We start from the raw sequence: 72089 nt of genomic DNA, 5'->3' as shown, positions 1-72089 counted from the left end.
ACTCTGGAAATCAGTTTGGCAGTTCCTCAGAAAACTGGGCATGACACTTCCAGAGGATCCTGTTATACCACTCCTGGGCATATACCCAGAGGATTCCCTGCATGGAACATGTGTTCCACTATGTTCATAGCCTTATCTGTAATAGCCAGAAGCTGGAAAAAACCCAGATGTCCCTCAATGGAGGAATGGATACAGAAAATGTGGTATAATTGCACAATGGAATACTACTCGGCAAATAAAAACAATGAATTCATGAAATTCTTAGGCAAATGGGTAGAACTGGAAAATATCATCCTAAGCGAGGTAACCCAATCACAAAAGAAGACAGATAGGGTGCAGTCACTGATAAGTGGATATTAGCCCAGAAGCTCTGAATACCCAAGACACAATTCGCATATCAAATGATTTCCAAGAAGAAAGAAGGAGATGCTCCTGGTTCTGGAAAGGCTTGATCCAGCATTGTAGGGGAGTACAAGGACAGAGAAAAAGGAGGGGGTTGATTGTGGAATGGGCGAAGGGAAGAGGGCTTATGGACTTATGGGGAAGGGGGAACCAGGAAAGGGAAAATCATTTGGAATGTAAACAAAGAATATAGAAAAGGGGAAAAAAAGACAAATAGTAGAAAGAGAGCTTAAATGTACAGAGCTTAAATGGGTCAGCACCAGATCTCTGAATATATTTTGGTTTTCAGCTTAGTGTTTTATGGGATTCCTGAGTGTGTAAACAAGTGAGCCTCTGATTTTTGTGCCTTATTTTGGGGTGTTTTTCTTCTGTTTGTCTGTTTTGTCCAATTCAAATGTGTTGAGCTTTGCTTTATTTTATTATACTTTATTTTTATCCCTTATAAGACTTTTCTTTCTTAATGAGAGACAGAAAGGGAGTGGATCTGGATGGAAGGGAGGTGGGAAGGAATTGGGAGGAGTAGAGAGAGAAGAGACTATGGTTAGGATATATTATATGAAAAAATATATATATTCAATAAAAATAAATAGGAAAAATCTTCCCTTGTGCCTGTCTCTTTCCATTAATCCATAAACTTCTAAAAGACTAATAACAGTCTTATTCATCTGTATTATCTCCAATACCTACTACAATTTCTAGCCTATATTTATAAGCCAGGTGAACAGGAAGGAAGGAAGGAAGGATGAATGGATGGATAGATGGATGGATGGATGAATGGATGGATGCTTTTGGTGAATAGACACAAAAACAGATGTGTAGATATGGATGGGCAGGTGGATGAGTATATGAATGGATGGGCAGCTAGGTAAGTAGATTAATGGATGGACAGATGGATCCTTCTCAGATCATGACCCGTCTAGCAGGTCCAATTATTCCAGGGTCTCAAAGGGGCACTACCTGAGGGTCAAAAATGGGGGGAAGAGAGAAGGGAGGCCAAGCACACTAAGAAAGACAAGTCAGTCTGGGTTGTGTCATGGCTTCATTTAATGTCGGGGAGGTAAGTGGGTTTTAAGGCTTACAGAGAAGGAATTAACCTTCACACCAGACAAAGGAGGGAAGGGCAGAGACACCCCTAGGGATCAAAGCAGGAAGCGAGGAGGTCATCTGGTCATCTGGAGGGGCCACCCGGAGTTAATGCCGGCAGGAACATTCCACGGTTAGGGCAGGAACATCTTGTGGTATTCTCGGGAATCTTCTCGCACCAATAGTTCAAGGGGAAGGCTCTAGTTAATTGTTCTTCCTTCTTGGCAGCCGTCACCTTAGCGCTGTGAGTAAGCATAAGTCTGAATAGCTCAGGACGGCTTCCCACAAGATCACAGTCATCAATGTCTCTAAAATGAATTTTGCAGATATTTCTGACAAGAAATCCTTTACAAAGTCTATACTTATTCACAAAATCAATGAATATTTTGGCTCTTCAGAAAAAATTCAATCTTAATTTCTGTATTTGAAAATTTAATAAAATTTACTTTTGATTTTGACCCTCAAATCAGTATTCATAGGCATTTTCAGAATGGTATTTCATCTGGCATACATGATTTCAAGGTCAAACAGGGGTGAGGTTCTGCCTTCCTGTTCAAGCTCACACTCTAACCTGTCCTGACCCGCAGGACAGTCAACAGAGTCCCCGGACCACCTAAGAGAAGGCGAGAGACAAGAGACACAAGAGATAAACAGCAAGACAATATTATGATCAACCTGTCAAATTTTATTTTTTACACAAGGCAATATAAAGGCAAGCAAGCAGGTGTAGGGAGAGTTGAAGGCAGAAAGTCATTGCATTCGGGGAACAATCTCAGGGAGCTAACATCATTTCTCAGGAACAGTTTCTCAAAAGGGAGGGGAGGCACAGTGGCAGCCACTAATGGCCAGCCACTCCCCAGTGCCCTGCTTTTTTAACCTCTCTTGGGTTCATAAAAAGAGAAAGAGATTTAGAGAAAGAATGAGGTATACGGCAGTGTGGGAAAGGAGGATGCCTAGGCAGACACACAGAGACATGGTATAGAATAAAGTTTATTCAGGATGGAGGATGAAAGTTAATGGGGTTGTGGAGGCAGAGAAAGGCAGAGAGAGAGTATAGATAAGTAGAGACAGGCCATGACCATGTGGAAGGAGGTGGGAAGGGAGCCCAAGACCTGAGTTTCTTTGCAGTCCAAGACTTACATTCTGCCCATGAGCAGTTTTTACTTTTGATTTCTCTGTCTGCTTCAGCTGTCTCTGACTTCTGAAGAACAACTTCTCCCCCAGAAAGCAAGGCTGGGGAAAGCTGGATAAATTCCTTAGGCATGAGTCAACCCTCGGTGGAAGACTCTAAGTGCCAAAATGAAGGAAGCAATCTGCCCATAGGCTGTGACTGCGGACTTTAAATTTTCTAAAATTTTTAAGTCAAGGGGCTTGTAAGAGTCCTGAAGTTAGAATGATCATCTGTTTCTCTAAATCTTGTAGCTCCTTTAAGAGGGCTACTTGCTCCCTGCTGCTTTCTACTCAGAGAGAAGAAGTTTCTTCAGTGGTTCTCCTGAGGGCAGCTTTCTCCTGCAAACTGGCTTCCTCCCAGGGTGATAGAGTGTCAGCACCTGAATTATGACTAGATTTCAGAGTTTGTAGAGAAGGATAGACTTTGAACTTTTGGAGAAATTAGGGAAAGGAGCAGACATAAACAAAGACTGTTTTAAGTGTCCCTCCTCCATATCAATCGCAACAGATGTGGGAAGGATAAGAGAGCACAGAGACAGTGTCAGGACAAGCTCTTTTTCAGAGAACGCTCTCCCTCAGAATCTAGATCCTGGAATCGGGAGGAAATCTGAATAACATCATTAATCAGAGACCTGTAGTTAAAGGCAGTAACTGGAATTTTTTTCCTGACCAAAAGTTGCATGGTAATCTCTAAAACAATCACCTACTCTAGCCCATGTTTTCTTATCTATGGCTCCTTCTTTTTGGAACCAGGGACAAATTTGTCTGACAAAATACTTAAGATCCTAAGTACTTCTCAAAGAAGTACCTAAGATCTCTTTTTCTTAACCCAGCCCCTCATGTCTTGAGAGCTTCTTTGAGCCATAAAATGAATAGGGAATACTAAGGGGAGTGCTAAGGGAATCCTTGTCCCATGTCTCACCTTCTGAAACATTGTTGCTGTGGAGATTTTTCCCTGGCCAGCACCAGCAGGCCAACCGTGCCTTGACCTAGTCCACTCCTGGAGATGCGCGTGAAGAGCTCGTCCTCCTTTGAGGCCTACGGCCTCCTTCTCCTTGATGACTCCATGGGGGCCCCACTGTTGAGTGCCAGAGTGTCCTGGCCTGCAGGACAGTCAACAGGGTCCCCGGACCACCTAGGAGAAGGCAGGAGACAAGAGACATGAGAGACAGACAGCAAGACAGTATTCTGATCAAACTGTCAAATTTAATTTTTACACAAGGCAATATAAAGGCAAGCAAGCAGATGTAGGGAGAGGTGAAGGGGGAAAGTCATTGTATTCGGGGAACAATCTCAGGGGGCTAACATCATTTCTCAGGAACAGTGTCTCAGAATTGTCTCACAGAATCTCAGGGAAGATTTGGCAATTGCTGTAGGAACTTGGCATAGAAAATTGATCATGAGGACGTGAAGTGGAAAGGAGTTGCTATGGTAACCTAACCACAGGTGAGCTTCATTTGTTCACTCGCACTCAGGTGAGCTCTGCATGTACTGACCATCAAGCTTACTTGGCTAATCTTTAAACTAGTACATTTCCTTCTAAAAGCAGCCTAAAGAAAGCAGGCTAGAAACAGCTGAGAGGAGGGCATTTTGAGATCTATGTGAGAATGGCTCCTGGCACTAACCAGATACCCTTTTCCAGGGTCTATTGCCTTCTATTTTTCAACTTTTTAAAAATTATCTCAGCATTTTAAATTATAGTCGTTGTATTATCTAGCTTTCTGTGAACCTGACACAAGCTAGAGTCATTAGAAAGGAAGGAGCCTCAACTGAGAAAATGCTTATCAGTAAAATAAGCAGGCTTGTAGGACATTTTCATAACTAGTGTTTGATGAAGGAGGACCCAGCTCACTGTGGATAGTGCTATTACTGGGATGGTAGTCCTGAATTCTACAAGAATGCAGGCAGAGCAAGCCATGAGGAACAAGCCAGTAAGTCTTCCATGGCTTCTGCATTAGCTCTTGGCTTCAGGACCCTACCCTGCTTAAGTTTCTGTTCTGACTTCCTTTGATGACAAACTGCACTGTGGAAGTTCAAGCTAAACCAAACTTTTCTTCTCCATATTTCTTTGGTCATGTTGTTCCATCACAGCAATAGTAACCCTATGGTAGTCCCAAACCTACTTCTGAAGTGCTATAGAATATAGCCTGTGTTGTGCCCTATAGAGAAGATTTTTGTTAGATAAACTACATTTACTCATTAGTTTCAGTAGTATTAGCCATGATTAATATTAGTGAATCAGATATATATATATATTGCTATAATTACTATATTTTAAATGGAAACACACATAAAGCAGTGTTATGTATTGGTTGGTTGACAGATATTTTGTAACCACAGACATACAAATTAACCTTGTGCTTTACCTGGGATCAAAGTTTGGTGTTGCTTCAATCCCAAGGATCCTTGAAGGATTCCAAGAACATTCTGCTTCCCTGTGGAAAACTGCAGGGCTCCCAGACCCAATTGGAACCCTACCCCACATATCCCTTCCTAATCAAGTCCACCTGGGGCACAGCCTACAGAGCTAAGTTGTGCAAGGCCCTCTGCCCTCACTGTCTGGCACTGGGCTTACCCTGAGAGCTGGAGCACCCTTGTGGGACCTCAAAAGTGCCCTGCTTCTTCATAGATATCTGCAGGACCCCAAGGACTACCAACTTAGAATAGTGTTCCACCTACACCTTGACAGTGGAATCCACCTGAGCACAGCCAGCAAAGTAAAGTACCCTGATCTACATTGTTTGGCCCATGGCTCCCCATGCCTTCTCTAGAAGTCCTGCTGGGAGACTTCAACAGCCCACACTCAAATAGATAAGCCATCAAGATAGAAACTGAAGAGAGAAATAATAAAACTAATAGAGATTATGATTCAAGTGGACCTAACAGATACCTATAGAAGCTTTCCCCAAACAAACAAACAAAAAAAATTTTTCTAAGCACTTCATGGAACCTTCTCCAAAACTGAACATAAAATTGGCACAAAGTAAACCTCAACAAATATAAGAGGATTGAGATAACCCCTTCCATCTTACCAGATCACCATGGATTAAAGATAAACTTCAGCTGGGCGGTGGTGGTACACACCTGTAATCCCAGCACTCTGGGAGGCAGAGGCAGGCAGATTTCTGAGTTCGAGGCCAGCCTGGTCTACAGAGTGAGTTCCAGGACAGCCAGGGCTATACAGAGAAATCCTGTCTCAAAAAAAAAAAAAAAAAAAAAAAAAAAGATAAACTTCAACAGCAAAAGAAAGTCTATGTACTCAGGGAAACTGAACAACTCTCTACTCAATGATCATTGGGTCAGGGAGAAAATAAAAGAAATTAAAGACTTTCCAGAATTCAATGAAAATCAGGGTACAACATATCCAAACTTATGAGACTCTATGAAAACAGTTCTAAGAGGAAAGTTCACTAAGTGAACTTCATAAAAAAAATTGGAAAATTTTCAAACTAATGAATTAAAATTGCAACTGAACAGTACAGTAAAACAAACAAACAAATGTACCTAAGAAGAATAGAGGCAAAAAAAAAAAAAATCAAACTCGGGGCTTAAATCAGTCAATTAGAAATAAAGAGAACAATACAAAGAATCAATCAAACCAAGAGCTAGTTCTTTGAGAAAGTCAATAAGATAGATAAATCCTGAGACAAACTAACGAAAAGGCAGACAGACAGTACCCAAATTAACAAAATCAGAAATGGAAAGGAGGTATAACAAAGGACACTGAGGAAATTCAAAGAATCATTAGGTCTTTCTTTAAAAAGCTTATACTTCGCAAACATGAAGACTCTAAATGAAATGCATGATTTTCTAGATAGATGCCAATTACCAATGTTCTATCAATATCAGGTAAACTATCTGAGTAGTCCTATAACCTTTAAGGAAATAGAAGCAGTGTTTAAACGTCTCCCAATCAGGAATTCAAAGAAGAGCTAATTCCAATACTCCTCAGACTATTCCACAAAATAGAAACGGAAGAAACTGCCAATCTCATTTTATGAAGCCACAGTCACACTGATACCTAAACCACACCAAGACTCAACAATTTTAGACCAATTTCCCTTTTAAACATTTGTGCAAATATATTCAATAAAATACTCTCAAACTGAATCCAAAAACATATCAAGGACATCATCAACCATGATCAAGTAGACTTCATCCCAGATATGCAGGGATGGTTCAATATATGAAAATCCATTAATGTAATCTACCATATAAAGAAACTGAAAGAACGAATACTCAATCATCTCATTAGATGCTGAAAAAAAGCCTTTGACAAAATCCAATACCCTTTCAGGCTAAAAACCTTGGAGAGATCAGGGATACAAGTTCCATACACAAAAACAATAAAAGCAATATCAAATAAATGGAGAGAACTTAAAGCAATTCCTCAAAAATCAGGGATAATACAAGACTGTCCATTCTCTTTTAATTTTTCCAATACTTAAAGTTCTAGCTAGAGCAATAAAATAAGTAAAGAGATTAAGGGGATACAAACAGGAAAGAAAAAAGCCGAAGTTTTGCTATTCACAGGTGATATGATAGTATGCGTAAGTGGGCTCAAAGAATAGTATGCATAAGTTCTATCAGAGAACTGCTACAGCTGATAAACACCTTCAGAAAGTGGCTGGATCAACTATCATACTGAGCTTGAGGACAGTGGGAGAGTAGTTGACAAAAGGCCTGGAGGAGTATAGGGAGACTGCAATCCTATAGGAAGAACAATGTTGGCTAGTCAGACCACCCAGTGCTCCCAGGAACTAGACCAACAACCAAGGAGTGTACAGGGAGAGGTCCATGGCTCCAGATACATATGTAGCATAGGATGGACTTGTATGACATCAGTGGAAGGGGAGGACCTTGATCCTGTGGAAGTTTGATGCCCGAGTGTAGAGGGATGGCTGGAGAGGTGGGATGGGAGTGGGTGGATGTGGGAGCACTCTCATAGAGACAAAGGGGAGTGGGGAGAGGGAAGGTAGGATGGGGGTGTTGTGAGGAGTAACCCCAAAGGGGAATATCATTAGAGATGTAAACAACAGGAATGATTTTTTTAAAGTGACTGAATACAAAATTAAAGAAATCATTAGCTCTCAGTTTTATGAACAAAAAACAGGCCAATAAGGAAGTTAGTGAGACAATACCCTTTACAATAGCCACAAATAATATATCTCAGTGTAACTCTAACAAAGCAAGTGAAAGACCTGTTTGACAAAACTTCAAGTCTTTGAAGAAAAAAACTGAGGAAGATATCAGTAGATGCATACCAAAAGGAGCATGCCATAGTTGTCTCCAGAGGGATCCTGCCAGAGCCTTACAAATACAAAGGCAGATGCTAGCAACCAACTATTGGACTGGGTATGGAGTCCCCAATGGAGGAGCTGGAGGATGGTCAAGAGGAGCTGAAGGGGTTTACAGCCTCATGGGAAGAACAATGATTTCGGCCACCCAGAAGCCCCAAGACTCCCAGGGACTGAACCATCAACCAAGCGGCACACATGGTTCCAGCCAAAAATTTGGCAGAGGAAGGCCTTGTTGGGCATCAGTGGGAGGAATGGTCCTTGGTCAGGTAAAGGTTCAACAGAGGCCCCAACAAAGGGAAACCGAGGGGGGGAGGTGGGAGTGTGTTGGATGGAGGGGCATATACATGGAGGCAAGGGAAAGGAGGACGGGGAGGGGTTGGGGGCTTTAGGAGAGGGGGGATATCAGAAAGGTTTTACCATTGACAATGTAAATGAAGACGATATTCAATTTAAAAAAAAGAAAAAAAAAGAAATATCTACCATGCTCATGGATTGGTGGGATTAATATGTAAAAATGACCATCTTACCAATTAATTGTAAAAACAATCTACAGATTCAATGCAATTCCCATCAAAATTCCAGCACAATTATTAACAGATCTTGAAACAACAATTATCATCTTCATGTGGAAAAACAAAAACCTAGGATAGCTAAAACAATCCTGTACCAAAAAAAAAAAAAAAAAAAAGAAGTTCTGAAGGTATCACTCTTCCTGTCTTCAAGCTCCACTACAAAGCAATAGTAACAAAAACTAGATAGTCTTTGTATAGAAACAGACAGGTTGATCTATGGAATCAATTGAAGATGCAGAAATAAACCCACACACCTAGAAACACTTGATTTTTAACAAGGAAGTCAAAACTACACAATGGAAAAGGGAGATCATCTTCAACAAATGCTGCTAGTCAGAAGAATGCAGACAAATGCTGCATGAAAGTCAAGTACAAATGTATCAATGACCTCAATGTAAAAACAGATGCACTAAATCTACTAAAATAGAAAGTGGGGATTAACCTTGTACTCGTTGGTACACGAGACAACTCCCTAAAGAAAATACCAATGGATCAGACACTAAGATCAATAATTAATGAATGGGAAGAAGTTAGACATCAATACACCAAATAAAACAATTAGAAAATAGGATATGGACTGTCTTAGTTAGGGTTTTACTGCTGTGAACAGATACCAGACCAAGGCAACTCTTATAAGTATAATATATAATTGGGGCTGGCTTATAGGTTCAGAAGTTCAGTCCACTATCATCTAGGTGGGAGCATAGCAGGATCTAAGTAGGCATGGTGCAGGCAGAGTAGAGAGTTCTACATCTTCATCTGAAGGCTGCTAGCAGGACATTGACTTCTAGGCAGCTAGGGTGGGGTTCATAAGCCCACACCCACAGTGACACACCTATACTCCAACAAGGACATACCTCCAAACAATGCTACTACCTGGGTCAAGCATAGACAAACCATGACCTAGAGTGAGAATTCTGAACAGATCATCTACTGATCCTCAAAATGCCTTCATGCCCTCATTTTTTCTCCTTATGAGCATGCAAGTTTCTGAACACTGTAGGTTTATTTTTCATCTTCCCAGAAGCTCTGTAGATAATAAACACATTTTACTGTCCTTTTCATCCTACTAATCTATCTGTTTCTAGTTATGTTCAGCAGATTTAAAGGTCAGCGTCTTACTTTGTTCTTCCTCCTTCTTGGGCATCATTTGATATGTGAAAATGTGTCTTGGGTGTTCCAAGCTTCTGGGCTAATATCCACTTCTCAGTGATTGTATACTATGTGTATTCTTTTGTGATTGAGTTGCCTCACTTAGTATGATATTTTCCAGTTCCATCCATTTGTCTAAGAATTTCACGAATTCATTGTTTTTAATGACTGAATCGTAATTGTATATATATAACACATTTTCTGTATCCATTCATCCTTTAAGGGATATCTGGGTTCTTTCCAGCTTCTGGCTATTATAAATAGGCCTGCTATGAACACAGTGGAGCATGTATCCTTATTACATTCTGGAGAATCCTCTGGGTATATGCCCAGGAGTGGTATAGCAGAGCCCTCCAGTAGTATTATGCCCAGTTTTCTGAGGAACCAGCAAACTGATTTCCAGAGTAGTTGTACCAGCTTGCAATCCCAACAGCAGAGAAATGTTTCTCTTTTTCCATATCCTTGCCAGCACCTGTTGTGTCATAAGTTTTTGATCTTAGACATTCTGACTGATGAGTCATAGATGCAAGCATCAACAGCAGAATACAAGAGATAGAAGAAAGAACCTCAGATGCTGAATATTCCATAGAAAACATTGACTCAACAGTCAAAGAAAATGCAAAATGCATAAAGCTGGTAACCCAAAACATCCAGGAACTCCCAGACACAATAAGAAGACCAAACCTTCTTAAGGATTTACATCTTAAAGGTCCAGTAATTATCTTCAACAAAATTATAGAAGAAAACTTCCCTAACCTAGAGAAAGAGATGGCCATGAACATACAAGAAGCCTTCAGAACTCCAAACAGACTGGACCAGATCAGAAAGTCCTCCTGGCACATGATAATCAAAACACCAAATTCACTAAACAAAGAAAGAATGTTAAAAGCAATAAGGGGAAAAGGGCAAGTAACGTATAAAGGCAGACCTATCAGAATTATACCACACATCTCACCAGAGACAATGAAAGCTAGAAGATCCTGGGCAGACCTTATACAAACCCTAAGAGAACACAAATGCCAGCCCAGGCTACTATACTCACCAAAACTCTCAATCATCATAGATGGAGAAACCAAGATATTCCATGATAAAACCAAATTTGCACAATATCTGTCCACAAATCCAGCCCTACAAAAGATAATTGATGGAAAATGCCAACACAAGGAGGGAAAAAAACTACACCCTAGAAAAAAGCAAGAAAGTAATCTTCTTCGAACAAACCCAAAAGAAGATACCCACTCAAACATAAAAATAACATCAAAAACAACAGAAAGCAACAATCACTATTCCTTAATATCTCTTAACAACGGACTCAACTCCCCAATACAAAGACAAAGACTAACAAAATATTTCCATTATAAATCTTCAATTTTATCAGAAAATGATTGTAATTCCCCTTTTAATTAATTTAGTAATGTTTTTTATTTCTACCAATCTATCTGCATTATTTTTCATGATAATCTTCAAATTTAATCTTTCTATATATTTCCTCTATTTTATCAGAAATGTTTTCAATGTAAATATTTAATTTTATCATAAATGTTTCTAACTCCACCTTTAATCAATTTAGAAAGAGTTTTTATATCTACCATTTTTATGTAAAATTTTCCATGAAATAGTCAATTTTAATGTGTTTGTCTATATATTTCTTGAATTTTACCAGAAATATTTTCCATGTAAATCTTCAATGTTATCTGAAAATGTTTATAATTCCATGGTCAATCAACTTAAAATTATCTTTATGCCTATCATTTTATCTGTATTATTTCAATGATAATCTTTAATTTTAACTTGTTTTTCTGTATATTTCTTCAATTTTATCAGAAATATTTTCCATGTAAATCTTCAAGTTTACCAGAAAATGTTTATAATTCCTCTTTCAATCAACTTAGGCATACATTTATGCCTACCATTGTTTTATCTATATAAAATTTTCCATGATAATCTACCATGTTTTTCTACATTGCTCTACAATTTTTCTATATTCTTTGTTTACATTCCAAATGATCTCCCCTTTCCCAGCTCCCCACTCCCCATATGTCCCATAAGCCTTCTTCTCTCCACCCATTCTCCAATCACCTTCCTCCTTTTTCTCTGACTTGGTACTCCCCCCACAATGCTAGATCAAGCCTTTCCAGGATCAGGACCCTCTACTTACTTCTTTATGGGAATCATTTGTTATGCTAATAGTACCTTGGATATTCAGAGCTTCTGGGCTAATTAATATCCACTTATCAGAGATTGCATTCCATGTGTATTCTTTTGTGATTGGGTTACCTCACTTAAGATGATATTTTCCAGTTCCAAACATTTGCCTACAAATTTCATGAATCCATTGTTTTTAATTTCTGAGTAGTATTCCATTGTGTAAATATACCACATTTTCTGTATCCATTCCTCCATTGATGGACATCTGGGTTCTTTCCAGCTTCTGGCTATTATAAATAAGGCTGCTATGAACATAATGTAGCATGTGTCCTTATTGCATGCCAGGGAATCCTTTGAATATTTGCCCAGGAGAAGTATAGAAGGGTCCTCCAGAAGTGTCATATCCAGTTTTCTGAGGAACCTCCAGACTGATTTCCATAGTGGTTGTACCATCTTACAATCCCACCAGCAGTGGAGGAGTGTTCCTCTTTCTCCACATCCTTGCCAACACCTGCTCTCTCCTGAGTTTTTAAACTTAGCCATTCTGACTGGTGTGAGGTGAAATCTCAGGGGTGTTTTAATTTGCATTTTCCTAATGACTAATGATGTTGAGCATTTCTTAAGGTGCTTCTCAGCCAACCGAATTTCGACAGGTGAAAATTCTTTGTTTAGATCTGTACCCCCATTTTTTTAATAGGGTTATTTGTTTCCCTGAGGCCTAACTTCTTGAGTTCTCTGTATATGTTGGATATTAGCCCTCTATCAGATCGAGGGTTGGTGAAGATCTTTTCCCAATTTGTTGGTTGCCATTTTGTCCTTTTGACAGTGTCCTTTGCCTTACAGAAACTTTGTAATTTTATGAGGTCCCATTTGTCAATTCTTGATCTTAGAGCATAAGCTATTGGTGTTCTGTTCAGGAAATTTTTCCCTGTGCCTATGTCCTCGAGGGTTTCCCCCGGTTTCTTTTCTATTAGTTTCAATGTGACTGGGGTTATGTGGAGGTACTTGATCCACTTCGAGTTGAGCTAAATACAAGGAATTAAGAATGGATCAATTCGCATTCTTCTGCATGCTGACCTACAGTTGAATCAGCACCATTTATTGAAAAGGCTATCTTTTTTCCACTGGATATTTTCCGCTCCTTTGTTGAAGATCAAGTGAACATAGGTGTGTGGATTCATTTCTGGGTCTTCAATTCTATTCCATTGGTCCACTTGTCTGTCACTGTGCCAATACCATGCAGTATTTAACACTATTGCTTTGTAGTATTGCTTGAGGTCTGGGATACTGATTCCCCAGAAGTTCTTTTACTGATGACAATAGTTTTAGCTATCCTGGGCTTTTTGTTATTCCAGATGAATTTGAGAATTGCTTTTTCAAACTCTGTGAAGAACTGAGTTGGGATTTTGATGGGGATTGCATTGAAACTGTAGATTGCTTTTGGCAAGATGGCCATTTTAACTGTATTAATCCCGCCAATCCACAAGCATGGAAGATTTTTCCATTTTCTGAGGTCTTCTTCGATTTCCTTCTTCAGAGACCTGAAGTTCTTGTGGTATAGATCTTTCACTTGTTTGGTTAGAGTCACACCAAGATACTTTATATTGTTTGTGGCTATTGTGAAGGGTGTCATTTCCCTAACTTCTTTCTCACCCAGCTTATCCTTTGAGTATAGGAAGGCAACTGAGTTGCTTGAGTTGATTTTATATCTGGCCACTTTGCTGAAGTTGTTTATCAGCTGTAGGAGTTCTCTAGTGGAGTTTTTTGGATCACTTAAGTATACTATCATATTATCTGTAAATAGTGATAATTTTACTTCTTCCTTTCCAATTTTTATCCCTTTGACCTCCTTATGTTGTCTAATTGCTCTAGCTAGAACTTCAAGTACTATATTGAAAAGATATGGAGAGAGGGCAGCCTTGTCTAGTCCCTGATTTTAGTGGGATTGCTTCAAGTTTCTCTCCATTTAGTTTGATGTTGGCTACCAGTTTGCTGTATATTGCTTTAACGATGTTTAGGTATGGACCTTGAATTCCTATTCTTTCCAAGACTTTTAGCATGAAAGAATGCTGAATTTTGTCAAATGCTTTTTCAGCATCTAATGAAATGATCATATGGTTTTTTTTCTTTGAGTTTATTTATGTAGTGGATTACATTGATGGATTTCCTTATATTGAACAATCCCTGCATCCCTGGGATAAAGCCTACTTGGTCATGGTGTATGATAGTTTTGATGTGTTCTTGGATTCGGTTGGCAAGAATTTTATTGAGTATTTTTGCATCGATATGCATGAAGGAAATTGCCTTGAAATTCTCTTTCTTAGTTGGATCTTTGTGTGGTTTTGGTATAAACATAATTGTGCCTTTGTAGAATGAGTTGAGTAGTGTTCCTTCTGTTTCTATTGTGTGGAATAGTTTGAAGAGTATTGGTGTTATGTCTTTGAAATTCTGATAGAAATCTGCACTGAAGCTATCTGGTCTCATGCTTTTTTTGATTGGGAGACTTTCTATGACCCCTTTTATTTCTTTAGGGGTTATGGGCCGGTTTAGATGATCTATTTGATCCTGATTTTATTTTGGTGTTTGATATCTGTCTAGGAAAATGTCCATTACCTCCAGATTCTCCAGTTGTGATGAGTATAGGCTTTTGTAGTAGGATCTGATGAGTTTCCGTTGTTATATCTCCCTTTTCATTTCTAAGTTTGTTAATTTGGATACTTTCTCTGTGCCCTTTGGTTAGTCTGGCTGAGGGTTTATCTATCTTGTGGATTTTCTCAAAGAACCAGCTCCTGGTTTTGGTGATTCTCTGTATGGTTCTCTTAGTTTCTACTTGTTTGATTTCAGCCCTGAGTTTGATGATTTCCTGCTTTCTCCTCCACCTGGATGAATTAGCTTCTTTTTTCCCAGGGCTTTCAGGTGTGTCATTAAGCTGCTAGTGTATGCTCTCTCCATTTTCATTTTGGAGGTACTCAGGGCTATCAGTTTTTCTCTTAACTGCTTTCATTGTGTCCCATAGATTTGGGTATGTTGTGTCTTCATTTTCATTAAATTCTAAAAAGTCTTTGATTCCTTTCTTTATTTCTTCCTTGACCAAGGTATCATTGAATACAGTATTGTTCAGTTTCCATGTGTATGTGGGTTTTCTGTTGTTTTGTTGCTATTGAAAACCACTTTTACTCCATAGTGATCTAATAAGAGGCATGGGATTATTTCGATCTTCTTATATTTGTTGAGGTCTGTCTTGTGACCAATTATATGATCGAGAAGATACCATGAGGTGCTGAGAAAAAGGTATATTCTTTTCCTTTAGGATGAAATGTTCTATATATATCTGTTAAATCTAATTGGTCCAAAGCTTCAGTTAGTTTCCCTGTGTTCTGTTTCTGTTTTCCTGATCAGTCCATTGAGGGAAGTGCAGTGTTGAAGTCACCCACAATTATTGTGTTAGGTGCAATGTGTGCTTTGAGCTTTAGTAAAGTTTCTTTTATGAATGAAGGTGCGCTTGCATTTGGAGCATAGATGTTCAGGATTGAGAGTTCTTCTTGGTGTATTTTTCCTTTGACCAGCAAGAAGTATCCCTCAGTGTCTCTTTTGATGACTTTAGGTTGAAAGTCAATTTAATCTGATAGTAGAATGGCTACTCCAGCTTGTGTCCTGAGACCATTTGCTTGTAAAATTGTCTTCCAGCCTTTTACTCTAAGGTAGTGTTTGTCTTTCACACTGAGGTGTGTTTCCTGTATGCAGCAAAATTTAAGATCCTGTTTATGTATCCAGTCTGTTAGTCTATGTCTTTTTATTGGTGAATTGAATCCATTGATGTTGATTATTAGTGATTATTACTTCCTGTCATTTTTGATGTTATTTTTTATATTTGATTAGCTATCTTATTTTGTGTTTGGTGAAAGAAGGATACCATCTTGCTTTTTCCAGGGTGAAGTTTTCCTCCTTATATTGGTGTTTTCCTCCTCTTATCCTTTGTAGGGCTGGGTGTATAGAAAGATATTGGGTAAACTTGGTTTTGTCATGGAATATCTTGGTTTCTCCACCTATAGAGACTGAGAGTTTTGCTGGGTATAGTAGTTTGGGCTGGCATTTGTGTTCTCTTAGAGTCTGTATGAGATCTGCCCAAGATCTTCTAGCTTTCATAGTCTCAGGTGAGAAGTCTGGTGTGATTCTGATAGGTCTCCCTTCATATGTTACTTGGCCTTTTTCTCTTACTGCCTTTAATATTCTTTCTTTGTTTAGTACATTTGGGGTTTTGATTATTATATGACAGGAGGTTTTTTTTTATTCGATATATTTTTATTTACATTTCAAATGATTTCCCCTTTTCTAGCCCCCCACTCCCCGAAAGTCCCGTAAGCCCCCTTCTCTCCCTCTGTCCTCCCACTCACCCCTTCCCACTTCCCCGTTCTGGTTTTGCCGAATACTGCTTCACTGAGTCTTTCCAGAACAAGGGGCCACTCCTCTTTTCTTCTTGTACCTCATTTGATGTGTGGATTATGTTTTGGGTATTCCAGTTTTCTAGGTTAATATCCACTTATTAGTGAGTGCATACCATGATTCACCTTTTGAGTCTGGGTTACCTCACTTAGTATGATGTTCTCTAGCTCCATCCATTTGCCTAAGAATTTCATGAATTCATTGTTTCTAATGGCTGAATAGTACTCCATTGTGTAGATATACCACATTTTTTTGCATCCACTCTTCTGTTGAGGGATACCTGGGTTCTTTCCAGCATCTGGCAATTATAAATAGGGCTGCTATGAACATAGTAGAGCATGTATCCTTATTACATGGTGGGGAATCCTCTGGGTATATGCCCAGGAGTGGTATAGCAGGATCTTCTGGAAGTGAGGTGCCCAGTTTTTGGAGGAACTGCCAGACTGATTTCCAGAGTGGTTGTACCAATTTGCAACCCCACCAGCAGTGGAGGAGTGTTCCTCTTTCTCCACACCCTCTCCAACACCTGCTGTCTCCTGAATTTTTAATCTTAGCCATTCTGACTGGTGTAAGGTGAAATCTCAGGGTTGTTTTGATTTTCATTTCCCTAATGACTAATGAAGTTGAGCATTTTTTAAGATGCTTCTCTGCCATCCGACGTTCTTCAGGTGAGAATTCTTTGTTTAACTCTGTACCCCATTTTTTAATAGGGTTGTTTGGTTTTCTGGAGTCTAACTTCTTGAGTTCTTTATATATATTGGATATTAGCCCTCTATCTGATGTAGGATTGGTGAAGATCTTTTCCCAATTTGTTGGTTGCCGATTTGTCCTCTTGATGGTGTCCTTTGCCTTACAGATACTTTGTAATTTTATGAGGTCCCATTTGTCAGTTCTAGATCTTAGAGCATATGCTATTAGTGTTCTGTTCAGAAACTTTCTTCCTCTACCAATGTCCTCAAGGGTCTTCCCCAGTTTCTTTTCTATTAGCTTCAGAGTGTCTGGCTTTATGTGGAGGTCCTTGATCCATTTGGATTTGAGCTTAGTACAAGGAGACAAGGATGGATCAATTCGCATTCTTCTGTATGCTGACCTGACAGGAGGTATTTTTGTTCTGGTACAATCTCTTTGGAGTTCTGTAGGCTTCTTATATATTCATGGGCATCTCTCTCTTTAGCTTAGGGAAGTTTTCTTCCATAATTTTATTGAAAATGTTTGCTGTCACATTAAGTTGTAAATCTTCACTCTCATCTATGCTTATAATCCTTAAATTTGGTCTTCTCATTGTGTCCTGGATTTCCTGGATGTTTTGGGTTACAAGTTTTTTGCATTTTGCATTTTATTTAACTGTTGAGTCCATGGTTTCTATGGTATCTTCATTCTTCTATCTCTTGTGTTCTGTTGTTGATATTTGCATCTATGGCCCCTGATTTCTTCCCGATGTTTTCTATCACCAAAGTTGTCTCCCTTTGTGATTTCTTAGTTGTTTTTAGATCCTGGATGGTTTTGCTCAGCTCCTTCACTTGCTTGTTTGTGTTTTCCTGTAATTCTTGAAGAGATTTTTGTGTTTCCTCTTTCATGACCTCAGCCTGTTAACCAAAGTTCTCCTGTATTTCTTTCAGTGATTTTTTGTGTTTCTTCCTTATTGGCTTCTATCTTTTGACCCGTATTCTCCTGAATTTCTTTCAATGATTTTTGTGTTCCCTTGCAAGGGCTTCTAACTTTTGATCTATTTTCACCTGAATTTCTCTAAGATATTTATTTATGTCCTTCATGTGTTCTTGTAACAGCATCATGACCAGTGATTTTAAATCCAAATCTTGTTTTTCTAGTGTGTTGGGGTATCCAGGACATGCTATTAATAGAGAATTGGGTTCAGATGCTGCCATATTGCCTTGATTTTTGTTAGTAACGTTCCTATGTTTGCCTTTTGCCATCTAGTTCTCACTGGTGTTAGTTGGTCTTATTATCAATGCCGGACTCACCAGTGCAAGCTGCCTCTTCCTAGCTGGCCTCCAGGTACACAGCTGGCCTCTTGCACTGCCTGGAGATTGGGTGCCATGGCCCAGACTGGTCCTGATCCAGAGGTGGAGACCAGAAGACTCCTACCAGTGGCCTCCAGACTGGATCTTCTGCTCTGCAGGACCGGACTAACCAGTGCATGTTGCCTCCTCCCAGCTGGCCTCTGGTGCACAGCTGGCCTCTTGCACGGCCTGGAGATGGGGCGCCGTGGCCCAGGCTCCATTTTTCTACAATTCTATCAGAAATAGTTTCCACATAAATCCTCAATTCTACCATAAAATGTTTCTATTCTATATTTCAATTCATTTAACAATATTTTACATGTCTACCACTTTTCTCTTTAATTTTCCATGAAAATTGTCAATTTTAACATATTTATCTGAAATATTTCCATGTAAATCTTTAATTTTATCATAAAGTTTTTTTCTTCCCTTTTCAATAAAAAATAAAATAAAATAAGTAAAAATAAAAAATTAATGTTGTTCTTTGTGGTTTTTGTGCAGAATTCTATCAGAACTACAAAGAAGACCTAACACCAATACTCTTCAAACTATTCCACAAAATAGAAACAGAAGGAACACTACCCAACTAATTCTATGAAGCCACAATTATGCTGATAACAAAGCCATACAAAGATAGAGAACTTCAGACCAATTTTCTTTATGAATATCGATGCAAAAATACTCAATGAAGTTCTTGCCAATCAAATCCAAGGACAAATCAAAACTATCATTCACCATGGTCAAGTAGGCTTCATAGCAGGGATGCTGGGATGGTTCAATATATGGAAATCCATCCATGTAATCCACGACATAAACAAACTCAATGAAAAAAACCACATGGTCTTTTAATTACATCCTGAAAAAGCATTTGACAAAATTCAGCATCCTTTCATGCTAAATGTCTTGAAAAGTTCGGGAATCCAAGGCCCATATCTAAACATAGTAAAAGCAGTATACAGCAAACCAGTAGCTAAGATAAAACTCAATGGAGAGAAACTTGAAGCATTCCCACTAAAATCAGGGAACAGACAAGCCTATGCTCTCTCTCTCTCCATATCTATTCAATATAGTACTTGAAGTTCTAGCTAGAGCAATTAAACAACAAAAGGAGGTCAAAGGCATACAAATAGGAAAGGAGGAAGTCAAATTATCACTATTTGCAGATGATATGATAGTATAATTAAGTGAACCAAAAAACTCCACTAGAGAACTCCTACAGCTGATAAACAACTTCAGCAAAGTGGCTGGATATAAAATTAACTCAAGCAAATCAGTAGGCTTTCTATACTCAAAGAATAAACAGCCCAAGAAAGAAATTGGGAAAACAACTCCCTTCAAAATAGTCACAAACAATATAAAATATCTTGGGGTGTCCTCGTTCTTAATAGCTGAGTAGTATTCCATTGTGTAAATGAACCACATTTTTTCTGAATCCGTTCTTCTGTCGTGGGACCTATGGGTTGTTTCCAGCTTCTGGTTATTATAAATAAGGCTGCTATGAACATAGTGGAGCATGTGTCCTTATTGCATGTTGGAGTATCTTCTGCGTATATGTCCAGGAGTGGTATAGCTGGGTCCTCAGGTAGTACTATGTCCAATTTTCTAAGGGACCACATTCCAGTAACCAAGTAAATCAAAACTCTTAATTCTTGCTAGCCATTGTTAGATCAATAAAATCACAATTTACAAGATGCCAATAAATAATTTCAGAGCTAATTGATAATGATAAAATTTTAATCCAAACAATTTACCTTTTAATAACATCACAATGGCCTACATTCCTCTCCTCTCCTCCTGAGACCTCACTCTGTCTCACTCCTAGCTCTGCCTCCCTTTTCCTGTCCAATTACAGGCCTTCCACTGCCCGAATGTGATTGGACAGGAAAAATTCTGCAACAAATTTTTAATTAACATATAGATACACTAAAATATTTATTATAACTGTATTTTATATATTTCAAAAAAGAGGTATACAATGTATTCTTATTTTAAAATTCTCAATAGGAAAATATCTCTTATCCTTGTAGAGCATGTCTGCAAAAGAACAAAGCTGACATTAGATTTAGTGATGGAAGGCTCAATGCTTTGACCTTAACCTCAAGAATTCAAAAATATGCTGGGCAGTGGTGGTGCATGCCCGTAATCCCAGCACTCTGGGAGGCAGAGGCAGGCAGATTTCTGAGTTCGAGGCCAGCCTGGTCTACAGAGTGAGTTCCAGGACAGCCAGGGCTATACAGAGAAACCCTGTCTCGACAAAACCAAATCCAAAAACAAAATAAAAAAAAAAAATAGAATTCAAAAACATGTCTTTTCTCATCACTATACTAGAGTTTCCAGCCAATGCACTAAGACAATACTGTCTGATGAAATCTATAAAAGGAAAACAAAAATAATAAAGAATTTTGAAAGAATACAGGTGCAATATGAATATATAAAAGTCAAATTTCTTCCAATACACTAGTGTCCAAAAAGCATAAGTTCACATTTAAAGCAAGGCAATTTATGGTGTCCCAAAACATCTAATAATTATTGTTTGTTTGTTTGCTTGCTTGATTTTGGATTTGGTTTTTTCGAGACAGGGTTTCTCTGTATAGCCCTGGCTGTCCTGGAACTCACTCTGTAGACCAGGTCGGCCTCGAACTCAGAAATCTGCCTGCCTCTGCCTCCCAGAGTGCTGGAATTAGAGATGTGCACCACCACTACCCAGCTTAATAATTATTGTTAATTAATGAGGTTTTGTTACAGAACCTCTGCCTTTAGGAAAATTTCTAAGAGAAGAAACAAACAACAACAAAAACAAATAATAAACATATAATATGGACAACTCTATTAACTTCTGTCTTCTGTTTTGTAAACACAGTCTTCTATTTGTGAGAAAGACCTAACAAGTAATAAAACAATTCCATAAATTGTACCAGCATCTCCAAGATTCTTAATGATACCACAAAAACCCTTTGTTTGATAGCTTCAGAAAGGGTTTAAGTGGTTTTAATCCATATTTGAGATTCTTTCATTTAATGAACCAGTTCTGTCACAGGGCCTGGGAATTTACAAGATTAAGTTCCCTAAATAAGGCCTTTCATGGCTGAACCACCACTAATCCAACAAGACAGACTCAGAATCACTTTTTGTCCTTTTCAAGAGTATGACTCAAGAGCTGATTAATTAAAATCCAAGTACAATCAAGATTTTAAATAAAATATTTCAAATTCTTTAGTAGAAAGAAGCCAAATTCTTAAGCACTCATTTATAAAAACTTTTTTCCTGATTAGGTTATAAAAAGCAGTATTTCAGATTCTACTAATTACATTCAATAAACAAGTTTTGAATGCTTGTGGTAATTCACTAAACATAACACTGCCTACAAGACTGGATCTGTTCTGAGCCTAGATCTTGTGTTTATATTCATTTTATCTCTACTAGGCAAAAAGATTGCCTAGGCTGGTCTCTTACTGGGGAGACAAATTTAGCAAAGTGGAATCACACAATTTTAGCTAAGACCCAGAACAGCCAACAAATTATCACAAATTCTAGTTATAAGGGCAAGTCCAGATATGTCAGCAGATCTACACAGCCAACTGCCCCTCTTAACTGTTAGATGGCACTGGCATTTGTTATTTAACTGATACTACAGTTTTGACAACTGAGAAGTGATATGTCTTTTACTAATTTTTCTAAAGCTCATATAGGACAATTTATAGTGCAAGTTCTATAGTTTTCCCCTGTGAAGCACCTCAGTTCCACCAGCTTGTTTCCTACATGAATTGCTATATCATAGACTGACACTTGCACTTCTCTTCAGATATGGATATTTGTGAGAGGATTGTTTGCAAATCAAAGACTGCCTTAGCCATTCTTCTACTTAGCACCCTCTAGCATCATCCCTGCTTTCAGAATATAGTATTCACTCCCCACTAAGAGTAACATCTGCCTATAGCCAAGACAAAACAGCAAGTTCAATTCTACTTGCATGAATGACCTCTTCAAGGAAGTATAGTATCTTTGTTCATGGAAAGTCTTTTCTAATTTCATTAAGAAAATATTAGTTTGGTAAATATACCAACATGTATGAAAGTAAAATAATTTATATAGTTAAACATGAACATCTTGTTTTACCAAGTGATAAAAAGTTAAGAGAGCTAACAGGAGGACAGGATGGATAGAAAAAACTAGTAATACATTTGGAGAAAGATCATTTCAGGCTTCTAGAGAAGTCTACAGCTGGGTGTTATGGACAAAGAGATAAAATGACATTATGGAAGAGTGATAAAGTAGATCTTTAACTTTATACCAATGACAAAATAGGTGTACATGTATTATCTGTAAAATATTAGATATAAACTCAAACTGCCTGAAAGTGGATGTCATCAGGAATTACTTGATATTTATATTAGCACTTTGGACTAAAATAACTAAATCAAAGGTGCCTTTGCAGATCTAGGGATATAGCTCAGTGGTAAGTGCTTGTCTGGAATCTACAAGGCTTTAGTTCAATCCCTGGCGTTGGGTGTGTACTTTGCATATTTCCATGCTTATACCTGAATCACTAAGAATTCAATGTAGTATCCTCAGAAATTCAGCCTTGGCTGAATGTTTTTTGTTATTGTTCTCCAGGGTTTCGTGTGTGTGTGTGAAGGGAGTTATTTGTTTGAGATACTAAGGGTTAAAGTTAGGGTTGCAGACATATTAATCTACCACTAAGTGACATCTCCAGTCCCATCTACTTTTTATTTTGAGTTGGGAGTGGGTATCTCAATAGGTGTGTTCACTTGGACTTAGTAACTTCTTGTTCAGCCTTTTAAGTACCTGAAATTATAGGTACTTCTCTTAGTGATCTTGTTTTTACATAATAAACCCAAATCAAAGTCATATCTACTCCACCAGCCCTGGTATTAGAAACTAATTTTCATCTTGACTTTATCTAAACATGCTAACTTAACACACATGAATTCTTATTTATAAACCTTCCAGGAATTACTTATAATGAGTTTTACTTTTAAAAATCTATTCCTCAAGATGCTAATTTCTAGAGTCTGTATAGATAGAAATATAAAGAGTACAAAATATTCAAAGCAGTACACACACACTACCACCACCACGACCACCACCACCAACAACAACAACAACTATTTCCCATTCTTAAATACATTGGTTCAATTCCAAGATATCAAAGCCAGCACAGAAATACCAAAGAAGGACATTTGAGGCATGGAGCAGCAGAAATACTAAAATATTTGCTCCATAGGAAGTATACAGTAGTATGATATGACCCATAAATCTACCCAAGGAAAGACTTGGGAGAAAATGATATCCAATAAAAGTGAGATAGACATTGTACCAATACCATGCAGTTTTTATCACTATTGCTCTATAGTAAACTTTAAAGTCTGGGATACTGAATCCCCCTGAAGTTCTTTTACTGTTGAGAATAGTTTTAGCTATCCTAAGTTTTTTGTTATTCCAGATGAATTTGAAAATTGCTCTTTCTAGCTCTATGAAGAACTGGGTTGGGATTTTTATGGGGATAGCATTGAATCTGTAGATTGCCTTTGGCAAGATGGCCACATTAACTATATTAATCCTGCCAATCCATGAGCATGGAAGATTTTTCCATTTTCTGAGATCTTCTTCGATTTCTTCAGAGATCTGAAGTTCTTGTCATATAGGTCTTTCACTTGTTTGGTTAGAGTCACCCCAAGATACTTTATGCTGTTTGTAGCTATTGTGAAGGGAGTCATTTCCCTAATTTCTTTCTCAGTCTGCTTATCCTTTGAATATATAAAGGCTACTGATTTGCTTGCATTGATTTTGTAGCCAGCCACTTTGCTGAAGTTGTTTATCAGCTGTAGGAGTTCTCTAGTAGAGTTTTTAGGGTCAATTAAGTATACTATCATATCATCTGTGAATAGTGATAGTTTGACTTCTTCCTTTCCAATTTGTATCCCTTTGACCTCCTTATGTTGTCTAATTGCTCTAGCTAGGACTTCAAGAACTATATTGAAAAGATATGGAGAGAGAGGGCAGCCTTGTCTAGTCCCTGATTTTAGTGGGATTACTTCAAGTTTCTCTCCACTTGGTATGATGTTGGCTACCAGTTTACTGTATATTGCTTTTACTATGTTTAGATATGGACCTTGAATTCCTGTTCTTTCCAAGACTTTTAGCATGAAAGGATGCTGAATTTTGTCTAATGCTTTTTCAGCATCTAATGAAATAATCATGTGTTTTTTTTCTTTGAGTTTGTTTATGTAGTGGATAGCATTTATGGATTTCCTTATATTGAACCATCCCTGCATCCCTGGGTTGAAACCTACTTGATCATGGTGGATGATCGTTTTGATGTGTTCTTGGATACGGTGGGCAAGAATTTTATTTAGTCTTTTTGCATCTATATTCATAAGGGAAATTGGCCTGAAATTCTCTTTCTTAGTTGGATCTTTGTGTAGTTTTGGTATCAGCGTAATAGTGGCTTCGAAGAAGGAGTTGGGTAGTGTTCCTTCTGTTTCTATTTGGTGGAAAAGTTTGAAGAGTATTGGTGTTAAGTCTTCTTTGAAGGTCTGATAGAGTTCTGCACTGAAACCATCTGGTCCTGTGCTTTTTTTGGTCAGAAGCCTATCTATGACCCCTTTTATTTCTTTAGGGGTTATGGGTCTGTTTAGATGGTCTATTTGATCCTGGCTTAAATTTGGTAATTGGTATCTGTCTAAGAAAATGTCCATTTCCTCCAGATTCTCCAGTTGTGTTGAGTACAGGTTTTTGTAGTAGGATCTGATGATTTTTTGAATTTCCTCAGTTTCTGTTGTAATATCTCCATTTTCATTTCTAATTTTGTTAATTTGGATACTTTCTCTGTGCCCTTTGGTTAGTCTGGCTAAGTTTATCTATCTTTTGATTTTTTCAAAGAACCAGCTTTTGGTTTTGTTGATTCTTTGTATTGTTCTCTTGGTTTCTACTTGATTGATTTCAGCCCTGAGTTTGATGATTTCCTGTATGCAGCAAAATGTAGGGTCCTGTTTATGTAACCAGTCTGTTACTCTATGTTTTTTATGTTTTTTATTGGGAAATTGAGTCCACTGATGCTAAGAGATATTAAGGAGTAGTGGTTATTGCTCCCTATCATTTTTGATGTTAATTTTATACTTGTGTGGTTAAGAACTTCAGATCTCTAAAGAAGGAAATTGAAGAAGATTTCAGAAAATGGAAAAATCTTCCACGCTCATGGATTGGCAGGATTAATATAGTTAAAATGGCCATCTTGCCAAAGGCAATTTACAGATTCATTGCAATCCCCATCAAAATCCCAACTCAGTTCTTCATAGAGTTAGAAAAAGCAATTCTCAAATTCATCTGGAATAACAAAAAACCCAGAATAGCTAAAACTATTCTCAAGAGTAAAAGAACTTCTGGGGGATTCAGTATCCCAGACCTCAAACTTTACTACAGAGCAATAGTGATTAAAAAAAAAAAACTGCATAGTATTGGTACAATGTCAGGCAAGCGGATCAATGGAATAGGACTGAAGACCCAGAAATGAACCCACACACCTATGGTCACTTGATCTCCAACAAAGGAGTTGAAAGCATCCAGTGGAAAAAAAGATAGTCTTTTCAACAAATGGTGCTGGTTCAATTGGAGGTCAGCATGCAGAAAAATGTGAATCAATCCAATCTTATCTCCTTGTACTAAGCTCAACTCCAAATGGATCAAGGACCTCCACATAAAACCTAACACACTGAAACTAATAGAAAAGAAACGGGAAGACCCTTGAGGACATGGGCACAGGGGAAAAGTTCCTGAATAGAACACCAATAGCTTATGCTCTAAGATCAAGAATTGACAAATGGGACCTCATAAAACTACAAAGTTTCTGTAAGGCAAAGGACACTGTCAAAAGGACAAAACGTCAACCAACAGATTGGGAAAGGATCTTCACCAACTCTAAATCTGACAGAGGACTAATATCTAATATATACAAAGAACTCAAGAAGGTAGAACCCAGAGAACCAAATAACCCCGTTAAAAAGTGGGGTATGGAGCTAAACAAAGAATTTTCACATGAAGAACTTAGGAGAGCTGAGAAACACCTTAAGAAATGTTCAACATCATTAATCATTAGGGAAATGCAAATCAAAACAACCCTGAGATTTCACCTCACACCAGTCAGAATGGCTAAGGTCAAAAACTCAGGAGACAGCAGGTATTGGCGAGGATGTGGAAAAAGAGGAACACTCCTCCACTGCTGATGGGATTGCAAGATGGTGCAACCACTTTGGAAATCAGTCTGGTGGTTACTCAGAAAACTGGGCATGACACTTCCTGAGGACCCAGTTATACTACTCCTGGGCATATATCCAGAGGATTCTTCAGCATGCAATAAGAACACATGTTCCACTATGTTCATAGCAGCCCTATTTGTAGTAGCCAGAAGCTGGAAAAAACCCAGGTGTCCTTCAACGGAGGAATGGATACAAAAAATGTGGTATATTTACACAATGGAGTACTATTCAGCCATTAGAAACAATGAATTCATGAAATTCTTAGACAAATGGATGGAGCTGGAGAACATCATACTAAGTGAGGTAACCCAGTCTCCAAAGATCAATCATGATAGGCACTCACTGTTAAGTGGATATTAGCCTAGAAACTTTGAATACCCAAGACATAATCCACATATTAAATGATGTCCAAAAAGAATGAAGGAGTGACCCCTGGTTCAGCAATGACTCAGTGCAAGAGTATAGGGGAATTCCAGAACAGGGAAGCAGGAAGGGGTAGATGGAGGAACAGGGGGAGGGAAGAGGGCTTATGGGACTTGCAGGGAGTGTGGACCCAGAAAAGGGGAAATCATTTGAAATGTAAATAAAAAATATATCAATAAAAAAAGTGAGATAGAAAGTCCTGCAACATACCCTATCAACTACCTATTCCCTTACACTGCCCGCCATCCTAGCAGTGTTCTATCTTAATATATCTCTTTACCATGCACAGCCAAATCAGTCTGTGTCCATGTAGGGCCCTTGAATGACCTCTAAGTAGCCTGTTCTTATATAATAAACCCAAATCAAAATCACCCATTCATTCATTCTCCCTCTTCCTTTCCCTTTCTCTTTTCGTCTTTATACTCTGTGGGCTGTCCCAATGAATTATACCAGAATCTAGTAGTCATCACTTTGGGCTTTCACTTTTCCCAGAACATTTACTAATTACAAATCTTGATCAGGAATCCTCTAAAATAGCTCTTTAATTTGACTCTGTATACCCATCCCCAATGTATCTTTTTATGAGAGCCATCTTCCTTTAAACTTCCTTTGCTTGATCTGTTCCTCCTTTTGATTTATGTATTACAAATGCCCATTACAATATATTGACCATAAGTGATCTTTTAAAATGCAAGGTATATCATGTAATTCTTCATCAAAACCCCTTCTCATGAAGAGTTATTGATTTCTTTACCTGAGACAAAGTTCTATAAAACTGGAACTTCCCTTATATCTAGACAAGTGTCTTAGGTTTCTATTGCTGGGATAAAACACAATGACCAAAAGCAATTTGGAGAGAAAGTTAAATCTTACAGCTCTCAGGTCACACTTCATCACTGAATTAAATCAGGGCAGGAACTCAAGTCAGGAATATGAATGCAGAAATGAACGGAGAGACCATGAGGGGGTGTTGTTTGCTAGCTTGTTCCCCATGGCTTGTTCAGCCTGCTTTTTTATAGCACCAAGGACCATCTACCTACTCATGGGTGGCCCAACCACAATGGGCTGTGCCCACCCACATCAATTTCTAATTAATAAAATGCCCTATAGACTTGCCTATAGACCAGTTTAATAGATAAATAATTTATCTATTGTGGTTCCCTCTTCTCAGATAACTCTTGCTTATATCAAGTTGAAGAAAACCTGTACAACATTTTTCACCTCTTTCTAGTTTACTGCATCACACTCACATCTAAATTTATAAACTCTCAAGCTTGACATACATTCTGTATTGCTTCCTCTTTGCCTGGCTCTTATATAGTCTTTCTAGATCAGATTGCTCTATTTTTCTTCTAGGACTTCCTAAACCAATATAGATATCCCTTCTAAGTATCATCATCATTTTGTAGAAATTGGACCCTTAGTTGCAAATGGTGAAACCAACTTTAACTAAATAAATAAGTACACAAATAGTTTAAATATTGGGTAGCTAACATAATCTCCAGAATAGCTAAAAGATGGAGCTTTAGGAATTAACTGTACAGTTATTACCTAAGTTCCTCTACAAAATATCTTAAGTAGTCTCAGGACTATCACGAATGAGCAGAACTTCCAATGAGACAAGGCACTGGGTGCTACCACCACCCTCTCCTTGTGCCTATACTTAGGCCTGTGCCCCTACTGCAAGTAAGCTGGGAAAGTTTCTAGTATTTTTCTGAGTACTTGGATTGATTGCTCTACCCAGCTTTGCTGTATAAGGAAAAGTATTCATAATCACTTATTAAATTTAAATTTATCCCTCAGTTTTCCTGAAAATTCTATCATTGCTCTTTCTTTCTTGACTATTTTCCTAGGATTTCTGTGGAGAGTACATGTCTGTCCTTAATAATAACAGTAGCTTAATATGAGTGTGCACATGTGAATAAAATGACATTATTTAGTCTGTGAGTGCAGAACAAAAGCAGTGGTCAGGACAGTGATAGGCAACAAGCAAGCAGTGGTAATAAGCAAGAACAGGTAGTGTTTCCTCTTTAACAAAAAAATGGAAGCTAAAGTTCTCAGCCTTGTTGAAAGGACCTGGATACTGAACTGTTCAAAAGGATAGCAGGGTTAAAATATGCAATGACAGCACCCCATATACATCTAATGTTAATAAGAGCTAATTTGTATCAAACAGTACCCTGTCACTATGACAGTTACAACATAATGATAATGACTGTGCTTTCTCTAACCAGTTCTAGGTCATGTATAATAAATATATTTTTTTAATAATTGAGTAAATGAATCACAGTGAGGATGACAGCAAAGAAATGGTGGACAAATATTTACACCAAGAAAGTGTCAAGACTAAGGTCATCTCAGGACTGCATGACAGGCCCCCATGGCTCCTTTTTATCCAACTCACTTCTCTCTCTCCTTGGGAAGGATCCAAGTCTGGAAAACAGCCAAAACACTGTTATGGAAACACTAAGTCCAAATAATGTGCAAGCATCTAAAGTGTTGAAAGCCACTTTTGTTACCTTCCATCAGCTGAGGGGTGGGGAGGATTCCCAGAAGCACAGGCTCCTCCAATAAGGATTAGATTGCATACAAAAAAAGCCCTGGCTAAGAATTTGCTTCCTCATCCTACATCTGGTACCAGAACTCTAATCTTCACTGCAAGAAAATGTCGATCCAGTAAGTATCTCTGAGAGAGCTTCTATCATGACTTTGTGATGGTAAATGGTCTATTTCAGGATTTTATAGAAAGATAGTATTAGCTTGCTTAAGACAACTCTTAGGCCTAGCTGGAGATACTTCTTCCTGCAGTGAACAGAATATACAAAGTTCACATTTAGATGATGGTGAGATCTATATGATTTGCAATAGGCCTGGAAGGCAGTTATGAACACAGATATGAATTTCATGTCTATCCTAGCCAATTCCTACCTGTGTGGCTTTGGCAAATTACATATGCTTTTAAGTCTAAATTACTTAACTTTTAAAGATTTTTCCAAATACAGGAGTGATATCATAATACTACTTACCACACTGTGTTGCTGAGAGATTTAAATGTTATAGTACAATATGAAATTCTTTTTATAAACTGTCTAATAATAAGTGCTTGATAAAATGTAGTTAGAATTAGAAGGTCTAGCTAGTTAGGACTGCACTTTAAGACGTTATAAAATGGAATAAAAGACAAGACACAAGTAGGCACACACAAACAAGTATAGAACTTGAGTCCCTCGATCTTCCTCTTGAATGTACTTTAACTCTTGAGGATTGGTAGAGACATGAGATGATGGGAAGAACTAATAGTATAATGTGGTGAATAAAAAGGGTGGGGCACCTGGCTCTGAATGCTGGTCATATTTTATGTGAATGAATGAGTCCATAAGAAGGTAAGGAGTGCCTCAGTTGGGTGTCTTTAGGCAGATAGTTCTTGAAAAGAATCTTGTGTCACAATTCATGAATAGACGTGAACACAGTTGGTTTAATTGATATGTTTTCAGAAGCATAAAAACTGCATAAAGTAGGATTTGGACAATATGGACATTTTTATTAAAAGTGGCAATATTCTCTTTGACATGAAAGGAAGGGCCTGAGCCCTTCCTCATAAAACCCTAAGTAGGCTGGGCTACAGGTGAACTGGAAGAAGTTCTTAAAAACGCCCAAATGGATGGAGCTAGAGAACATCATACTAAGCGAGGTAACCCAGACTCAAAAGGTGAATCATGGTATGCACTCACTAATAAGTGGTTATTAACCTAGAAAACTGGAATACCCAAAACATAATCCACACATCAAATGAGATACAAGAAGAAAGGAGGAGTGGTCCCTGGTTCTGGAAAGACTCAGTGAAACAGTATTCGGCAAAACCAGAACGGGGAACTGGGAAGGGGTGGGAGGGAGGACAGGGGAAGAGAAGGGGGCTTACGGGACTTTCAGGGAGTGGGGGGGCTAGAAAAGGGGAAATCATTTGAAATGTAAATAAATTATATCGAATAAAAAAAATTTAAAAAACAAAAACAAAAAAAAAAAAAAAAAAAAAAAAAAACGCCTTTCTCCAAAACAGAGGCACTTCCTCTGACCCTCCGGAATACTCCTGTATTCCGGAGGGTCAGTAAGTAATCAGGTAAGTCAGTAGTCAGGTAAGTAAGAATCAACCTGTGCTTTTTCTCACAACCCTGACATTTCAGAATTGAACACCCTGCTGGTGGCTACAAGAAACTATTTGAAACTGTGGAGGAACTGTCCTCACCACTAACAGCTCATGTCACAGGTTGGTCTCATTGATCTTATTTTGCTTCTAAACTGCTTCTAAACTGGCATCTTGCTGTATAGCCTAGGTTAGTGTAAACCATGACACCTTTCTTGCTTTGTCCTCTGAGTACTGGGTTCAAGCTACCAAAGTCTGACTCTTCTGAGAGCTTTCTTTTCTGTCAAGATAATTTTTCTCAGCCTTCAGATTCATTAAGGTCTCTAAATACTGATTCTGTTTCTACAATACAGGGAAGGAAATGTGGAGCTCATAATGTTTGTTTTGCCTTCTAAAATTTTTTACTAAATAAAATAAGCATGTATATCAGCCTAGTATGACTAGTGAATTTTGACCAGCCCAACCACAAATTGTCTTCTGACTTCCACATGCCTCCTTTGACACATGTCTATACATATATAGAGAGAGTGAATGGTCTTTATTCATCATAAGGATCTAAAACCAGGAGAAAATGAAGAATAGGATGGGGGAAAATCAGATTTAAGACACTCAAGGCTTTGAGAATTGCTTCTGATGTTACTTTTGAACTTTGGGTTTTGATATTATAACCCTTCTCCTGCCAGAAGATAGTGGCACAAACTTTTAACCCCAGCACTCAGGAGACATAGACAGCAAGTCACCATGAGTTTGTGTCTATAGAGTAAAGAGCAGGATAGCCCAGGCCACACAGATGTTCTGTTTTAAGAAACAAATAAAAACAAAACTATAAAGATAAAATCATCTCCCCTTATTTACCTCCTCTCTTATTTCCTCAGTGTAAAAACATGTTACTTAACTAAAATTTCTTAAGAATAAAGATTACAATTTTGTCATCTTCAATATGGCACTGTTCAGTGCCTTCCAACAGAAAATGTCTTTTAAGTGTCTGTTCCACAAAAACCTTAAAAGAGCCTATTGACAAGTATATGAGAGTTTTGCTTTGAAGAGTAGTGGTGTCATGCCTGTCATATCAGAAGCACCTGCAGATGACAGTGCTGTTACAGTCCTATAGTTTCACCATCTGTGAATCCTATTAGTGGCTTAAAAACTTTAATGCTTCAATTCCTTCACTTTCTAAAGACCAACATTTATTTTACGGGGATATTGTAAAGACTAAGGTACTTTAGGTATAATGACTCATCCTGTATCTGATACCAAGTAAGCAATAGACAGTAATCACTATTAATATCATCAACTCTGTCCAAAGAACTCATGTGACTCATACCTTGCTATGTATAACAGGATGCTATGTGAAATATCACTGGTTGTACATCTTTCCTCTGTTTTATGCTCTATAAAAAGACAAGGAGAGAAGTGAATACTCCTCGACTAGATGGTGGCATTACAGTCTAGGTTTAATATCAAACATTAGCTTTCAGTCAAAACAAATATTGTTTTCTAATTTTTATTTAATGTCTGTTTGGTGGTTGAACTTAATATTTAGCAAATAATCTATTTGTTTTAAAATAAATACCTGGTAAGGATTGAGCAAACATACTTTTCTAGGAATGAGAGGACTGATAATGAGTTTGTGGAAGATGGAAGTCCCCAATGACAATATTGATGTCCTTCATTTTTTGATGAGGAAACAAAAGCTCTCAGAGAAAGCAGGAGGATAATTCTACATCTGAATTCAGGTCCTGACATTCATCCCTGTACCTTATCTGCCACAAAGATTGAATTTCATAAAAGGTGCTCATTTATATCCTAAGATAAATGGGAGTTTTAGATTTTAAAAACACAGCCAACATTCTTGTTGCTTTAGTTAAAAGGTTCCTTCTTGATGGATATAGTAGTGCACATCTTTAATTTCAGCATTCAAAAGACAGAGGCAAAAATATGAGGCCAGCTTGGACTGTTTAACTGAGTATAGACCATCAAAGCACCCTATTTCAAAAAATTGCATTTTTTTAAATAAACACACCTGGTTTTAGTAATTTGACTCATGCCCCTAAAGTCTATCGTTGTACTTTTTAATCCACCAAATTGCATAAGATAAACTGATGTTCTATCTAGAGGTAAGCTTACAAATGACAAGCAGGAAACCAGGGAATCTAGTAGGTAGTACCACCTGATATCTCACTTTGCTGCAGGCAGGATTCCCCTCTGGCTCACTGGCAGTCTCCTCCGATGTGGGCCAGGGCTCTTTGAAGTTGGATCTGAGCCTTTCTATCACCTGTTTGATGGACAAGCCCTTTTGCACAAGTTTGACTTTAAGGAAGGCCATGTCTCATACCACAGAAGGTAAGTCAGCACTGTGTTCCATGACTGACCTCACCAGAGTAGAGCCTATCTCAGTTCTCCTGTTTGAACTTACACCTTCATGAATGCAGAGAAGACCTAAATTCATTTCTTTCTTCTTTCTTCTTTCTTCTTTCTTCTTTCTTCTTTCTTCTTTCTTCTTTCTTCTTTCTTCTTTCTTCTTTCTTCATGGTCTAACCAGGTCTGTATATTTGAACAGTCACCTGAGAATGCTAAAATGAGATAATGGGGGTCAAGAGCTCAGAGCCAAACATGACTCTCTTCAAATCCTGAATCCACCAGGCACCATTGTGTCTTGACTGATAGCATCTGGCAGAGAATTATTAGCCTCTAATTATTTTGTCATCTGTAAAATGAAAGAAATGGTGGAATCTACTCTATAGAATCTACCCATGACTAAATGAGAATAAAACATGTAACTCAGTAATAATGCAGTAAAACCAAAAGCCGCTATTACTGTTGTGATTATTAGAGTATTGGGTTATGTAGATTCCTTTCATTTTTTTAGCACCAGAAAGGTCTGAGATAGCAGCTGGTAAGATGGCATAAAAGGTGAGGGCACATGCCATTAAGCCTCATACTAATTCACGCGCACTTAAAAAATTGTAAGAACTTGAAGAAGGTTCCCCAGAAACACTAGATAGAGACGTGAGGAGGAGTGAGAGAAGAGACATAGAGAGAAAGAGACAGACAAAGAGAAAGTATTTAGTGAGTTATTTGCTAAAGGGTTGGAACAATGACTCAGAGGACAGAGGACCCATGGCATCTACTGCTCACAACTGTCTGCAACTCTAGACCAAGGGAATCTGATGCTTTTTCTCGCCTCTGTGGGCAACAGGCACACATGTAGTACATAGACATATGTGCAAGCAGAACACACATACATATAATAGTTTTATTAATAACAACAATGAAGAGTTATTGCTAAAGCCATCATTCTAAGAAGCTCCCATAACAACACAGTAAATACCCTGATTCTTATTTGAATATTCAGGCCCGTTAGTGTTATGATCACCATGAATTTCAAGCATTTTGAAGGGACATCAAAGGAAGAGTAAGAGGAAATAGGAAATAGGATTTGAACTGTGACAAGAGAGAGTCAGGGACTGCCAAGTATAAGTTTTTCTAGGAAAGCAATTTTGGATTTCAGACAAAGCTTTCATATAACTTCTAATGTAAACTTCCATATACAATCCTCTTTACAAAAGCACAAAATCAAAATTTACTTTGCCCTCCATATGGCAAGCCTCAAATAGCATTTTCCAGGTGGTCTAGGAAATAGCTCACAGATCACCCTGTAGAAGAGATAAAATTCAATAAAAACTAAATTTTAAAGTATACAATAAATTTTAAAATTAAAGAGAAATACAAAGTCAAAGAAATGAAAAGAATATGATCCATCACACTGTGTCCTATAATGTGATGAGCTATATGTATGAAGTATCCAGATGTTCTAGCTTGTTTTCTATTTCTGTGATAAACATCACAACCAAGGAAAACTTGAGTAGGAAAGGTGTTTATTTCATCTTTACAATTCATTACCAGGGGAAGCCAAGGCAGGAAGGAAACAAGATATGGAACACAGACCAAAAGGAATATTGTATACTATCTAATGGTTTGTTCCTCCTCCTCCTCCTCCTCCTCCCTCCTCCTTCTTCCTCTTCTTCTTCCTCTTCTTCTTCTTCGTCCTCTTCTTCTTCCTCTTCTTCTTCCTCTTCTTCTTCTTCCTCTTCCTCCTTCTCCTCTTCTTCCTCTTCTTCTTCCTCTTCTTCTTCCTCTTCTTCTTCCTCTTCCTCCTCCTCCTCCTCCTCCTCCTCCTCCTCCTCCTCCTCCTCCTCCTCCTCCTCCTCCTCCTTCTTCTTCTTCTTCTTCTTCTTCTTCTTCTTCTTCTTCTTCTTCTTCTTCTTCTTCTTCCCCCTACTCTTCCTCTTCCTCCTCCTCCTTCTTCTCTCTACCTCTCTCTCCTTTCTTTACAAAATGTTTTGGAAATATTATTTTATGTGTATGTTTGCCTGCATGTATATCTGTATACCATATTCATGCAGTACCTGAAGAAACCAGAAGATCATGTCATATCTCCTGGGAGTGGAGTTATAGATAGCTGGTTGTGAGTCTAAAACATGGGTGCTGGGAATTGAATCCAAGTCCTCTGGAAGAGCAGCCAATGATCTCAATGACTGAGCCACCATTCCAGCCTAGTGTTTTCTTGTATTACCTGCACAGTGGTACCATCCACAGTGGTCTAGACTCTCCTGAATCAATCATTAATTTGATAAAATGTCCCATGAACTTGCCTACAGGAAATCTGATGGATGCATCTTTTCAATGAAAGGTTTTTTTTTTTCCCAAAGAATTCTAGTTTATGTCAAGTTGACAAAAACTACCCACCATGATAAAGATCACTTACTTTTTCTAACTCTGACCAATGTCACAATAATATGTCAACTACTTAACTATCAGTGCCTTAGTTTCTCTATCGATCATTTGAGGAGATTCATGATTTCAATTTGATGAAAACACACTGACTCTCAGCTTCATGTGTCTTGAACGAATAGCCTGCTTGTATTCTTTTTCCCATTTCTCAATATTCTTCAGATTCATCCGCACTGATGCTTATGTTCGAGCAATGACTGAGAAGAGGATTGTCATAACAGAATTTGGCACCTGTGCTTTCCCAGACCCCTGCAAGAATATATTTTCCAGGTTAATGGAACCAAACTACATTTTATGTTAGCCCCCTTTTGTTCATGTAGTTTTAAAGTTACTGAACTGCAAAATTCATTTGCTTCTGCAGGTTTTTTTCTTACTTTCGAGGAGTAGAGGTTACTGACAATGCCCTTGTAAATGTCTACCCAGTGGGAGAAGATTACTATGCATGCACAGAGACAAACTTTATCACAAAGATTAACCCAGAGACCTTGGAGACGATTAAGCAGGTAGGATACTGTGCTTAGGGGACATCACTCAAGCACATAAAATTGGAAACTTAGAATTAAAACATTAGGATAAATTTGACAGAAAGAACAATGAGACAGAATAAATTTCAACTTCTTGCTGGTCCCCAGCAATGAGATATTTAACACAGGATGGAATTTATTTCTTAATTTATGACATTTGGAATACACAAATGGGAGGAAACCATTAAAACAACCTACATTTGTTCATTTGTAAAACAAATGTTTTGTGACACCTTCCCATGTATTAAAACTTCTGTAATGTATAAGAGATATATCAATGAGTAGTACATCACTGCCTCTGACCTTCAGGTATAATAGGCTAGCTTGGATCCAATGTGTAGCAGTCTTAAAAATAACAGCTATTAATATTAAATACCTGCCATTGGTTATCCTAAGCAACTTTGCTGCACCAATTTGTCCCTTTTTATAGATATTTATTAGAAATAAAGCTATATTTTAAATAAAATAGTATTGATCAAAATATTGGAAAATGATACACTTTGTATTTTTCAAGAATAATACTTATAATAGACACAGAATCTCAATCAGTATGTACTAACATATGTTTGCAAAGTATTGTGCTTGTCTTTAGTAAGCTTAACTTCTAGATGGGGAAATCAAAGAGGCACACTATAGTAGGATTCAGAAAGTGATAAATCTTTTAAGAAAATGTGAACCTAAGGGAAACAAATACAAAAGTGTGACTCAAGGCATTTGTTTAGGTTGAAAAAGATGATATCAAAGTTTAAACTCTTTCATTTCATCTGAGTACATGTAACTTCAGTGAATTTGGTCAAAGAATATTCTAGATTGAGGGGTTGTATGATTGAAGTAACAGAGATGGGAAAACATTTTTGCAGAAACTGAGAATAATCTTTTTTATGCTAAACCTGCAGCAATTCTCTATGAAAGTTTTAGACAGGAGATGACTCTTCAATGTAGGCTGTCCCATACACTGAAAAAACATGATGATCCTGACTTTATTATCTTAATTCCAGAAATGTCCTTGATCACTATGAAATTCAAAAATGGCTCTGATATCTCAGATAGGGGACAATAACACTTTCAGAACTAGTAATCTAGAAGTGTAGATGGTTTAAAGAGGAGTAGTGGGACATAATAGGGTGAAACCAAAAGCTAGAATACTAAGCTAGAAATTTGAAATAAACTGTTTTTCTATTTGAAAACTACTGAAAGTGTTTGCTCAAACAAATTATACAAGCAGTTATACTTTAAGGTATTTACTTGGGATTGGGAAGCAATAAAGGCTAAATAGGGAACCAATCATGGAATTCAGGACTATAAGAACATTAATGTGATGTTCATTTTCAAATAATTAGAATAAAGGAGTTTATATATTATACCATTAGTTTATTGACCTCAACCTCAATGTCCAGTATTAGTTTACTGACCTCAGCATATACCCAGTGTGCAACTGAAACTGAAAGGATCCTCAAGTTTTGTCTTTCATTCCACAGGTTGATCTTTGCAACTATGTTTCTGTCAATGGTGCCACTGCTCATCCACATATTGAAAGTGATGGAACAGTTTACAACATTGGCAATTGCTTTGGGAAAAATTTTACAGTTGCCTACAACATTATTAAGATCCCTCCACTCAAAGCAGGTAAGGTTGTAATCTTCCCTTTAGTAGGGGAAAAAGGTGTTCCTATCATTGAAAAAAGTATCATTGATACTATCTAGATCATAGTATCAAGATTACTCTCTAATTTAATAAGATTTACTCTAATTAGGTGACTAATGTCCAAAGGCAGGACAGTAAACAATGATGTCTTCAAAATAGAGAAAGCAAGGAGTCAAGTTCTATTCTACAATGTTTCAAAATCTAGTGCCTTTAAATATTAATTATATCAAATATAAATTTGATGAATCTAATTCTATAAAATATTTATTGAGACCTTATTCTTATTCCAAGCAAAATCTTCAGCTAAAAATCTTTATATGGAATGACTGAAAATTATAGGGAGTAAGGTTGATAACATTATTTAAGAAGTCATTCACATTATTTTCTCATCTGTAAACTTTAGAGTGTCTAGCATTTATTGGACAGAGCTGTTGATACTATTCATCCATACTATAGTTCTAAGGAACTTTGCAATGCCAAAGAGCACTTTGCCCACTCTAAAGCACTGCTTTGTTTGCTTGGACTTAAATGTGACCTCTACTTGCTGTAAAATGTGACTCTATATACTCTTCCCTGTGCACTTTTTCAAATGTGCTGCTATCAAGATTTTCCTAGGTCAGTGTAGCTTCACAAGAAAGAGAATTCACCAAAATGTGGGCAGATTTGGAAAACAATACTGGTATCATATGTAGAACTATTTGGTCTCCTGGGATGGAGGATAGCCCTCTTCTTGGAAGAGATTGAAACTGTTTCTAACTGTAAATAGCAGGCTGAAGGGGAATAAAATATTAAAGACAAGATATCAAGGCCAGGACCAATCAGAAAAGAAAACCCTAAGGGATCGCAAGAGCCTATAAAATGCCCTACCCCAAACCAAAGATGAGATTCCAACCTCTGAAGTCTGTTCTATACCCTCAATAGAAGTAGTTTGCCAACTAAAGTTAAGTTTGGGGAGTCTGTTCTTTAATTCTATCTTTGTCTAGTATGTCTTTTTTCCCTTTTCAGCCCATAATTTCCTTCCATTCCACCAGGTGCCCTAAGATCTGTACCTATTATTTTCTGTCTATAACCATCAGCTGTTGTATTCTTGTCCTCTCTTTCAGTTCTCTAGCTAACAATGGCTCCTTGCTCTCCAGCTGTCACTACATTTTCCTGAGTGAGTCTTCTTTCTAAGGCATACAATTGTTTGTCCTTACCCGAGAAGGAACTTGGTGGAACCCTTAGGTAACCACCCCTCACTCAAGACCCCCTTAACAACATAAAATTCTACTAGGATATCACAATGACTGAGAAAATGAAAACAAGCTCTGAAAAAAATCCACATATGAAAATGTATTTTTGCTTATATAAGTTGTTTTGAATGTTTTACATAAAAAAGTAGAAGGAAAAAGAAGAAGAAGAAGAAGAAGAAGAAGAAGAAGAAGAAGAAGAAGAAGAAGAAGAAGAAGAAGAAGAAGAAGAAGAAGAAGAAGAAGAAGAGAAAGAAAGAAAGAAAGAAAGAAAGAAAGAAAGAAAGAAAGAAAGAAAGAAAGAAAGAAAGAAAGAAAGATAGAAAGAAAGAAGACGAAGAAGAAATTTTTCTAAAGCCTTTAAAACCACTTTATTTCAGACAAAGAAGATCCAATAAACAAGGCAGAAGTTGTTGTGCAGTTCCCCTGCAGTGATCGGTTCAAGCCATCTTATGTACACAGGTAATTTGAAGGACAGCTTAAATTTAAAGATGTCCCTTTGCCTACCTGTGATACCAATCCCGATCTGGAAGGTCTTTGTAAAAAACTAAGTTTAAAGCCAATTAATTCCATGTAAGCATTGTAGATCTGAGTAACTAAATATACTTTTTGTAGATCCCTGCCCACCCATAACTGAGAACTAGCTCTTCTATTCACAAGCTCATTTGTGTTTCTGAATAGTTTTGGTCTGACTCCCAACTATATCGTTTTTGTGGAGACTCCAGTCAAAATTAACCTTTTCAAGTTTCTTTCTTCGTGGAGTCTTTGGGGAGCTAACTACATGGACTGCTTTGAGTCCAATGAAAGCATGGGGGTATGTATGATCCATTTGCTACATTGTGATTCTGAGGAAAGTATTTTATAATTTTTCCCTTAACATTTATCAAAACATTTCCTTACTTTACCAGGTTTGGCTTCATGTTGCTGACAAAAAAAGAAGAAAATATTTCAATAACAAATACAGGACCTCCCCTTTCAATCTCTTCCATCATATCAATACTTATGAGGACAGTGGCTTTCTTATTGTGGATCTCTGTTGCTGGAAAGGGTAAAAAAATATGTTGAATAAATGTCCAATTCCCCAATTTCTTCTGGAAACAAAGTGCCTTAATAAATATGCAAGTCATTGTTGTTTAATGTTAATCCTATATTTAAAAGAAAAAAAGGAAGTTGTATGAAATAAGGAAAAAGTGCAATGATAATGACCAGAGAGTTTAGAAAATCAGAGACAGACTAACCATTAGAGCTAGAGTTAATACTGAAAACCAACTTGATCTAAACCAGGCCTGAAAATGAAAAGTTTTTGAGGTCTATAAAGTGCCTTGACTCCTCTCTCATTCTAAATAATAGAAACAGAAATGCTATTCTCAGGCTAGTCATTAAAAATAGATTGACTCCTAAAGACACAGAGTGGAGACAATGGGACAGAACAAAGAGTATGTAAAGCTGCTGTTACTGCAGCATATCCATGAGGTAAGCCTTTTTATTTTCCCTCACCAAGTAGGAGGAGGAAATGACTCTGACCTTATTTCTGTCAATAGCAATCTGAGTTGTGATCTAAGGAACAATCAAACATATGTGCTTTCAAAGGCATGAGTCACCATCTAGGTGTGGGTGATTAAATACTAACCTTTGGGAGGAAGAGGCAAGAAGATCTTAAGTTCAAGGTCAGTCATGCTACATTAGACCCTCTTTCATTATTTGTAATTGTGTTCATGTTTGACTTCTTGTTTTCACAGGTTTGAATTTGTTTATAATTACTTATATTTAGCCAATTTGCGTGAGAATTGGGAAGAAGTAAAAAGAAATGCTATGAAGGCTCCTCAGCCTGAAGTCAGGAGATACGTACTTCCTTTGACAATTGACAAGGTAACTTTCTATTTATGTGTGTCTCAACTCACTTGGAAACTGTACTGTTTATACATTTAATCCTGAAATTTCAGATATGGGAGGAGTTTTTAAAAACCATAATTAAACCTCTTATTTTAAAAATGAGGAAACTGAAGCTCAAAAGAATGGTGTGATTTTGACTTCTACAGAGCCAAGATATGTAGGTTTTTTATTTCAAATTCTGTGGCCTTTTCACTCACAAAATCCCTTTGAAACCATACTTCTTTAATAACTACAGACCCAGTGATTAAAGCATCCTTTGACAGTTATACAAATATCCTAAATAATTTTAAATTCTGCAGAAATGAAGGATCAGAAAGCAGGTTTTCAACCCATTGGCAAAAAAAAAAAACAAACGTGTTTTTCTTTTTTTCTTTTTTTTTTTATTCGATATATTCTTTATTTACATTTCAAATGATTTCCCCTTTTCTGGCTCCCCAATCCCCGAAAGTCCCATAAGCCCTCTTTCCTCCCCCTGTTCCCCCATCTACCCCTTCCCACTTCCTCGTTCTGGTATTCCCCTATACTGCTGCACTGAGTCTTTCCAAAACCAGAGGCCACTCCTCTATCTTTCTTGGACATCATTTAATATGTGCATTATGTCTTGGGGATTCAAAGTTTCTATGCTAATATCCACTTATCAGTGAGTGCATACCATGATTGATTTTTTGAAACTGGGTTACCTCACTTAGTATGATGTTCTCCAGCTCCATCCATTTTTCTAAGAATTTCATGAATTCGTTGTTTCTAATGGCTGAATAGTAAGTACTCCATTGTGTAAATATGCCACATTTTTTGTATCCATTCCTCTGTTGAGGGACACCTGGGTTTCTTCCAGCTTCTGGCTACTACAAATAGGGCTGCTATGAACATAGTGGAGCATGTGTCCTTATTGCATGCTGGGGAATCCTCCGGGTATATGCCCAGGAGTGGTATAGCAAGGTCCTCCAGAAGTGTCATGCCCAGATTTCTGAGGAACCGCCAGACTGATTTCCAAAGTGGTTGCACCATCTTGCAATCCCACCAGCAGTGGAGGAGAGTGTTCCTCTTTCTTCACATCCTAGCCAAAAGCAATCTACAGATTCAATGCAATCCCCATCAAAATCCCAACTCAGTTCATAGAGCTAGAAAGAGCAATTCTCAAATTCATCTGGAATAACAAAAAACCCAAGATAGCTAAAAACTATTCTCAACAGTAAAAGAACTTCTGGGGGGAATCTGTATCCCAGACCTCAAACATTACTACAGAGCAATAGTGATAAAAACTGCATGGTATTGGTACAATATCAAGCAAGCGGATCAATGGAATAGGATTGAAGACCCAAAAATGAACCCACATACCTATGGTCACTTGATCTTCAACAAAGGAGCTGCAAGCATCCAGTGGAAAAAAAGATTGCCTTTTCAACAAATGGTGCTCATTCAACTGGAGGTCAACTTGCAGAAGAATGCGAATTGATCCATTCTTATCTCCTAGTGCTAAGCTCAACTCCAAGTGGATCAAGGACCTCCACATAAAACCTAACACACTGAAACTAATAGAAAAGAAACTGGGGAAGACCCTTGAGGACATGGGCACAGGGGGAAAGTTCCTGAACAGAACACCAATAGCTTAAGCTCTAAGATCAAGAATTGACAAATGGGACCTCATAAAACCACAAAGTTTCTGTAAGGCAAAGGACACTGTCAAAAGGACAAAACATCAACCAACAGGTTGGGAAAGGATCTTCACCAACTCTAAATCCGACAGAGGGCTAATATATAATATATACAAAGAACTCAAGAAGGTAGAACCCAGAGAACCAAATAACCCTATTAAAAAGTGGGGTACAGAGCTAAACAAAGAATTTTCACATGAAGAACTTCGGATGGCTGAGAAGCATCTTAAGAAATGTTCAACATCATTAATCATTAGAGAAATGCAAATCAAAACAACCCTAAGGAAACTTGTTTTTCTATAAATTTGAAAATGACATTAGACAACAAAAATAATACTATTAGACAGTTAGTGGAGGAGTTTATAATATTCTTTTGAAAATTTGGTAACTGAAATAAATGCAGTAGGAAAGAGAAATAGCATACAAAATTATTAATATATAAATAAGAACCTTAAAAAACATGAACCTCAAAGTTGAGGCTTAAATACTCTTTTGATAAAGTAAACATGAACACTATAGCAGAGAAGTGATTGTCAAAAGAAACTAATAACCTGGAGAGTAGACAGTATTTAACAAAGTCCGTAGGATGCTTCATTGAAAGCAGAGGAGAGGTGGGGGTTTCTAAGGACAGCTGGAAAGAAGTATTGGAGTGAGAGATATAAAGGGGCTTTCTTTACCAGACTCTGGATAACATATAATTGGTAAGAGATTGTTGAGGGAGTATAAGTGTATATGGTTTGTGTGTGTGTGTGTGTGTGTATGTGAAAGAGAGAGAGAGAGAGAGAGAGAGAGAGAGAGAGAGAGAGAGAGAGAGAGAGATGGGTACCTCTGGAAATGGCATGGAGAGCAGAATGGGTAATACAGAATCTAAAGGTAAACTCTCTTTTAGAATATAAATGCTCTTCTGCAATTTCAGTGCTCTTTCAATCCCATTTACTCCATGCTCTAGCTGTGCCTTTTATACTGCAATGTGGCCTGTTAGTGCAATTTTAAAAGCGATAATTTCTCCTTTATCCTGGCTAGCTTCCAAATAAATGAGCCAAAGACTATGAGATTTAGTTGATCAGTGGCACAATAGCTGAACAGTATTAATTTATTTTAATCCTCTAAATTAAACTGGCTCCTCACGGCCAAATACCAGAGGTACTTGCATTTCAGTATTGATATGGCTTTCCCTGCTCCAGGTATGTTCCCATGGTATCTCCTGATCCCTCCTCTCATGGCAAATTCTCCCTTCTTTTCTCCTTTCCCCTAGCTGGGCTTAGCAGTCCAGACCTACTCTTTATGCTGCTCATCCATTAGCAGACCAGCTTTTATTGACAAGTCAGAGAATAAATGAGGAGAAATATTTATACAGCATTGAAACCAGAAATTTTTAGAATAAACATAACAATGCCATATCTGGATTGCAACCAGATATGGGGGCAGAGAAATCAGCATTAGAATAATACGTGGATAATATTTACACAATATACATGATGTCTACAGCTACCTGTCCTGCTATCACTCCTACTATAAATTTCCTTCCATTGAGCATACCACTTAATATCCTTTATGACCTAGAAATACTCCCTTTCCTGTCTCACTCAAGTCATTTTGCAGGGTCAACAATTATGAACAACATCCGTGTAGATAATCATTCTTTATCAAATTTGTCAAAATCACACTGTAGTTCAATTAGATTATCTATCTTCTCCATATTTGTACCTCTTCATTTAAATTTAAGTGTTACAAACACAGTCATGTTAGTTGGTTCAACTTTAAATGTCTGACCACAAGTCTTACTGTTTCATTTCCTAACTTCATATATTGTCTTACTTTGCTAGTTAAATATTTTAGATCTTCCTCTCCCCACTATTAAACCTCCTACTTTTAGAGCTTCATATGTAATGACGATGATGCTTTCTCTTCATCTGAAATGAAATCAAAGTGATCAGAAAAGAATTGATTCCTGCTGTCTAGTCTACCACTCACCAGCATCTATTCTGAAATTTACCATCACACTTATCCTTGGTACTCCTGGAACATTTTCAGTACCATTCTCCAAGATTAGGACAGTTTTTTCCTTCCCTACTTGAGTGCATTGCAGATTTCCTCATCTAAGAGTTTGTATCAAATGCCACTTTTACAAAGAAACTTACTCTGACCCCATGTTAAATTTTCAACCCACAAATTCTTCACTCTTTGAATCCTTTTACTATTGTATTTTTATTTCTATATTTATGGTACACTATACACTTTATTAAGTGTATTTGTTAATCTCTAAATAGAACATAAGCTTCACTGCCCCCTAACAAACTTTCCCCTCCTATTACCTAGCATGGTGCCTAGCACACAAGTTAATTAAGAAACTGACTTGCCTGACTGATTGGGTGCATGAAAGAATAGACTTTTAGAACAGGACAATGTCATGTGCCACCTATTCTGAAGTATAAGACCATGATTGAGATTTTTAAGCTAATCAATACGGTTGTCACGTTAGAGACAGACATTTAACCCTGAACAATATGTTTCCAGCAGCTTACTTATAACCTAACAGTATGGCATCTGAGAGACTTCCAATGCCAATACAGTAGCCAGTCTTCTTGTCTGGTTGTTTTTGTTGTTGTTCCTTACATGGTGACCTCTGAAAAGAGGAAATGTTTGGGAAGTCTGCATTTACAGATACTTGAATTTCTTTCCCTTCTCACTGTGGTCTCTGTTATCGTCTTTCTTAGGTCGACATGGGCAGAAATTTAGTCACACTCCCCCATACAACTGCCACAGCCATTCTGTGCAGTGATGAGACCATATGGCTGGAACCTGAGGTTCTCTTTTCAGGGCCCCGTCAAGGTAAGGTGATCTAGAAAAAAACTGAGAAGGGAAATCGATGATCTACTTAAAGATATTGAATTTTCCTGTACCCGTGTTCTGTTTTTAAGCCTTTGAATTTCCTCAAATCAATTACCAGAAATGTGGGGGGAAACCTTACACTTATGCATACGGACTTGGCTTGAATCACTTTGTTCCAGACAAGGTAATAAAGTACTAACATCCAATAGATCTTTGATTCATATGCTAGTCAAGTAAAGCAGCTCATTAATAATTGCTTTTTCTTGGGCATAAGCAGCTCTGTAAGCTGAATGTCAAAACTAAAGAAATCTGGATGTGGCAAGAGCCGGATTCTTACCCATCTGAACCCATCTTTGTTTCTCAACCCGATGCTCTGGAAGAAGATGATGGTAATGGAAGCAATGAGTGTGTCTGGACTTTCCTCTATATTGAAATTCAGTGTGTTCTCTATTAGGAAAGGGGTTGGGCTGATTATTTACTAACTTTTAAAGGGTGGTTCTTAAACTGAATGGAATTGCACCAAAAAACTGAATTTCTGTGGTCAGGTCTTATAGATTGCTACTAGAAAAAACAAAATGCAACCAATCAAAACAAAAACAAAAACAAAATGTGACAATAAAACACCTTCTGTGTCATAGTGAAGCTTTGAATGGAAAGGATGAGAAAGAGCATAAAAACAATTCCTTTTTTAAAAATATTTTTATTTTCTATATTTTGTTTACATTCCAAATGATTTCCCCTTTCCCAGATCCCCCCCTCCCCATATGTCCCATAAACCTTCTTCTCTCCATCCATTCTCCAATCACCTTCCTCCTTTTTCTTTGTCCTTATATTCCCCTCCAATGCTAGATCAATCCTTTCCAGGATCAGGACCCTCTCCATACTTCTTCATGGGAGTCATTTGTTATGCGATTTGTGCCTTAGTTATTCAGAGCTTCTGGGCTAATTAATATCCACTTATCAGAGATTGCATTCCATGTGTATTCTTTTGTGATTGGGTTACCTCACTTAGATGATATTTTATAGATCAAACCATTTGCCTAAAAATTTTGTGAATTCATCATAACAAAAATTCTAATTGCCTTTCTTCACCAAAATATATTTCTGAAGAAGTAGATGGAGCTCTAAGAAACAAAATATTTTAGCTGGTCAATGAATGTGCACGTCTGGGACTCTAGTGCCCATTTGTTTGTTTTAGTAAGTTGAAGCTAAGAAAGAACCAGAGCCATAGCATATAATAAAGCAACTGTATTACATAGCATCAGTCTTGATTAAGCATTAATGCTAGAGATCCTGAAAAGTTAAATCAGTGGTTAAGAGCACTACCTGCTCTTGTTGAAGACAGGGTTCAATTTCCAGCACCCACATTATAACTCACAACCTTTGGCTTCAGGTAATTCAGAACCTTCTTCTGGCCTCTATGGACACCAGAAATATATATGGTACATAGACAGTTATGCAGACAAAATAACTATACACATAAAAAGAATAAAAGAATTTTAAAACATTAATGCAAAGACAGAATAAGGTATTATATTCTGTGGGGTTGAAATTTTAAAAAAATGGGAAACCATAGTAAAATGAAAAATAATTTGGGTGGCCATTTTCTGATAAGTGGTTTTATATTCACACCATTTACTGAAAAGTATAAAAGCTAGGATTTCATTTTGTTTGAAAGAAGTCAATTTACAAATAAGTCTTGAAATTTATATTTATAACACACTTTTCTGTTTTAAAAGTTCTAAAGTGTATAGTGTATATGTTTATTTAATCATAACTTATATTAAAAATAAGAACAAAGATCTGCTCCCTTAGTCAACATTGATGAGTCAATTCTTTGATCTGGTTATTGTATTAAGAAACTGTGGTGTCAAAGTCACTCCCTTCCTGGGGATAGTGCAAGTCCAGGAAGAAAGAGCTTAGAATATTCCTTCAAGTACACAGCCAGGTTATTAAAGAACCAGAATCACAATAAGTCACATTGTTTTCTATGTGACTTATTTATAATTTATCTCTATTCTTAATGTAATACCACATTACAACCTATATAATTTCAATGTCAGATATTCTTAAAACCTGACTTTAAAATCTCAACACTGCCTTAATTAACAGGTGTGGTTCTGAGTGTGGTGGTGAGCCCTGGGTCAGGACAAAAGCCTGCATATCTCCTGGTTCTGAATGCCAAAGACTTGAGTGAAATAGCAAGGGCTGAAGTGGAGACTAATATCCCTGTGACCTTCCATGGACTGTTCAAAAGATCATGAAACTATTCCAAGTCAGCAAAAATGGCTCTGTGAGTAAAATCACTTGTTGTCAGGCCTGAAAACCTGAGTTAAATCTCTGTGGTCCTCATCATGAAAGTACAGAACTTACTCCTGGAAGTTGTCTTTTGACCTCTACAGACACATGATGAGACACATATGTCCATAAATAATAAATAAATGTAATATTTGTTTAAAAATACAGAAAATCATCAATATATTCTAGCAAGACATGTTTCTTCTAATGGCAAAACCAAGAAGGCCAGTTAGCTCCAACTATATAATTAAATTCTGTTTATTTTAGGGGTTGGAGAGATGGCTCAGCAGTTAAGAACACTGACTGCCCTTCTACAGATCCCGAGTTCAATTCCTAATGACCACATGGTAGCACACATCCATCTGTAATATGATCCAATGCCTTCTGGTGTGTCTGAAGACAGCTACAGTGTACTCATATATATATATATATATATATATATATATATATATATATATATATATATATATATATATATATTTATGATAAATCTTAAAAATAAAACAAAAAAAGGAAAAAATTCTGTTTATTTCATCTTGTCTATCAGGGTTTTACATCAAAGATGTGCACAGTTTCGCAGTGTTTTCAGAAATTTCTGAGTTGGACAGTAGTTCATTTAAAAATTAAGTGATTAAAAAAAATTAAGTGGGAGAACAGCGGTACCTCCTTGGGCCACCAGAAGCGGGTACTCTGCCCTGCAGAGAAGGTGGAGTTGCCATCTTTGTCCCTAGTCAGATGAGACAGGCCACCCCAGGTACTGAGCTATCCCGAGTATAAGACCTCCAGGGAGGCAGACAACTGAGCTGCAGGCTGCTGCCTGCACCTAGGAACTGGGAGAGTAGTGGTTCCTCTGTGTGCCAGCCAGTTGTGGGGCCAGTGCCCTGAGGGATCCCCACTGCCATCCTTGCTCTCTGACAGAGCAGACAGGCAGTACCAGGTTCAGTCCACAGAGACAACCCAAGCATAACATTGCTTGGGGAAGGAAACACCAAGGCTCCAACAGCACCCAAGAAGAGGGCAGCACAACAGCAATCTCTGATTGGGGGGAGGGGAAACCCAGCCATCCAGTGTTATGGAAATAGCCTTACAGCCTCACAGGAGGCTCAAACACCAGCCAGAGACAAGACCAACTAACACCAGAGATAACAAGATGGCAAAGGGCAAACGCAGGAATGCTACTAACAGAAATCTAAGCAATATGGCAGTGTCTGAAACAAAATCTCCAACATCAGCAAGTCCTGGTTACGCCAACAAACCAGAACAACAAGATTTGGATTTAAAATCGCTGGTCATGATGCTGCTAGAAGAACACAAAAAGAACATAAATGAAGCTCTTAGAGAAATACAGGGGAACATGAATAAGCTAGAAACCCATATAATGGAAACACAACAATCACTTAAAGAAATTCAGGAGAATAAGTCTCAAGCGATAGAAGCCAATAAAGAAGAAACACACACACACACACACACAAAACAACTTAAAGAAATGCAGGAGAAAGTGAGTCAAATGGAGGAAGTCATGAAAGAGGAAACACAAAAATCTCTTAAATAAGTAAAGGAAAACACAAACAAACAAATGAAAGAACTGAGCAAAACCATCCTGGATCTAAAAGCAGAAGTAGAAACAACTAATAAATCACAAAGAGAGAGAACTTTGGAGTTAGAAAATCTTGGGAAGAAATCAGAGGTCATAGATGCAAATATCAACAACAGAATACAAGAGATGGAAGAAAGAATCTCAGATGCTGAACATACCATAGAAACCATTGATTCAACAGGAAAAGAAAATGCAAAATGCAAAAAGCTTGTATCCCAGAACATCCAGGAAATCCAGGACACAGTGAGAAGAACAAACCTAAAGATTATAGATATAGATGAGAGTGAAGATTTACAACTGAAAGGGCCAGCAAATATCTTCAACAAAATTATGGAAGAAACTTTCCCAACTTAAAGAGAGAGATGCCCATGAATATACAAGAAGAGTACAGAACTCCAAACAGCCTGGATCTGAGCAGAAATACGTCCTGTCACATAATAATCAAAACCCCAAATGTACTAAACAAAGAAAGAATATTAAAGGCAGTAAGAGAAAAAGGCCAAGTAACATATAAAGGAAGACCTATCAGAATCACACCAGACTTCTCACCAGAGACCATGAAAGCTAGAAGATCCTGGGCAGATCTCATGCAAACTCTAAGAGAACACAAATGCCAGCCAAAACTACTATACCCAGCAAAACTCTCAATCACAATAGATGGAGAAACCAAGATATTCCATAACAAAACCAAGTTCACCCAATATCTTACCACAAACCCAGCTCTACAAAGAATAATAGGAGGAAAACTCCAATACAAGGAGGGAAAGTACACCCTGGAAAAAGCAAGATAGTTGTCCTCTTTCATCAAACCTAAAAGAAGATAACCACTGAAATATAAAATTAACATCAAAAATGATAGGAAGTAATAATCACTGTTCCTTAATATCTCTCTACATCAATGGACTCAATACCCCAATAAAAAGACATAGACTAACAGATTGGATAAGGAAACAGGACCCTACATTTTGCTGCATACAGGAAACACACCTCAGTGTCAAAGACAAAAACTACCTTAGCGTAAAAGGCTGGAAGACAATCTTACAAGCTAATGGTCTCAGGAAACGAGCCTGAGTAGCCATTCTAATATCAGATAAAATTGACTTTCAACCTAAACTCATCAAAAGAGACACGGAAGGACACTTCTTGCTGGTCAAAGGAAAAATCCACTGAGACAAACTTTCAATTCTGAACATCTATGCTCCAAATGCAAGGGGACCCTCACTCGTAAAAGAAACTTTACTAAAGCTCAAAGCACACATTGCACCTAACATAATAATTGTGGGTGACTTCAACAGTCCACTCTCCTCAATGGACTGATCAGGAAAACAGAAACTAAACAGGGACACAGGAAAACTAATTGAAGCTTTGGACCAAATGGATTTGACTGATATTTATACATTTCACCCTAAAGCAGAAGAATATACCTTTTTCTTAGCACCTCATGGTACCTTCTCCAAAATCGACCATATAATTGGTCACAAGACAGATCTTAACAAATATAAGAAGATCTAACTAATCCCATGCCTCCTATCAGATCACTGTGGAGTAAAAGTGGTCTTCAATACCAACAAAAACAACAGAAAGCCCACATACACATAGAGGCTGAACAATACTCAATGACACCTTGGCCAAAGAAGAAGTAAAGAAATCAGAGTTTTTAGAATTTAATGAAAATGAAGACACAACATACCCAAATCTATGGGACACAATGAAAGCAGTGCTAAGAGGAAAACTATAGCCCTGAGTGCCTCCAAAAAGAAAATGGAGAGACCATACACTAGCAGTTTAATGACACACCTGAAAGCCCTGAAACAAAACAAAGCTCCAGGAGGAGTAGAAAACAGGAAATCAACAAACTCAGGGCTGAAATCAATCAAGTGGAAATAAAGGAATCCAAACAAAGAATCAACGAATCCAGGAGCTGGTTGTTTGAGGAAATCAAAAAGATAGACAAACCCTCAGCCAAACTGACCACAGGGAACAGAGAAAGAATCCAAATTAACAAAATTAGAAATGAAAAGGGGGATATAACAACAGAAACTGAGGAAATCCAAAAAATCAACAGATCCTACTACAAAAGCCTATACTCAACACAACTGGAGAATCTGGAGGAAATGGACAATTTCCTAGACAGATACCAAATATCAAAATTAAATCAGGGCCAAATAGATCATCTAAACAGTCCCATAAACCCTAAAGAAATAGAAGGAGTCATAGAAAGACTTCCAACCAAAAAAAGCACGGGTCCAGATGGTTTCTGTGCAAAATTCTATCAGACCTTCAAAGAAGACCTAACACCAATACTCTTCAAACTATTCCACAAAATAGAAACAGAAGGAACACTACCCAATTCTTTCTATGAAGCCACAATTACGCTGATACCAAAACCACACAAAGATCCAACAAAGAAAGAGAACTTCAGACCAATCTCCCTTATGAACATTGATGCAAAAATACTAAATAAAATTCTTGCCAACTGAATCCAAGAGCACATAAAAGCGATCATCCACCATAATCAAGTAGGCTTTATCCCAGGTTTGCAGGGTTGGTTCAATATATGGAAATCCATCAATGCAACCCACTACATAAACAAGCTCAAAGAAAAAAAACACATGGTCATTTCATTGGATACGGAAAAAGCATTTGACAAAATTCAGCATCCTTACATGCTTAAAATCTTGGAAAGAACAGGAATTCAAGGCCCATACCTAAACATAGTAAAAGCAACATACAGCAAACCGGTAGCCAGCATCAAACTAAATGGAGAGAAACTTGAAGCAATCCTACTAAAATCAGGGACTAGACAGGACTGTCCCCTTTCTCCTTATCTTTTCAATATTGTACTTGAGGTACTAGCTCAGGCAATTAGACAACATAAGGAGGTCAAAGGGATACAAATTGGAAAGGAAGAAGTCAAACTATCATTATTTGCAGATGATATGATAGTCTACCTAAGTGACCCAAAAAAACTCAACTAGAGAAATCCTACAACTCATAAACAACTTCAGCAAAGTGGCAGGTTATAAAATCAACTCAAGGAAATCAGGAGCCTTCCTATACTCCTATACTCTAAGCAGGCTGGGAAAGAAGTTAGGGAAATGACACATATAAAGTATCTTGGTATGACTCTAACCAAACAAGTGAAAGAACTGTATGACAAGAACTTCAGGTCTCTGAAGAAGGAAATCGAAGAAGACCTCAGAAAATGGAAAAGTCTTCCATGCCTGTGGATTGGCAGGATTAATGTAGTTAAAATGGCCATTTTGCCAAAAACAATATACAGATTCAACGCAATACCCATCAAAATCCCAACTCAATTCTTCATAGAGTTAGAAAGAGCAATTCTCAAATTCATCTGGAATAGCAAAAAACCCAGGATAGCTAAAACTATTCTCAACAACAAAAGAACTTCTGGGGGAATCAGTATCCCTAACCTCAAGCAATACTACAGAGCAATAGTGTTAAAAACTGCATGGTATTGGTAGAGTGACAGGCAGATCAATGGAACAGGATTGAAGATCCAGAAATGAACCCACACACATATGGCCACTTGATCCTCGACAAAGGGACTGAAAACATCCAATGGAAAAAAGATAACCTTTTCAACAAATGGTGCTGGTTCAACTGGAGGTCAGCATGCTGAAGAATGAGAATTGATCCATCCTTGTCTCCTTGTACTAAGCTCAACTCCAAATGGATCAAGGACCTCCACATAAAGCCAGACACTCTGAAGCTAATAGAAAAGAAATTGGGGAAGACCCTGGAGGACATCGGTACAGGGGGAAAGTTCCTGAACAGAACACCAATAGCTTATGCTCTAAGATCAAGAATTGACAAATTGGACCTCATAAAATTACAAAGTTTATGTAAGGCAAAGGACACCATCAAAAGGACAAATCGGCAACCAACAAATTGGGAAAAAATATTCACCAACCCTACATCAGATAGAGGGCTAATATCCAATATATACAAAGAACTATAAAGCTAGAGCCCAGAAAACCAAATAACCCTATTAAAAAAATGGGGTACAGAGCTAAACAAAGAATGTTCATCTGAAGAACTTCAAATGGCTGAGAAGTATCTTTAAAAATGCTCAACTTCATTAGTCATTAGGGAAATGAAAATCAAAACAACCTTGAGATTTCACCTTACACCAGTCAGAATGGCTAAGATTAAAAATTCAGGAGACAGCAGGTGTTGGCAAGGATGTGGAGAAAAAGGAACACTCCTCCACTGTTGGTGGGGTTGCAAATTGGTACAACCACTCTGGAAATCAGTCTGGCGGTTCCTCAGAAAACTGGGCGCGTCACTTCCAGAAGATCCGACTATACCACTCCTGGGCATATACCCAGAGGAAACCCCAGCAGGTAATAAAGATACGTGTTCCCCTATGTTCATAGCAGCCCTATTTATAATAGCCAGAAGCTGGAAAGAACCCAGGTATCCCTCAACAGAATAATGGATGCAAAAAATGTGGTATATATACACAATGGAGTACTATTCACCCATTAGAAACAATGAATTCATGAAATTCTTAGGCAAATGGATGGAGTTGGAGAACTTCATACTAAGTGAGGTAACCTAGTATCACAAGATCAATCATGGTATGCACTCACTAATAAGTGGATATTAGCCTAGAAAACTGGAATACCCAAAACATAATCCACACATCAAATGAGGTACAAGAAGAATGGAGGAGTGGCACCCTGGAAAGACTCAGTGTAGCAGTAAAAGGCAAAACCAGAATAGGGAAGTGGGAAGGGGTAGATGGGAGATCAGGGGGAGGGAAGGGGACTTATGTGACTTTCAGGGAGTGGGGGGGCCAGAAAATGGGAAATCATTTTGAAATGTAAATAAAAAATACATTGAATAAAAAAATTAAGTGATTATATGGTGATACTTTCTCTGTGAAATGAAAATAAATTAAAAAATTGTCGCAACCACCCTCGCCGGCAAGGAATGACGGACGCAACACAGGAAGATCTTCTTCAAGCAGTTTACTCAGGATCCCTGTACATGCTTCTTTTAACCCTGGAGCGAATAAGCCAAGCCCTTAAATACTGATAGCTAACCAATCAGGCTTAGCCACGTGGGCATTGCTGATAGGCTGTATCCATGTGGAAGGCGCAAGAATCAACAGGCTTCAGCCAAATAAGGAGTTGTTTATGATGGGTTGCCCGCCAGCGGGAAGGCAGAAAGCGGAAATCGGCACCATTATAAGGGTGCGGTAGCAAACAGCTCCCTACAGTTCCTCCTTTTTCTTTTTAAACACGCATTCAGGCGAGAGTAGAGGTTTGACCTCTGATATATCGTTTGCCCATCGGGTGGACTCATGGACCTTGTTTCAACACCCTTCTGAGCCATCAGCCCAGTGGATTTCATCAAACCTGTCCGGTACCTTTTGCTCAGAGACAGGTTCTGGGGTACCAACCCGTGTGCAGTTAAACATGCTCCCCTCAAGGGCTCTCCAATCATGGGCCCCTGAGTGCAGTGTTTAGCCTGTCATCCTGAGCAAGGAAAGCATCTTATTAGGCCTTCATGGCTACCAGCCAGGCCTGGGGGGACTGTCCAGCTTCAATGGCTGTGAATGCCTGTACCATCATTGTAGCCTATCTTTGTTGGATAAACCTCATTCTGCAGATGCACCACAGGCAAACAATTGAAAGTACTATCAAAAGGATGGCAAGGGCATACTTTTCGTTTACACTTCCCTCCTCTTTATCTAAAGGTGAATAAGGTATATCAAGAGACTTGTTAGAACTAAAAAGACAAGGAAACAGCTTAGCATCATGGTGTATGGGCATGGGTCTCGGGAACACCGACAAGATCGCCCATCTTGGCTCCATCTACACCAGCATCAACGTCTCGCCGAGAATCAGTAACAGCAGGAGAATCTTCATTTTTATTGCAGCGTCTGGTCAGCCGCTCAGGCACCCACAGTGGATCTTGTTGAGTCTGAGGAAACACACAAACAGAACCTCTCACACATGCCAACACTGGATCAGGGCCATGCCATAATCCAGTAAGCACATCCTTCCATTTAACATAACCCTTCAAGGTATTATTAGGGCATTGGTGCTGATCAGCTGCAGCCCAACCATCATTATCCAGATTCAAAAAATTTAAAGTAAATAATGCCAATGAGAGTTGTTCTTTGGGTGTTCTACCATACCCAATTCCCCCTTTTTGTTTTGTTAAACATTCCTTAAAGGTACGATGAGCACATTTAACAATGCCTTGGCCCTGAGGATTATAGGGTAGACCATGATTCAAGATTATATTCATTTGCTTGCAAAAGGATTGAAAAGACTGAGCTGTATAGACAGGGCCATTGTTTGTCTTAAGCTGTTGAGGTTGCCCCCAAGCCGCCCATGCTTCAAGGCAATGTGTAATAACTTTACATGTCTTCTCTCCACTCAAGGCTGTAGCATGAATGATGCCAGAACAAGTATCCACAGAAACATGAACATATTTTAAAGTTCCAAATTCAGAAATATGAGTAACATCCATCTGCCAAATTTTTAAAGGTAGCAAACCTCTTGGATTAATTCCTAAACTAGGGGGATGTTATAATTCCTATAAACAGCACATTGTTGACATTCGAGCACAATTTGTCTGGCATCTGCTCGGGATAATCCAAACCTTCGTTGCAAGGTCTTTGAAGGGACATGAAATTGCTTATGAAAAATTCGGGCATTTTCCAAAACAGAACTCAAAAAGGCATATTCCATTCTAGTGCAACAATCAACCAGATCATTTCCTTCACTTAATGGGCCAGGCAAGCCTGTATGAGCTCGAATATGTTGTATAAAAAATTTTGACTCGCTCAGCCAAATGATCTTTTGTAACTCTCTCAGTAACTGACAAACAGTACTGCTTTGTTTTATAGGTCCAGCCACCTCTAGAATTTTTACAGCATTTACCACATATGCCGAATCGGAAAGCAAATTGAAGGGAAAAGGGCATTTTTAAAGACTTCCAAGACAATTTGCAACTCAACCACCTGTGGAGAATTTGGCTGGAATTGATACAGGACTGGTTTCTGATGTTCTACCATATACACCCCACATCCAGTTTTTGATCCATCTGTAAATATATTGGGAGCATCTGGCAAAGGATTTTGTGCAGTTACTTTTGGAAACACAACAGGATGTTCTTTAAAAAAGAAAAGCAAAGGATGCTTGGGATAATGATTATCTATAATATCATGGAAACTACAGTGCAATATGGCCCAGTCATCAATTGCTCCACATAATATTTGCACTTGAAAAGCAATATATGGAATAATCAGGGAGGCTGGATATCTCCCAAAAAACTGCACGCACTGTTGTATTCCATTAAGGGCCAATTTTGCAACAGCAGTGGGGTAATGCTCTATGGATTTTGCTGGTGAGGCTTTAGGATGAATCCATAATAAGGGTCCTGCCTGCCATAACAGCCCTGTAGGCTGCAAAAAGGTAGGCAGAATACACAGGATGATATCCAAGTCCTCTGTGCAAGGATATAGTACTGCATCCTGTAGTCCTTGCTCTACCTTCCTCAAGGCCACTCGAACCTCCTTAATTAATTGTCTAGGAGAATCCAGGGCTGAATCACTGGCCAAAAGATTGAATAATGGCCTTAATTCATAATTAAGTATTTTCAAATAGCTTCGGATCCAGTTTATATCACCCAACAACTTCTGAAAGTCATTAAGTGTCTTGAGATTATCCTTTCTAATTTCAATCTTTTGTGGGACTACTGTAAGAGGATCCAATCTTGCTCCCAAATAAGAGACTACACTGGTTTTTTTGAACCTTATCAGGGGCAACAAACAATTGCTTTCTTCTCAATAATCTTATTAGCTCTTCATAAGCCTGATCCAAAACCTTCTCATCTTTATTATTCAGAAGGATATCATCCATGTAGTGGATGCACCTTACTCTGGAATACTGCTCTCTTAGAGGAGCGATGACAGCACTCACAAATACTTGACACATAGTGGGGCTATTAGCCATGCCCTGGGGTAACACTTTCCATTCATACCTCTTATCAGGTTCCTCATGATTACAGGAAGGGACGGTAAATGCAAACCGCTCCCTGACTTTAATGCAGAGAGGGATTGAAAAGAAACAGTCTTTTATATCTATTACTATGACTGGCCAATGGCTAGGTAAGGCAGACAACAAGGGAAGGCCTCACTTCACTGGGCCCATCACTTGCATTTCTTGATTAATAGCACAGAGGTCATGAAGCAGCCTCCATTTTCCTGTTTTCTTTTTTATAACGAAAATGGGTGTGTTCCAAGGAGATACTGAGGTTTGAATGTGCCCAAGGAAGAGCTGTTCACTTACTAAGGAATGAGCTGCTGCAAGCTTTTCAGAGGAAAGGGGCCATTGAGGAACCCACACCGGTTCCTCGGTCTTCCATGTGATGGGAATACCCTCCTCAATGGCCCCTAGGAAAAACCCAGACCTTGCCAATAGGGTCTTTGTTGAGCAACAACTGGGCTAGTTCTTCCTTGTAAAAATTTCCCAATGCCCCTTCCGGGGTAATGCCCCATCTGCTTCATGAGTTGTTGCAAGACTTCCAAATATTCATTGGTTAATTTATAGCCCATATTCTTCAGCAAATCCCTCCCCCATAGGGTAATTGGCAAATCTAGGACATAGGGCTGTATTACACCAGAGTGTCCTTCCTGATCTTGCCACTTGAGCTGTCTTGCACTAATATCCAGGGCCTTTGCATAACCCAAGCCCTGTAAAGTCTGAGAGGAGATCTGGATTGGCCAGCTTGCCAGCCAATCCTTTTTAGCTATTATGCTTTTGTCAGCTCCAGTGTCCAGCGGTCCCTGAATTCATCTATTTTCAATTTGCAGCTCTACAATGGGGCGCTGGTCTAAATCCAGTGCCAAAAAATGTAAGGTCATTGGCAGTGGATCCGAACCGTTTTCCCCCCTATTTATTTTCTGAGCTTGAAACTTTGCATGCAAACTATGCACAATGCTTGAAACTTTGCATGCACAATGAGCTGAGCTATTCTATCTCCTAGGGAAATAACTGTAATTCCTTTTGGGGACTCTACCATTATCTTGACTATTCCTTTAAAATCTGGATCAATATTCTCTGGGTGCACTATTAAGCCTCTCAAAGCAGTGAATGATCTACCAATGAGTAGGCCCACGGTATCAGGGTCAAGGCGTCCTTTAAAATCACTATCAATTATTTGGACTCCCATTTGAGGAGTTAATACGAGCCTGGAGGTGGCGCGGAGGTCCAATCCTGCAGAACCTGCAGTGGCTCTCCACGGTCCCTCGGATGGTGAAAGGACGGCCATCTCTCCAATGAGGGACTCGTGGTTTGTTCCTCTATGGCCCCATGTATTTGTGGGCCCTGGGGACGATGGCCCCGCTGGCCGTTTTTTGGCCGAGTGCCTCCATAGCCAGATGGAAGGGGCTGTCCATGTATGTCCTTAATGGACCTACACTCATTAGCCCAGTGATTTCCCTTTTTGCACTTGGAACACAACCCAGGTTGTCTAGGGCATGGAATTCTGACCTTGCCTGTGCTTCCTCTTTCTGGACATTATTTTTTAAGATGGCCCAGCTTTCCACACCTGAAGCAAGCTCCTGACTGTGACTTCCTTTTCTGTGTTAATTGCACTACAGCGGCAGCAAGACCTGCATTAGTCAGCGGCCCACCTAACTCTCTGCACACTTTCATCCATTCCTCTATCCCCTTGTTTTTGAACAGGGTTATAGCCACACGGCACTCCTTTGTGCATTGTTCAAAAGCAAGCTGCTTTATTAGGGGCTTTGCCAAATCCACATTGCCAAAAATTCTGGTGGCAGTCTCGAGGAGTCGAGCAACAAAATCAGAGAAAGGCTCCATAGGCCCTTGAATAACCTTAGTAAGATTTCCTGTTACCTCCCCTTTATTGGGGAAGGACTTGCAAGCTTTTATGGAAATATCATTGACTTGATTGTATACTTGCACCGGATAACCAGTCTGTTGGTTGGCGTACCTTCCTTGACCCAGGAACATATATATCCCTATCCCATAGTGGGTTGCCCGCTGCTATGTTAGCGGCTTCCTGCTCAGTTGCAAATTCTATAAGGAATGCTCTCCAATCAAGGTATTGTCCAGGGCTTAGGCAGGCATGAACCAACGAACTCCAATCCCCAGGAGTCATACAGTGCCTAGTGAGAGCCTCAACTTGAGCAACCGTGAAGGCAGCAGATGTTCCATAATTTCGAACTGATTCGGCCAGAGATTTGATAACTTTAAAGTCTAAAGGCTCATGACTCCTTTGCCCTTGTGGATCCTGAAACACTGGATAAGCTAAAGAGAGCTTGGTGCGCACCTGTGACTACACTCGTGGACAAAAGGAACTCCCCGTATACTGGGTAGTCTCTAGATAAGGTGGAGGAGTGGAAGGTGCTGGCGGGGTAGGGACAGTCACACCCTGATGGCACCGCCACCCCCGACTTATCTCTAAGTTTCTTCCTCTGTTTTAGGCTCACTCCCTCCAACTGTTCAATCAGAGCATGTATCTCCTCCTCCTCAAGATCAGAATCTTCTGAACTGAAATCTCCTAGCCCTTCTAAGGCAGGGTAGAGAGACTTTGCCCCTTTTTCTTTAACACTCTCTGCCTTTTCTGATCTTTCCTCTTGTACGATTTCTAAAGCAGTTTGTCCATCCTCTACGGCCTTACAGCATTTTTGATCTTCTAAACAGCCCCTAACAAGCTTCCAAATAGGTCTTACTCCTCCTTTGAGTGTGCCCTGATTCCAGGCAAAGTCCAGATCCTTCCCTAAACTATCCCAGCAGGCGACTGTTAGGCTGCCATAAACAGCGAACCAGGGTGCCATGGTATCACATTCATTAAGAAATCTCTCTAAGGTCAATTTCTTGATCTTTAAATTCTTTGATAAAAGCAGCTCCTGAAGAGCCAGAAAAATTGGATGAGACTGTGAGGTCCCCATTTTAAAAATTAAGGCTCTAAGTCCTTTTACTTGGGATCACCGATCACCGGGGGTGCACGTCGGCCAGCAAAACCAGAACACGACTCCCCAAAAAAGAACGCAGGCAAAAATGTAGGACACTGCTATCAGAGCAGGGTCTATAAATTGTAACTCTTTTATTTTCCACTGGGTCGCTAATCTGAGAACTTAAACCTCAGTCCGCAAGACTGAGGACTTTACTTTCAGTTTGCTTTCCGCAAACTTTTCGCTCCCTCTTTGTCTACAGAGAGGAGCAGGCTACCCGCTTTTCACGGTCCCTTATGTCCCAGCTTACCTTGGGAACTTACCAGTGCACTACACTGACTGCAAGAAGTTCTGATCTTCGAACCCATGAATGAGGAGAGTTCCTGGGTTTCAGTACCAGTTGTCACGACCACCCTCGCCGGCAAGGAATGACGCAACACAGGAAGATCTTCTTCAAGCACTTTACTCAGGATCCCTGTACACGCTTCTTCTGACCCCAGAGAGAATAAGCCAAGCCCTTAAATACTGATAGCTAACCAATCAGGCTTAGCTACGTGGGCATTGCTGATAGGCTGTATCCATGAGGAAGGCACAAGACTCAACAGGCTTCAGCCAAATAAGGAGTTTGGGGAGCCTGCCAGCGGGAAGGAGGAAAGCGGAAACTGGCGCCATTTTGAGGGCACGGTAGCAAACAGCTCCCTACAAAAAATTATTTCAAACACTTAGTAACCAAATAGGAAAGGAACGTAGAGTTTAAAAAGTTGCCTTTCCATGTAGGAGCATCTTTTGAGTATATGGCCAAGAGTGGTATAGCTGGGTACTCAGGTTGTATTATGTTCAATTTTCTGAGAAACAAGCAGACTGATTTCCACAGTGGTTATAACAGTTTGCACACCCACCAGCAATAGAGGAGAGTTCCTCTTTCTCCACATCCTCACTAGCAACTGCTGTCACCTGAGTTTTTGATCTTATCCTTTCTGACTGGTTTAAAGTGGAATCTCAGGGTTGTTTTGATTTGCATTTCCCTGATTACTAAGGGTGTTGAACATTTCTTTAGGTACTTCCCAGCCATTAGAGTTTCCTCAATTGAGAATTCTCTGTTTAGCTTTCTTCCCTATTTTTTAATAAGGATATTTGGTTCTGTGGAGTCTAACTTCTTGAGTTCTTTGTATATATTGGATATTAGCCCTCTATTGGATGTAGTATTGGTTAAAAATCTTTTCCTAATCTGTTGGTTGCTGTTTTGTCCTAATTGATAGTGTCCTTTGCCTTACAGAAGCTTTGCAATTTTATGAGGTCCTATTTGTTAATTTCTGATCTTAGAATATCAACTGTTAGTGTTCTGTTAAAATTTTCCCCTGTGTCCATGTATTCAAGGCTTTCCCCCCCCACTTTTTCTTCTATTAGATTCAGTGTATCTGGTTTTATGTGGATGTTCTTGATCCACTTGGACTTGAGCTATGTACAGGGACATAAGAATGGATAAATTTACATTCTTGTACATCTTGATTTTCAGTTGAACCAGCAAGATTTGTTGAAAATGCTGTCTTTTTTCCACTGGATGGTTTTTAGCTCCTTTGTCAAAGATCAAATGACTTTAAGTGTATGGGTTCATTTCTGGATCTGCAATTCTATTCCAGTGATCTACCTGCCTGTCACTGCATCAATACCATGTAGTTTTTATCACTATTTCTCTGTAGAACTCCTTGAGGTCAGGAATGGTAATTCTCCCTGTGATGGTTTGTATATGCTCATCCCAAGGAGTGGCACTATTAGAACATGTAGGAAGTGTCACTGTGGAGATGGGCTTGGAGATCTGCCTCCTAGATGCCTGAGCATGCCCAGTCTGTTCCTGGCTTCCTCTGGATAAAGATGTAGATCTTGGCTCCTCCTGCACCATGCCTGCCTAGATGCTGCCACGTTTCTGCCTGGATGACAAAGAACTGAACCTCTGAACCTGTAAGCCAGCCCCAGTTAAATGGTGTCTTTTATAAAATTTGCATTGGTCATGGGGTCTGTTCACAGCAATAAAACCCTAACTAAGACACCCAGAGAAGTTTTTTTATTGTTGAGAATAGTTTTGGCTATCCTGGGTCTTTTTGTTATTCCAAATGAAATTAAGAATTGCTTTTTCTAATTCTATGAAGAATTGAGTTGGAATTTTGATAGGGATTACATTGAATCTGTAGATTTCTTTTGCCAAGATGGCCATTTTTACTATATTAACCCTGCCAATCCAAGAGCATGAAAGAATTTTCCATCTTCTGAGATTTTCTTTGATTTCTTTCCTCAGAGAGTTGAAGTTCTTGTCATTCAGATTCTTCCCTTTCCTGGTTAGAGTCAAACCAGGGTATTTTATATTATTTATGACTTTTGTGAAGGATATCATTTCCCAAATTTCATTCTCAGCCTATTTATCCTTTGAGTAGGGGAAGGCCACTGATTAGTTTGAGCTCTTTTTATTTTTCTTTATTTTCTTTTTTTATTTATTGAAAAGGGAAGTAAAGGGAAATAAAAACACTTTATGATAAAATTAAAAATTTACATGGAAAATATTTCAGATACACACGTTAAAATTGACAATTTTCATTGAAAATTAAAGAGTAAAGTGGTAGACATGTAAAACATTGCTAAATTAATTGAAATATGGAATAGAAACGTTTTATGATAGAATTGAAGATTTACATGGAAACTATTTCTGAAAAAATTGTAGAAAATGTAGAACAACATGTTAGAATTGAAGATTATCATGGAAAATTTTATATAGATATAATAATGGTAGGTATAAAAGTATTCCTCAGTTGATTGAAAGTGGAATTATAAACATTTTCTGGTAAACTGGAAGATTTACATGGAAAATATTTCTGGTAGAATTTAAGAAATAAATAGACAAACACGTTAAAATTGACTGTTTCTGATAAAATTGAAAAAATATAAAGGGAAAACATGTTAAAGACTATCATGGAAATAATTAGAAAAAGTGATAGGCATAAAGATTGATTGAACTAAGTTGATTGAAGGTGGAATTATAAACATTTTCAGATAACATTGAAGATTTACATGGAAAATATTTCTGGTAGAATTTAAGAAATAAATAGACAAACACATTAAAATTGACTGTTTCATGGAAAATTTTACAAATAAAATGGTAGATATAAAAACTCTTTCTAAATTAATTGAAGGTGGAAATAGAAACATTTGTGATAAAATCAAAGATTTACATTGAAAACATTTGTGACAAATAGAGGAAGTATATAGAAAGACATTAAAATTGAAGATTATCATGAAAATAACGCAGATAAAATGATAGACATAAAAAACATTACTAAATTAGTTAAAAGGGGAATTTTAAACATTTTCTGATAAAATTGAAGATTTACATGAGAAATATTTCATTAGTCTATGTCTTTTTATTGGGGAGTTGAGTCCATTGTTGTTAAGAGATATTAGGGAATAGTGATTGTTGCTTCCTGTTATTTTTAATGTTATATTTATGTTTGTGTGGATATCTTATTTTGGATTTGTTGGAAGATTACTATCTTGCTATTTCTAGGATGTAGTTTCCTTCCTTGTGTTGTTATTTTCCATCAATTATCCTTTGTAGGGCTGGATTTGTAGACAGATATTGTGCAAATTTGGTTTTATCATGGAATATCTTGGTTTCTCCATCTATGATGATTAAGAGTTTTGCTGGGCATAGTAGCCTGGGCTGACATTTGTGTTCTCTTAGGGTCTGTATGAGGTCTGCCCAGGATTTTCTACCTTTCATCATCTCTGGTGAGAAGTCTGGTATGATTCCGATAGGTCTGCCTTTATACGTTACTTGCCTTTTTTCCCTTACTGCTTTTAATATTCTTTCTTTGTTTAGTGAATTTGGTGTTTTGATTATTATGTGCCGGGAGGACTTTCTGATCTGGTCCAGTCTGTTTGGAATTCTGAAGGCTTCTTGTATGTTCATGGGCATCTCTTTCTCTAGGTTAGGGAAGTTTTCTTCTACAATTTTGTTGAAAATAATTACTGGGCCTTTAAGATGTAAATCTTCGCTCTCATCTATACCTATACTCCTTAAGTTTGGTCTTCTAATTGTATCCTGGAGTTCCTGGATGTTTTGGGTTACCAGCTTTATGCATTTTGCATTTTCTTTGACTGTGGAGTCAATGTTTTCTATGGTATCTTCAACACCTGAGGTTCTTTCTTCTATATCTTGTATCTTGCATCTATGACTCCTGAATTCGTTCCAAGGTTTTCTATTTCCAGAGATGTTTCACTTTGTGATTTCTTTATTGTTTCTACTTTCACTTTTAGATCCTGGATGGTTTTGTTCAGTTCCTTCACTTGATTGTGTTTTCCTGGAATTCGTTAAGGGATTTTTGTGTTTCTTCTTTAAGGGCTTCTACCTGTTGACCTGTGATCTCCTGTATTTCTTTAAGGGATTTTTGTGTTTCCAATTTAAGGGCTTTTTCCTGTTGACTGATGTTCTCTTATATTTCTTTTTTTTTTATTGATATATTTTTTATTTACATTTCAAATGATTTCCTCTTTTCTGGGTCCCCACTCCCCCACCACAAGTCCCATAAGCCCTCTTCCCTCCCCCTGTTCCTCCATCTTCCCCTTCCCGCTTCCCTGTTCTGGAATTCACCTATACTCTTGCACTGAGTCTTTCCAGAACCAGGGGCCACTACTCTATTCTATTTGGACATCATTTAATATGTAGATTATGTCTTGGGTATTCAAAGTTTCTAGGCTAATATCCACTTATCAGTGAGTGCCTACCATGATTGATCTTTGGAGACTGGGTTACCTCACTTAGTATGATGTTCTCCAGCTCCATCCATTTGTCTAAGAATTTCATGAATTCATTGTTTCTAATGGCTGAAAAGTACTCCATTGTGTAAATATACCACATTTTTTGTATCCATTCCTCCGTTGAAGGACACCTGGGTTCTTTCCAGCTTCTGGCTACTACAAATAGGGCTGCTATGAACATAGTGGAGCATGTGTCCTTATTGCATGCTGAAGAATCTTCTGGGTATATGCCCAGGAGTGGTATAACAGGGTCCTGAGGAAGTGACATGCCCAGTTTTCTGAGGAACCGGCAGACTGATTTCCAAAGTGGTTGCACCATCTTGCAATCCCACCAGCAGTGGAGGAGTGTTCCTCTTTCTCCACATCCTTGCCAATACCTGCTGTCTCCTGAGTTTTTGACCTTAGCCATTCTAACTGGTGTGAGGTGAAATCTCAGGGTTGTTTTGATTTGCATTTCCCTAATTATTAAAGATGTTGAACATTTCTTAAGGTGTTTCTCAGCCCTCTGAAGTTCTTCATGTGAAAATTCTTTGTTTAGCTCCGTACCCCACTTTTTAATGGGGTTATTTGGTTCTCTGGGTTCTACCTTCTTGAGTTCTTTGTATATATTAGATATTAGCCCTCTGTCGGATTTAGGGTTGATGAAGATCTTTTCCCAATCTGTTGGTTGACGTTTTGTCCTTTTGACAGTGTCCTTTGCCTTACAGAAACTTTGTAGTTTTATGAGGTCCCATTTGTCAATTCTTGATCTTAGAGCATAAGCTATTGGTGTTCTATTCAGGAACTTTTCCCCTGTGCCCATGTCCTCAAGGGTCTTCCCCAGTTTCTTTTCTATTAGTTTCAGTGTGTCAGGTTTTATGTGGAGGTCCTTGATCCATTTGGAGTTGAGCTTAGTACAAGGAGATAAGAATGGATGGATTCAAATTCTTCTGCATACTGACCTACAATTGAACCAGCACCATTTGTTGAAAAGACTATCTTTTTCCCACTGGATGCTTTCAGCTCCTTTGTCGAAGATCAAGTGACCATAGGTGTGTTGGTTCATTTCTGGGTCTTCAATCCTATTCCCTCCTATATTTCTTTAAAGGAGTTATTGAAGTCTTTCTTGAAGCCCTCTATCAACATCATGAGATACAATTTTAAATCCAACTCTTGCTTTTCTGGTGTGTTGGGGTATCTGGGACATGCTTGTTGGAGAACTGGGTTCTGATGTTGCCTTGTGGCCTTGGTTTCTGTTGGTAGGGTTCTTGTGCTTGCCTTTCACCATCTGGTTATCTCTAGTGCTAGTTGGTATTGTTGTCTCTGGCTGGAGTTTGCTCTTCCTGTGGGCCTATAAGCCTATGTCCTTACACCTCTGAGTTCAAAAGTGAAAGTACTGCTGGGAGATCACTCTCTCCTGGTGGGCTATGCACAGAAGGCTGTGGAGTCTCCCAGCTCCCTGGTGCAAATGGCAGCTGGAAGGCTTCCATTCCACTGATTTTATGCCCTTTGTGCTCCTAGCAAGTCCCCTCCAGACAGCGACTTCATTTTATGTCCAGCCACTTTGCTGAAGTTGTTTATCAGCTTTAGAAGTTCTCTCGTGGAATTTTTGGGGTCACTTAAGTATATGATGATATCATCTGCAAATAGTGATATTTTGACTTCTTCCTTTCCAATTTGTATCACTTTGACATCATTTTCTTGTCTAATTGCTCTGGCTAGGACTTCAAGTACCATATTGACTATGTAGGGAGAGAGTTGGCAGCCTTATCTAGTCCATAATTTTAGTGGGACTGCTTCAAGTTTCTCTCCATTTACTTTGATATTGGCTACTGGGTTGCTGTATATTGCTTTAACTGTGATTACGTATGAGCCTTGAATCCCTGACCTTTCCAAGACTTTTACCATGAAGAAGTGTTGAATTTTGTCAAGTGTTTTATCAGCATCTAATGAGATGATCACATGGGTTTATTCTTAGATTTTGTTTATATAATGGATTTTGTTGATGGATTTCCATATATTGAACCATCCCTGAATCCCTGGGGTGAAGCCTACTTGATCATGATGGATGATTATTTTGTCATGTTCTTGGATTCAGTTTGTAAGATTTTATTGAGTATTTTGCATCTATATTCATAAGGAAAATTGATCTGAAGTTCTCTTTATTGGGTTTTTGTGTAGTTTAGGTATAAGCATAATTGTGGCATCAAAAAATGAATTGGGTAGTGTTTCTTCTATTTCTATTTTGTGGAATAGTTTGAAGAATATTGATATTATTTCTTCTTTAAAGGTCTGATAGACATCTGCACTAAACCCATCCAGTCCTGGGCTTTCTTTTTTTTGTTTGTTTGTTTGTTTGTTTGTTTTTTATTCGATATAATTTATTTACATTTCAAATGATTTCCCCTTTTCTAGCCCCCCCACTCCCCGAAAGTCCCGTAAGCCCCCTTCTCTTCCCCTGTCCTCCCATCCACCCCTTCCCACTTCCCCGTTCTGGTTTTGCTGAATACTGTTTCACTGAGTCTTTCCAGAACCAGGGGCCACTCCTCCTTTCTTCTTGTACCTCATATGATGTGTGGATTATGTTTTGGGTATTCCAGTTTTCTAGGTTAATATCCACTTATTAGTGAGTGCATACCATGATTCACCTTTTGAGTCTGGGTTACCTCACTTAGTATGATATTCTCTAGCTCCATCCATTTGCCTAAGAATTTCATGAATTCATTGTTTCTAATGGCTGAATAGTACTCCATTGTGTAGATATACCACATTTTTTGCATCCACTCTTCTGTTGAGGGATACCTGGGTTCTTTCCAGCATCTGGCAATTATAAATAGGGCTGCTATGAACATAGTAGAACATGTATCCTTATTACATGGTGGGGAGTCTTCTGGGTATATGCCCAGGAGTGGTATAGCAGGATCTTCTGGAAGTGAGGTGCCCAGTTTTCAGAGGAACCGCCAGACTGATTTCCAGAGTGGTTGTACCAATTTGCAACCCCACCAGCAGTGGAGGAGTGTTCCTCTTTCTCCACACCCTCTCCAACACCTGCTGTCTCCTGAATTTTTAATCTTAGCCATTCTGACTGGTGTAAGATGAAATCTTAGGGTTGTTTTGATTTGCATTTCCCTAATGACTAATGAAGTTGAGCATTTTTTAAGATGCTTCTCCGCCATCCGAAGTTCTTCAGGTGAGAATTCTTTGTTTAACTCTGTACCCCATTTTTAATAGGGTTGTTTGGTTTTCTGGAGTCTAACTTCTTGAGTTCTTTATATATATTGGATATTAGCCCTCTATCTGATGTAGGATTGGTGAAGATCTTTTCCCAATTTGTTGGTTGCCGATTTGTCCTCTTGATGGTGTCCTTTGCCTTACAGAAACTTTGTAATTTTATGAGGTCCCATTTGTCAATTCTTGCTCTTAGAGCATACGCTATTGGTGTTCTGTTCAGAAACTTTCTCCCTGTACCGATGTCCTCAAGGGTCTTCCCCAGTTTCTTTTCTATTAGCTTCAGAGTGTCTGGCTTTATGTGGAGGTCCTTGATCCATTTGGATTTGAGCTTAGTACAAGGAGACAAGGATGGATCAATTCACATTCTTCTGCATGCTGACCTCCAGTTGAACCAGCACCATTTGTTGAAAAGGCTATCTTTTTTCCATTGGATGTTTTCAGCCTCTTTGTCGAGGATCAAGTGGCCATAGGTGTGTGGGTTCATTTCTGGATCTTCAATCCTGTTCCATTGATCCTCCTGTCTGTCACTGTACCAATACCATGCAGTTTTTAACACTATTGCTCTGTAGTATTGCTTGAGGTCTGGGATACTGATTGCCCCAGATTTTCTTTTGTTGCTGAGAATAGTTTTAGCTATCCTGGGTTTTTTGTTGTTCCAGATGAATTTGATAATTGCTCTTTCTAACTCTGTGAAGAATTGAGTTGGGATTTTGATGGGTATTGCATTGAATCTGTATAGTGCTTTAGGCAAAATGGCCATTTTAACTATATTGATTCTACTGATCCATGAGCATGGGAGGTTTTCCCATTTTTTGAGGTCTTCTTCCATTTCCTTCTTCAGAGTCTTGAAGTTCTTGTCATACAGATCTTTCACATGTTTGGTAAGAGTCACCCCAAGATACTTTATACTGTTTGAGGCTATTGTGAAGGGGGTCATTTCCCTAATTTCTTTCTCAGCCTGCTTATCCTTTGAGTATAGGAAGGCCACTGATTTGCTTGAGTTGATTTTATAACCTGCCACTTTGCTGAAGTTGTTTATCAGCTGTAGGAGCTCTCTAGTGGAGTTCTTTGGGTCACTTAGGTAGACGATCATGTCGTCTGCAAATAATGATAGTTTGACTTCTTCCTTTCCAATTTGTATCCCTTTGACCTCCTTATGTTGTCGAATTGCCCGAGCTAGTACCTCAAGTACAATGTTGAAAAGATAAGGAGAAAGGGGGCAGCCTTGTCTGGTCCCTGATTTCAGTGGGATTGCTTCAAGTTTCTCTCCATTTAGTCTGATGCTGGCTACCGGTTTGCTGTATATTGCTTTTACTATGTTTAGGTATGGGCCTTGAATTCCTGTTCTCTCCAAGACTTTAAGCATGAAGGGATGCTGAATTTTGTCAAATGCTTTTTCAGCATCCAATGAAATGACCATGTGGTTTTGTTCTTTGAGTTTGTTTATGTAGTGGATTGTATTGATGGATTTCCGTATATTGAACCAACCCTGCATTCCCGGGATAAAGCCTACTTGATCATGGTGGATGATCGTTTTGATGTGTTCTTGGATTCGGTTGGCAAGAATTTTATTGAGTATTTTTGCATCGATGTTCATAAGGGAAATTGGTCTGAAGTTCTCTTTCTTTGTTGGATCTTTTTGTGGCTTTGGTATCAGTGTAATTGTGGCTTCGTAGAAGGAATTGGGTAGTGTTCCTTCTGTTTCTATTTTGTGGAATAGTTTGAAGAGTATTGGTGTTAACTCTTCTTTGAAGGTCTGGTAGAATTCTGCACTGAAGCCATCTGGTCCTGTGCTTTTTTTGGTTGGAAGACTTTCTATGACTCCTTCTATTTCTTTAGGCATTATGGGACTGTTTACATGGTCTAGTTGGTCCTGATTTAATTTTGGTATTTGGTATCTGTCAAGGAAATTGTCCATTTCCTCCAGATTCTCCAGTTGTGTTGAGTACAGGCTCTTGTAGTAGGATCTGATGATTTTTTGGATTTCCTCAGTTTCCGTTGTTATAGCTCCCTTTTCATTTCTAAGTTTGTTAATTTGGATACTTTCTCTGTGCCCTTTGGTCAGTCTGGCTAAGGGTTTATCTATCTTGTTGATTTTCTCAAAGAACCAGCTCCTGGTTTTGTTGATTTTTTGTATGGTTCTCTTTGTTTCTACTTGATTGATTTCGGCCCTGAGTTTGATGATTTCCTGCCTTCTACTCCTCCTGGGCGAAATAGCTTCTTTTTGTTCTAGGGCTTTCAGGTGTGTCATTAAGCTGGTAATGTATGCTCTCTCCATTTTCTTTTTGGAGGCACTCAGGGCTATGAGTTTTCCTCTTAGCACTGCTTTCATTGTGGCCCATAGATTTGGGTATGTTGTGTTTTCATTTTCATTGTGTTCTAAAAAGTCTTTAATTTCTTTCTTTATTTCTTCCTTGACCAAGGTATCATTGAGTAGAGTATTGTTCAGTTTCCACGTGTATGTGGGTTTTCTGCTGTTTCTGTTGCTATTGAAGACCACTTTTACTCCATAGTGATCAGATAGGAGGCATGGGATTAGTTCTATCTTCTTATATTTGTTGAGGTCTGTCTTGTGACCAATTAAATGGTCGATTTTTGAGAAGGTACCATGAGGTGCTGAAAAAAAAGGTATATTCTTTTGTTTTAGGATAGAATGTTCTATATATATCTGTTAAATCTAATTGGTCCAAAGCTTCAATTAGTTTCATTGTGTCCCTGTTTAGTTTCTGTTTTCCTGATCGGTCCATTGAGGAAAGTGCAGTGTTGAAGTCACCCACAATTATTGTGTTAGGTGCAATGTGTGCTTTTAGTTTTAATAAAGTTTCTTTTACGAAAGAGGGTGCCCTTGCATTTGGGGCATAGATGTTCAGGATTGACAGTTCTTCTTTTTGTATTTTTCCTTTGACCAGCAAGAAGTGTCCCTCAGGGTCTCTTTTGATGACTTTGGGTTGAAAGTCTATTTTATCTGATATTAAAATGGCTACTCCAGCTTGTTTCCTGAGACCATTTGCTTGTAAAATTGTCTTCCAGCCTTTTACTCTAAGGTAGTGTTTGTCTTTGACCCTGAGGTGTGTTTCCTGTAAGCAGCAAAATGTAGGGTCCTGTTTACGTATCCATTCAGTTAGTCTGTGTCTTTTTATTGGGGCATTAAGTCCATTGATGTTAAGAGATATTAAGGAATAGTGATTGTTACTTCCTATCATTTTTGACGTTATTTTTTAAATTTGAATGCTTAACTTCTTTTGGCTTTGATGAAAGGTTACTATCTTGCTTTTTCCAGGGTGAAGTTTCCCTCCTTGTATTGGTGTTGTCCTCCTATTATCCTTTTTAGGGCCGGGTTTGTGGATAGATATTGGGTAAACTTGGTTTTGTCATGAAATATCTTAGTTTCTCCATCTATGGTGATTGAGAGTTTTGCTGGATATAGTAGTTTTGGTTGGCATTTGTGTTCTCTTAGAGTCTGCATGAGATCTGCCCAGGACCTTCTAGCCTTCATAGTCTCAGGTGAAA

At 38.4% G+C, this 72089-nt stretch overlaps 1 protein-coding gene across 2 annotated transcripts; it reads left to right on the top strand.

Annotated features, from left to right (window-relative positions):
- The first annotated feature begins 29655 nt into the window (after positions 1–29655).
- Rpe65 (retinoid isomerohydrolase RPE65) lies at positions 29656–47966 on the top strand. Of its 2 annotated transcripts, XM_052178841.1 has the most exons (14): positions 29656–29666; positions 31172–31254; positions 33324–33474; positions 36088–36195; positions 36287–36428; positions 37928–38075; positions 39703–39784; positions 40004–40136; positions 40231–40370; positions 41062–41191; positions 45588–45702; positions 45792–45886; positions 45980–46091; positions 47815–47966. In XM_052178841.1, exons 1-14 carry the CDS (start codon positions 29656–29658, stop codon positions 47964–47966), a joined length of 1602 nt encoding a protein of 533 aa, XP_052034801.1. The 2 variants fall into 2 exon arrangements, with proteins under 2 accessions (XP_052034801.1, XP_052034802.1); XM_052178842.1 differs by lacking the exon at positions 36088–36195.
- The last annotated feature ends 24123 nt before the right edge of the window (positions 47967–72089 follow it).

Source organism: Apodemus sylvaticus, chromosome 4 (genome assembly GCF_947179515.1).
Source record: "Apodemus sylvaticus chromosome 4, mApoSyl1.1, whole genome shotgun sequence".
Classification (NCBI taxonomy): Eukaryota; Metazoa; Chordata; class Mammalia; order Rodentia; family Muridae; genus Apodemus; species Apodemus sylvaticus.
This window is presented reverse-complemented; position numbering and strand designations above follow the sequence as displayed.

What these genes read in the sequence shown, in the direction of transcription:
- Rpe65 (XM_052178841.1), top strand. An exon ending in TTCCTTTGACAATTGACAAG is followed by an intron (nt 41,192 to 45,587) that starts GTAACTTTCTAT and finishes CGTCTTTCTTAG; the next exon opens with GTCGACATGGGCAGAAATTT. An exon ending in ATCACTTTGTTCCAGACAAG is followed by an intron (nt 45,887 to 45,979) that starts GTAATAAAGTAC and finishes GGGCATAAGCAG; the next exon opens with CTCTGTAAGCTGAATGTCAA.